The sequence below is a fragment of the Petromyzon marinus genome, chromosome 51 (genome assembly GCF_048934315.1).
Source record: "Petromyzon marinus isolate PM22_M1 ecotype Great Lakes invasive population chromosome 51, UKy_Petmar_22M1.pri1.0, whole genome shotgun sequence".
Classification (NCBI taxonomy): Eukaryota; Metazoa; Chordata; class Hyperoartia; order Petromyzontiformes; family Petromyzontidae; genus Petromyzon; species Petromyzon marinus.
In genome coordinates, this window is record NC_133717.1 from 14,174,639 (window position 1) to 14,236,110 (window position 61,472).

Genomic DNA, 61,472 nt, shown 5'->3' on the forward strand with positions numbered 1-61,472 from the left:
TACCCCTGTCGCTACCCCTGTCGCTACCCCTGTCACTGCCACTGTCACTACCCCTATCACGACCCCTATCACGACACCTGATCCCAATCAGGTGCAGAGATCAGAAGCGGATGAGGGTGGGGGGTATTGTAATTATATAAAAGATTGGTAATCAGTTAATTCGTATGCATTCACTCTACAATGGATTGTAGTTGTAAGGTGTATTACTGAATAACACGATTGGGTTCAGTGATGACGTCGTCTTCCTGCTGATGCTCTCTTAAATATCACAAACTCGTGGATTGCTTCACGATGATGCTGGTTGTGATTACCAGCGAAACGTCGTACTACTCAAATTGTAAATGTTGTGGATTTACTCTCCAGCACACCGGTGGGCTCAAGTAGTAAACTAATTGGCGAGTTTTACTTACGTGACAAATCCCTTACTAATTGGCTGTGTCGGGTGGTAGAGGGTTACGACACATTTCTACTTACGCGATCCATATTATGAACACATTAATTTTGAAGATCAAACACAATCAACGAAACTTAAACGTCAACGTGTGCTAAGACGAGGTTCGCACCAAAACCGCGCGTGTCGCCCAGAAGCGGCGAGACGAAGGTGAAGAGGTCACGTGGCTCGCTCGGGTCCAGCCGCGCGGACCTCCCTCTGGGCACGACGGCCCACGTGGACCGGGGCGATGTCCGGGCTGGAAGTGGGAACAGCGATCCCATGGTGACTCTCAGCCATGAGCGCGGCTTTGCCGATGGGGGGGGTGGGAAGGTGGGGGCGGGGGGGGGAGTCAACGCCCCGGCTTTATTAATTAATTCTCAGTAGTTTACAATTAAGAATACAAAATAAATGGCTTGATTTTACACGCACCCGCGATTCCCAATGTGGGGGACAAAGCGAACCCCCCCCCTTGCCCCTCCCCCCAAAATACAGAAGTGAAACTCCGCCCACGCATTGATTGGATTGACACCCTCCCCCTCCACAGAAAATTTACATAAACAGTGTACACAGTGTAGGGGTGTCCAGCAGGCGGGAGTGGGTGGGGGGGCTGAGTCCCCCCCCAGCCCCCCACCCAATGCGAGGATGCTTCAGTCACCCCGTGATTGAACTTGTAAATGATCGTGAATACAGCTGTCGGGTGGGATATACCGTCACGAGGCAAAGAGGCAATCCAGCATTAAGGTTAATACTGCACGCGCAATGCGCATAGCTGCAATGCACAATGCCTATGCAATATGCAAAAAGCACGCGCATTCAATCAGCTGCTTGTGTTAGCGGCTGTAAATCAAATGAGCACTTTTAATCTGCAGAGCACTCGCGCAAAGAGTCAGGGGTTCAACACGCACATGCATACAAGACAAGGACAAAGATCCCCGGTATAGCCTGTAACAGACTGTTGGGGCAAATGCTGTTAGCGAGCACCTATGAAGGCCGAAACGGCACACGAGGGGTTGGGTGGCCAGCACCACGCCCAGCCGCCTTAGTCTCCCCGCTGGCGATGTTTAGACACCGCACCAGGTACTCATTTGAGGCTGAGTCGACCTAGGGGAGGCCCAGGACCGGTTCAGATAATCGTCACCGGTGTTGCCCGTGAGCGGGAATTGAACCCGGGTCGCCAGGTTCGTAGCGCAGCGGAGCGCTCACCGCTACACTACCGCGTTACGAACACAGACACACACACAGACACACACAGACACACACAGAAACACGTGTATATACAAAGAGCCTCTGTAGGCGTCATAGCAACGGTTCGGGCGTCTGCTGTTAGCGAGCGCCTATTAAGGGCTAGTGACGACGCGCGAAGCGGATGATGTGCTTCGCAACAAGCCCGGCCGCCTTTGTCTCCCCATTGCTGACGTCTTCGACGCTGCACTCAGCGCCCGTTTTGAGACTGAGGCCCAGAACCGGTTCAGATCTTTGTTCCACGTGTGATGGTCGTTCGCTGGGAATCGAACCCAGGTCGCAGGGTTCGTAGCGTAATGCGCTAACCACTGCATCACCGCTCCCACTACACCCTGACGCGTTTGTAACTGGATGTGTGTGCGCATATGAGAAGCAGTAGTGTAGAGTTCGATTTCCGCTCACGAACAACATCAGTGACGATTATCTGAACCGATCATGGACGTCCCCTAGACGGACTCAGCCTCAAATGAGTACCTGGTGCGGTTTACAAATATCTGCACTGGGGAGACAAAGGCGGTCGGGCGTGGTGCTGGCCACCCACTCCTTCGTGTGCCGTGCCGGCCTTCATAGACGCTCGCTAAACAGCACTTGCCCCCACTGTCTATGAAAGGCAATTATAGGCTGTACGGGGGATCTTTGTCTGTAGTGAGCGCGTGCCTTCGTAGATGGATACAAATGTTATCCATTTCACGTTTACAGTTTAAATTCTCAAGGCACGAACACCTGAGGAGCCTGCCTCCTCCGTCTTCCTCGCCTTCTGCTGACCATTTCATGACACCTTGCAATCTCAACGTAGCCCTTATTATTACATCCTTGGTGAAGCCCTTTTGTGCTTGTTACTATTTTCTACAAATAAAGTATAGTCAGCATTGTTTCGGGTATCGGTGTTGTGAGCGCTTGCAATTGCCTTGCACATATGACGATTACAGCCGGTGGGGAAATTAATCAATCAATCAATTCTTTATTTCGTGTCCTGTAGATGTTGTTTATTACAGGGCACAATTGAATTCGTGAGAAACGTTGGGCCCTTGATGGATTGAAGTCACTAACAGCAAACTCGACATGGGAACAACATCCACGTTTTTTTTTCCTGAAGACCAGTTTTTGAATCGGCATCGGAGCATTGCAAGGCGGCGCATCCGTGTGTGCGTTGAACTTCTTTCGTGCCGTACGCAGCCAACCGCGCTAATCGGAGATGTGCGGGAGGAGGACAACAAACTAACACACAAAAAGCTGTTTTAAAGAAACTGAGTTTGTCAATCGAGACGATTTTAAAGTGCATAGCTCCAGGGAGTTCCGGACAGAAGCTCACGTGAAAGTACGCGATGCGGTGAGCGTCTTTGTTTGACGGCTGCTGCGAGGATAACCCGAGTTGGCGTGATGATTTTATTCTCCTTGACGAGATCAGCAGAGGTTTCGTGGTTCATTTGCGGCAAGCGCTTTGTGTGTAACGAAGTTGCGACCTTTGCCGTATTCGCTCGGCCAATGCAGCTCAGCGAGCAGTGGACGCACGCGGTCCGATCTGGCAATTCCCCGTCACGACACGTGGCCAAATCATTGTGTGCACCCTGCAACTTGGTCATGTTTGTGTTTGGCAGACGTCCCGTAGAGTGGCGAGTTGCAACCGTGACCCGCAAAGGCATGGGGGGAGGAAGGCTCCCTTGCCCCCCCATCACCCAGCGGTGGATGTACACAAAGGACACCTATTGTAGAGATGGCGTGCTCGGGTGTTGGGGACGTTGAGGAGGCGAGGGAGAACCACGTGACCGTTGATAGCCGCGTGCGCGACAGCAGCAACTGGCACCGCGGCAAGGCAGCGAGAGCATCACTCAGACCGCAGTATTGAGACGTCTCATGTGACAGGGTCTCACCTGACTACCGGTGTATGTAGACGTCTCATGTGACAGGGACTCACCAGACTACCGGTGTATGTAGACGTCTCATGTGACAGGGTCTCACCAGACTACCGGTGTATGTAGACGTCTCATGTGACAGGGTCTCAACAGACTACCAGTGTATGTAGACGTCTCATGTGACAGTGACTCACCTAACTTCCGGTGTATGTAGACGTCTCATATGAGAGTGACTCACCTAACTTCCGGTGTATGTAGACGTCTCATGTGACAGGGTCTCACCTGTCAACCGGTGTATTTAGACGTCTCATGTGACAGGGTCTCACCAGACTACCGGTGTATGTAGACGTCTCATATGACAGTGACTCACCTAACTACCGGTGTATGTAGACGTCTCATGTGACAGGGTCTCACCAGACTACCGGTGTATGTAGACGTCTCATGTGACAGGGTCTCACCAGACTACCAGTGTATGTAGACGTCTCATGTGACAGGGACTCACCTGTCAACCGGTCTATTGAGACGTCTCATGTGACAGGGTCTCACCTGTCAACCGGTGTATTTAGACGTCTCATGTGACAGGGTCTCACCAGACTACCGGTGTATGTAGACGTCTCATGTGACAGGGTCTCACCAGACTACCAGTGTATGTAGACGTCTCATGTGACAGGGACTCACCTAACCACCGGTGTATGTAGACGTCTCATGTGACAGGGACTCACCTGACTACCGGTGTATGTAGACGTCTCATGTGACAGGGACTCACCTGACTACCGGTCTATTTAGACGACTCATATGAGAGCGACTCACCTGCCAACCGGTGTATTTAGACGACTCATATGAGAGTGACTCACCTGACGACCGGTGTATTTAGACGACTCATATGAAAGCGACTCACCTAACAACCGGTGTATTTAGACGACTCATATGAGAGAGACTCACCTAACAACCGGTGTATTTAGACGACTCACATGAGAGTGACTCACCTAACAACTGGTGTATTTAGACGTCTCATATGAGAGCGACTCACCTAACAACCGGTGTATTGAGACGACTCATATGAGAGTGACTCACCTGACAACCGGTGTATTTAGACGACTCATATGAGAGTGACTCACCTGACAACCGGTGTATTTAGACGTCTCATATGAGAGTGACTCACCTAACAACCGGTGTATTTAGATGACTCATATGAGAGTGACTCACCTAACGACCGGTGTATTTAGACGACTCATATGAGAGTGACTCACCTGACTACCGGTGTATTTAGACGACTCATATGAGAGTGACTCACCTGACAACCGGTGTATTTAGACGACTCATATGAGAGTGACTCATATAACAACCGGTGTATATAGACGACTCATATGAGAGTGACTCATCTAACAACTGGTGTATTTAGACGACTCATATGAGAGTGACTCACCTAACAACCGGTGTATGTAGACGACTCATATGAGAGTGACTCACCTAACAACCGGTGTATTTAGACTTCTCATATGAGAGTGACTCACCTAACAACCGGTGTATGTAGACGACTCATATGAGAGCGACTCACCTAACAACCGGTGTATGTAGACGACTCATATGAGAGTGACTCACCTAACAACCGGTGTATTTAGACGACTCATATGAGAGTGACTCACCTGACTACCGGTGTATTTAGACGACTCATATGAGAGTGACTCACCTAACAACCGGTGTATTTAGACTTCTCATATGAGAGTGACTCACCTAACAACCGGTGTATTTAGACGACTCATATGGGAGCGACTCACCTGACAACCGGTGTATTTAGACGACTCATGTGAGGGCGACTCACCTGACTACCGGTGAATTTAGACGACTCATATGAAAGTGACTCACCTGACAACCGGTGTATTTAGACGACTCATGTGAGAGTGACTCACCTAACAACCGGTGTATGTAGACGTCTCATATTAGAGTGACTCACCTGTCAACCGGTGTATTTAGACGTCTCATATGAGAGCGACTCACCTGACCACCGCCACTCATGTTCAGTGGCCATCGCTCATTTCGCTGTCGTTGTAGTCACATTAAAGCAATCGGTACCGCCACAGTGAGTCCCGTTGTTGTTGTTGTTCATTGTGCTTGTTGTTGTTCATTGTGCTTGTTGTTGTTCATTATGCTTGTTGTTCATTGTGCTTGTTGTTGTTGTTAATTGTGCTTGTTGTTGTTCATTGTGCTTGTTGTTGTTCATTGTGCTTGTTGTTGTTCATTATGCTTGTTGTTGTTGTTCATTTTGCTTGTTGTTCATTGTGCTTGTTGTTCATTGTGCTTGTTGTTGTTCATTATGCTTGTTGTTGTTGTTGTTCATTTTGCTTGTTGTTCATTGTGCTTATGCAGCACTGCCAACGCAGCGACAGCAGCATCAGCACCACCACGACCACAAAGTGAAACTTCTACGTGGGATCTGTGTTGTGTTCTTGCTGTTGTCCTCCCCGCCATCGGCGCGGATAAGCAAGAGTCTCCTGTGTATAAACACTGACGACGCTGTTGGCGGCCGGCGGGATCGAGATGGCTTTGGGAACGACAGCCGAAGGACTGCGGTCTGGACTCAGCGTCTTGTGCGCCCTGGGTCGTTGCTGTCCTCCGTGTAAGCGAGCGGTGGGGTGAGAGGGGGGCGTTGACGCCGAACACGAACGATGCCCTCTGCTGGCGCCTGCACCCGTCAAACAAACCGACCCAGCAGATGCCCCCCTCTCGACCAATTCTCTCTATAAAATATTAATTGAAGTATTTTTTTATATCATTGCCTGGGGGGAAGTGGGGGGATATATGAAAATATGTATCTATATATATAGATGTGTGTGTACTTTCAAACACAGTCGCTGAGCACAGAGCCGAAAAGCTCCAAAAGTGAAGCGGCCAGCAACAAGCAGCTCTATTATCAAAGTTGTAATAGACTAGGGTGCTACGCGTTTCGTGAATTGAGCAAGGTTGTTCTCGTTCGAGCTTGGTAAGAGATACGTTTGGAATGACTTCATTCACTCGTGGATGCTATCATTATTTATTTGTGAACAGGTACAACAGACCACGTGTCTCTGCTTAAACGAGCGCGGGACGGTGCTCACGCATCCATTGGTGGTGCCCCTGAGCGAATGGTCGCCAATTCCACGTTCCCGTGGCAGGGCGCAGTCTTGTCCGGAGCACAATCGATGCTGATTTCCCCACAATGTGGTGCTTGTTTTTTTTTATTGAACCTAGAGAGGCAATGGTAATGATGGGCTGGGGGAAAAAATACGAATGAAAAAATATATATTGAATAAAAATGCTTCCCGACTCAACGAATCTTTGGGGTGCCGCTCATTACCGATGGCCCCAAGCCAGTGGTGGAAATTCCACATTCCATTGGCGGTGTCAAGCACAACCATACAATTACCGCTATTACCAGATCACCGAGATATGACAAGATCAATGCAACTGATCTTGTCATATCTCGGAAGTTAAGCAAGTAGGAGCCTGGCCAGCGATCCGATTGGCTGGTTGTTATAGGCAGCCTCTGGGCTTCATTGTGAGTCGACCTAGGGGAGGCCCAGAATGGGTTTCAGATATTCCCCACTAACGTTGGGACGCGCGCGGGGATTGAACTCGTCAAGGCTCATTCCTCCGGGTTCCCAGACGCATTGCGCCGCCGCTCGTTAGCGTGCAGACGCGAGCGGAGGGGAGCGCGCGCATCTTTGAATAAATAGACAAGATGCATGGGGTAATGATGGCGCAGATGGTGGCATTCAGACTACGGCGTTGGCGTGTGTCCCTTGTCCCGACCGGCCAGTCAAACACCACCGGTGAATCCAGAACGCATTCACTCTATTCCCGATTTTATGACTTTATTGCTCCCAGCCTCATTGTGGCGGTCTTGAATTGTCCTGCCCAGCGGTTGGCCAGGGCAGGTCTTGTTAGCAGCCGAATGTCGGCATTCATTAACCGGGGTTCAACTTTCCCCGGGCACAATGTTCATAATGGCCGGTTCAACGGAGAGAGAAAGTACAGACATCTGTTCATTAACCACAGCAATAATTTAGGAGTCGATTGGTGTCATTGTCGGCGGGTGAAAGCGGGTAACAGGGGCGATACAAATGGTAATTAATGGGCAGGAAAGGAGCGATTCGGTGGCAACAAGAGGGGGGGAAATATACTTTAGGGTCATCGTCATTCATTCAGAGGTGCTATAAACCAACAAGAAAGCCGCTGTCGTTATGAATGCGTAGATTCATGAACATAAATGTTATTGTTAACACACAGTCGTCTTATGAAATGAAATTTATTGTAATATTAATGTTTTTAAAACATCTAAATTCATTAGAGCCATTCTCAAATTACCAACGGATGAATGCTTCCCCATGCTATCGTGGTCAACGTGGAACGTCGGGCCAACATTGGTCCACCTGTTCCAACTGCATGCCAACGTTGGCGCGCGACGTTGAAATGTCTACTGGGATGTTGGTAATGTTTTCTTTTATTGTTGTACCATACATCACCACGCCGGTCAACGCAGGTTAGTGACCGACAGGTGAAGGGCCAGGGAAGGTTCCGGGTATCACTCGCCACTGATGTTAGCCGTGGCCGAGAATCGAACTCAGGTGGCCGGTGGTTCAGAGTGCGGCGCGCGAACCACCGTGCCACCCGATCCACCAATCATCTTTCACACCGCTCACACCGCCACTCCGAAGTTCCCCTTGGGCTTCAGTGTTGATTACTCCGGGCTCATAGAGCCAGACTAAGGCTGCATACGACCTGGTAAGGAAAGTTACTGTCGTTATGAATACAATACACGATCTTATAGACAGCTATTGCCATCATTTACAGATTCAGTCTAAATGTGATTTCCTTCATGAAGACAGACAGTCTTGGTACATGGGCATTTATATATAGAGGCCGTTTGAGTAAATCCACTGCTGGATGAGGGCCTCCTGCCATTTTCTGAACCTTGAGGAATATTTTGACCATACTTCACCACCCGGAGACTATGACGTCACGTCCTACAACCAACTAACCACAACTTCACTCACCTACCAACGAACCCACCCACCCACTCACCCGCCCACCTTCAACCAACGCCTACCCACCTATAAACCCATTCACCCACAGACGCGCGCACCCACTCTCGAGATAACACCGAGGTTAGAAGGAAACTACTTTAGCTCAACCTCTTGGCAATCCGTTCCAAACTAGCATCACAGGGTTTTTGCATACTCCTACAACCAATCACCTACCCGCCCACCCACCTACCTATTCACCTACCCACCCACATGCTCAACCACCCCCCCCCCCACCAACCCATCCACCTACCTACCCACCCACATATCTACCTACCCACCTACTCACCTATATACTCACCCACCTACTCACCCAACCACCTACCCACCAACCTACCTACCCACCCACCCTTCTACCTAGTCACCCACCTACTCACCCAACCACCTACCCACCAACCTACCTACCCAAATACTCACCCACCTACTCGCTTAGCCAACCACCTACCCACCCACCCACCTACCTACCCATCCATCTACCTAGTCACCCACCTATTCACTCAACCAACCACCTACCCACCAACCTACCTACCCAAATACTCTCCCACCTACTCGCTCAGCCAACCACCTACCCAGCCAATACACCCATCTAACCTAGTCACCCAGCTATTCACTCAACCAACCACCTACCTACCCACCGACCTACCCACAACATCACCCAGCTACTCGCTCAGCCAACCACCATACCCACCGACCTACCAACCCACCCACCCTTCTACCTAGTCACCCACCTACTGACTCAACAAACCACCTACCTACCCACCTACCTACCCACCCACCCTTCTACCTAGTCACCCACCTACTCACTCAACCAACCACCTACCTACCCACCTACCTACCCATACACTCACCAACCTACTCACTCACCCAACCACCAACTCACCCACCTACCTATCCATCCACCTACTCACTCACTCACCCAACCACCTACCCACCCACTTGCCTATCCACCCACTTACCTATCCACCCACACAACTACCCACTCACCCAACCACCTACTGGCGGCCACTCTCAACACGACACTGAGACCAGCACAGCGTCACAACTCCGCTGGACTCCTCGCATCAGCATCAGTCCGGAGTGGAGGGAGCCGGGGTGGGGGCAGGAGGGGGGGGGGACGTGGAGGTGGGGAGGAGGTGGTGGGGGTGGTGGTCAGACATGGGTGGGTGGTGGTGGCGAAGTCGCGAGACAAAGGCAGAGTTGGGTCGGCGTGCCTGACAGCTCAATGCATTCACACAGCACTCGTCTTCACGGGGGGCGGCATTGTCTCCTGGCCATAAACACCGCCCCCGCGTTAACGCGCCTGGCCGATGGGGTTCTGGCTGCCTCTCCCAGAGGGGCGGCGCCTTTGCCCGTGCGCGTGCTGCTGCTGCTGCTGCCCTCCTCCCTCTACGATCCGTGCGCGCCGCGCGCTCCCTGCATTTTTTTTTTAAAACCCGTGGGTAGCAATGAGCCGCGCGGTTTCGCACAAGAACAGTCGGCGACACAAAGGGAGACAATTATTAACCCGGCGAAGGGCTTTGAAGAGGTGGGGTCTCTGCTCAACTACAAAGTAAACAGTGACCCTTTGAAAGGGGTCACTGCAGGCAGACGCCCCCCCCACCCCCCCCCGAGTCCTGACATTGCCCCTACTGTGGAGACTCGCTGGCTCACACCGGCTCCTGCCATGGGAACGTGGAGTGTGTTGCCACCGCTCGCTCGCTTGCTTGCTTTGATCCGTGAGATGTTTACTGTGGGCTATGATTGTGGATGTATCTCTCTTCTTGTATTATTCGTATGTGTTGCTGGAGAGCAGTGGGTTCGTCACCTCGGGGTGCGAGAGAAGGCCAGATTTTTTAAGAAGGTAAATAATTGAAAAAAAATAAGCACGGTCACGTAAGTACAACAACCACCGTGTTCCATCAAACCTGTGGAGTTATGAACACAAGAAATTGTAATTGATGATGATGATGATGATGAACAAGAAATTGTTTTAACGATTGGGAAACAAAGGCGTGCAAGGCTGAAGTAAAAGGCGAAACGAACCCGCTGCTGTCGGGCACCTGCTGTGATGTTTAAACCGAGCTGCTCGAGTAGTTCAATCGCCGCTATCGATGACCGCCATCCCCGCCTCCGTGTTTGTGTCTCGGGCAAGGGGTCCTCGGTTCTGAGTTCCGTGCCTCCGTGCCTGGGTTGGTGGCCACGGTCTCCGCACGCTGCCGCAGGAGTCTCCGGTTGCCCATTCGTTCCTCGAGTATCCGAATCCGCGGCTGCTTTGCTTCGTGTGCGGACGCAAAATAGGGTTTTGTCAATAAACCTTGCGGAAGATTTTATATATATCATTATACTAAACTGATACGTTTAATAAAAACAGTCATCGTTCTTACGGCTCATCTTGTCATATGTCTATAATCGACCGGTACTGTTGTGTCACTGAAAATATTCCGTCGATATGCGTGTGAAAGGTCTACTACATGCGACCGTGTCTCAAGATGCGTCCCGAAGAACGACGCTGTACCACGTGCGTTATGTGATTGTGCGTAAGCAATAACAACAATACCCCATACCACACTAATAACCATTACCCGGTGACGACGCTGCTGCTCCTGTTGTGTTGGCAGCGGTGCACAAACACAATCAACAACAACAACAACTCAACACACGTTCGCCAATTATACTTTTATGGCCTTTAAAATAAAACAAATATAATTGGCAACGTTTCGGGCAATGGCAATTATTCGGAGCACGTAAAAATATAAAGTAATTTAATTCAATATTCTACAAATACGTTTAGTTTGCAAAACAAAATAAAATAATAGTTGAAGAGCCACAACTTGAAAACACAGCAGAATGAGAATCATAATTAAACTTTTTTGTGGTCAGATCACGTGAGTAAAATGTATGCCGTGTACCCTCCTCCACCCGACGCAGCCAATTAATAGTTGTCACGTGAACAACAATACATTCGCACTGCAGCAGCATCACCGGTTTTGTGTGGTGTCGGGGGAGCGATCCGCACACCGCTTAGCAAGTTGGACGTGGACGTCTCGCTGGTAGGGACCGCCGGCATCATCAGGCAGTTTCCAGAATTCTGACAATCTATTCGAGGCGAGGTGCACTTTGAGGCTCTCACGTGAAGTGTCGAAGACTCGCTGGACCTAGGTGCTATGGGTTCACAGACTGAGACGACTTCCAGATGCATCGCCTCTGCTCCACACTGCCACCGCGGGCGCGTTGAAGCTGCCCGACCCAACACTCATCATTGCTGTAGGTCCGACACGGCCATTATGCACCTCCCAAGCCACCTAAACAATGTGGAGGTCTATCATTCACCACAAGTCATTGGCTCTTACGCTGGCAATCTAAAGCACGTTTCAAAGATTCGCCGCTTTCAGGGACGTTTAAGTTTATTTATATGCATAATCTGATTACTATTCTTTTTTTTAAGGATTAGGGGCGGGCGAGGGGGAACTGCCTGAGATTGTGCTCGATGTGCATTGACGGAGGGGATTCGCAAGGCGGGCATGCGGCTATTGTGACGAGCGCTCTGCGTCGCACGCCCGAGGGGGGGGTGGGGTGGGGGTGGGTTCGGCTCAACGCGCTCGCGGACAAAGCAGCGGCAGCAGCGGAGTCGTCGTCGGCCGCCGCTGTCGCAGCGCGCGTGCCCGGGCCGAGCGTGCCCCGGGCCAAGCGTGCCCCGGGCCAAGCGTGCCCCGGGCCAAGCGTGCCCCGGGCCAAGCGTGCCCCGGGCCAAGCGTGCCCCGGGCCAAGCGTGCCCCGCGATGCATCCGGGGGCCGCGTGCTCTGCCCACAGTCGCAGCATCCGAGTTCAGTTGCCTCCCGTCCTGCTGTTTTTCAGGCTTGCGGCAGGACGGGGAAGTATGGTCTTCCACAAAGAGGGACCGCCGCTCCAAGAGCGGCCACTCCAACAGGGAGCTCTTCAATAGGGGCCGCTTCAATAGTAGGGGCCGCCCCATTAGAGGCCGTTTCAATAGGCCTCTCTAACCCAACACTAGCGGGCGGTCCTTCATACTCTGCGCGGTGGCTTGCCGTGTACCCGGTATTCTAAATGCATTTATAAACAGATTAGCCTCAGTGCTGGGCTAGACCATGTTAAATTGAAGACGAGATTTAATCATGGGGGGGGGGGGGGTTTGTCTGTGCAATGATTGGGCGACTAGGCTGAGACCCCCAACTCGTTACACCTACAGGTTAATGACGGGCGGCTGACACTCAGATTTAAACGCAACAGATCAGAAATGGCAGCTCAGTGTATCTGACGTGGCCAATATGAGCCGTACGACAGAGGGAGACCCCGGCAATGGGCTTGAACATATGTTGTTAGGGGCACTGACTCAGTATTTGTGACACAGCCATTTTGATCCCCATGAGATAGTAACACACACACGCACCCACTCCCCAGGGCCTCGTTACAGAATCATAGAGGTGCGCCCTCAGTGTCTCCGACACGGACATTATGAACACCATGAGAAAATGGCAAACACGGGGAGACCCAGGGCCTGAACCCAGAATCTCAGCATGCTGGCTCAGTGTCTCCGACACGGCCATCGTTAACTTCCCCGATCCAACCAGGCACCTTCCATAATTCCCATTGCATTCCCATTACCGCGTGATGGCATTAGCATTCCTTTTTTTTCTTAACTCCTGCGGACAAATTTCACTCCGAAACCCGGCAACATTGTGTTCGCTCTCCACCGTTCTCCCCATCTGTGCGAGGAAACCTCCCTCCACCCACCCCACCCCGCACACCATTCAGGACAAGTTGCGACATTTTAGTCCTGAATGGGCGACAGTCAATGGGGCTATGAGTGCGCATACCGATTTAGGGATTTATCAGCCGATTTCTCTTGAGCAGGGCCTTCGAATGAGGGATTAGAGTGTGGGGGGGGGGGGGGGTTGAGCTGCGTGTGGCCTCCACCGTGTGGGTCGTGGACACGCGCACACAAGCGCCAATCCAGGCTAAGCCCTATGGTACACAGCCCTCATTGGGATGCAAACGGGACCGGCGGCGTATCCTAGGCATAGGGCGCCTCATGGCTCAGAAGGATTAGCATTAACATGACAAATCGAGAACAGTTCCACTCTGATCTCTTTCTACCCGAGAAAGGGAACGAACGATAGAGAGAGAGAGCGCGGCAGAGACACATAGAAAGAGGATTACAATGATTTGCTTCGCTGAACTCGTAACGATTGCAAGCCCGCGAATGGAAAAGTAAACTTTTTGAAACTAAGCGATGTTTGCGAAGGGAGGAATGGACGAGTGACAGAGAGAGAGACCTATCCACACGAAGTGTATCTGGAATGATGTCGCTTCTTCGCTTCTTCACCTACAGCACACGTTATCCATGCACTATCAGAGAAATGTCAGCGTGCAGGTTGGAGGACTGTTCGGCGAATTTGAATTGTAGCGCTTGTAAATAGTCGAAAGGAGGAGGAAGCCGTGAACTGTTGGCTATGTCCGTAGTCCAGCGCGCTAACCGCTGCGCCACCGCTCCCCCCGAGCGTTATAGCATTCACCTGGTGCGACATAACGAGTCATAGGCCCATGCGCACATCTCATTCGTGAATGGAAAATTAAAGACATGCCGCCGTAAGTGCGATCGTGGCCACGCAACTGAAAACTATGGACCACATCGTGAACTCAGAGAGATCCAGAGAGATTTGATCAAGAAAAACCACAGTGATGCGACTGTGACCATGCGATCCAATAATACCACTGCAGTTTAGGCTCCTTCTACGGAGAAAAGGCAAAACCACTCGAAGTGTCTCCTGCAGCCCTCTCGTCGTGACCAGCGGACCTCACACGTTGGCAATGAGCTCCTGAACATCTCGCTGCCACACCCAGGAACAGAATAACGAGTCAAATGTTTTCAAGAGTGGCGAGTGAATAACATGTTTTATTTCAAGCTGCACGCTGGTAATTGGGCATATTTGGTGAAAAAAGGAATGTATACACGAAACTCACTGGGCATCAACTGGTACCACTTAAAGTACCAAAACTTGAAAACAGGCAATAAGTGTAAGTTACCCGATAACCCCACGCATGTCACGTGGTCATGGATTGGGTTACTGGCCACGGAAAATCATTGGTACCAGTAAAGTTACTCAACTTCTGGTTGGTACCGACATGTTGAGACGTCTGCTCTGTACTCATGGAGCTATGCTTCTCAAGCATAATTTTCAGGAGGGTCCTGCATTTAAAAATCGGCCAATTCATGATGTTTTTCTTACGCTCTCCAATTGAGGCTGAACGCGTCAATGCGTTACCTCCGTCCGTCGGTGTAAAGCGAGGCGATGGCACCATCCGACACGAGCGAACTTGGATGTGAAGTTGTGCTACTCGGGGTGGAGTTCTCCTCGAGAAAACTGCCTCCGTTGATCTCAGGGTTTCCCCAGGAGAGCCGCCAACTCAAGAGGGTTGGTCTCTATGAAGAGGATGATCCCTGTCGCGCGAATATGGAATTTCCACCACAGGTTCAGAAGTACTAGTGCAGACGAACATTGGACATTTGAGCTGGGACAGATTCACTTTAAGATGAATATAATATATGATGCAACTGCTGTATACATGTTTCTGCACAAAGACAAAGATCACCCGTATAGCCTGAACAGACCTTTGGGGCAAGTGCTGTAAGTGAGCACCTATGAAGGCAGGTACGGCACACGAGGGGGTGAGTGGCCACCACCACGCCAGGCCGCCTTTGTCTCCCTAGTGGCGATGGTTTTACACACTGCAACAGGTACTCATTTGAGCCTGAGTCGACTTAGGGGAGGCCCAGGATCGGTTCAAATAATCTTCATTGGTTCTAGATTTAAAGCTTTCGTGACTGCAAAGATCCATACTCTTTGGTTCTATTCGGTAAAGTCACGTAGGTAAATAATAAAACAACAATAATCACGACGTTTCGGCCACAACACAAGCGGCCTTCATCAGGTGAAGGGACGAGCCTGTCTGGAGGACAGCGCTGGAGTGGAAGAAGCCACGCTTAGATCACGGTCAAACGGGTCAAAGCCCGTGGTCTTCTTCTTCTTCTCACACAGCTTAAATGTCGTGATCTAAGCGTGGCTTCTTCCACTCCAGCGCTGTCCTCCAGACAGGCTCGTCCCTTCACCTGATGAAGGCCGCTTGTGTTGTGGCCGAAACGTCGTGATTATTGTTGTTTTATTATTTACCTACGTGACTTTACCGAATAGAACCAAAGAGTATAATCTTCATTGGTGTAGAACGTGAGCGGGAATCGAACTCACGTACAGACACACGTACATAGAAAGTCATCCATGTGGAATTATTAAAATGCAGAGTGCACAAGCACTCGCATGACACGACACCCTTGCACACCGAGACAGGGAAGTCCTCACCCTCCTCTAGCCACCCAACCACTCAGCCACCCAACTACTCAACCACCCAACCACTCAGCCACCCAACCAATCAGCCACCCAACCACTCAGCCACCCAACCACTCAGCCACCCAACCACTCAACCACCCAACCACTCAGCCACCCAACCACTCAGCCACCCAACCACTCAGCCACCCAACCACTCAGCCACCCAACCACTCAGCCACCCAACCACTCAACCACCCAACCACTCAACCACCCAACCACTCAGCCACCCAACCACTCAGCCACCCAGCCACCCAACCACTCAGCCACCCAACCACTCAACCACCCAACCACCCAACCGCCCAGCCACCCAACCACCCAACCACCCAGCCACCCAACCACCCAACCACCCAACCACCACTCAGCCACCCAACCACTCAGCCACCCAACCGCCCAGCCACCCAACCACCCAGCCACTCAGCCACCCAACCACCCAACCACTCAGCCACCCAACCACCCAGCCACCCAACCATCCAGCCACCCAACCACCCAGCCACCCAGAGCTATCCTCTTATTCCTTAAGAAACCGACAGAGCGTGCAATCCGTGGTGCGACAGACAGATGGGGTTCCCACTCAAGGAGTCGACTCGAGATCGCTTAAAACACTCAACACTCACCAACCACCATGGGCGGGACCCACAGTAAGGTTTTGCACGCATAGTGCGGCATCTCTAAACACCTTAACATCTCTAAACACCTTAACATCTCTAAACACCTTAACGTCTCCACCTCGTGTCAACCATTACCATGCCCAGCTGTAGACGTCTGTTTGTTTTGTTCTCAGCCGAGGGCACCCCCCTGGTCTCGCGGTGTACCGGACAGGGGTGTCCGGCACAACGCGAGACGCAACAACGACTCAGAGCAGGAGGAGGGACGGGGAGGCGGCAGCAGCAGTCACGCGGCGAGGAGCCGGCGCGACCAACAATTTCCCGAGCTTTGCGCTCCTCTATATGTGTTAAGGTGTCACCGGCCAATCAATGAGCGTTTACTCGTGGGATGAAAAAAAACCCGGAGCAGCTGGAGAAAACCCCCTTTCATGTGAGGAAGCAACACTCGATCGGTCTATCCCATACCACACGCTTGCCTCATCGCCGCCTCCTGGCGAGCCCAGCGTTGTTCCTCCTCTGGAGGGCCGCGAAGTTCGTTGCGTTGATGGTGGCGTTAGTCGCGTGATTTCTCACTTTCACAGAGAGGCAGGGGGGGGGGGGGGTGTGGGAGTTGCTTTACTGCTGTCTTCCACTCCAGAGCAAGGGATAAAAGAAGCCGAGCCAAGGGATATCCCAAACCCCCACCCCTTCCCACGCCCCCATTCGCCCCTATCGAGTCGCACGCTGGTCGACACGCGAAAAGATTAAGTGTGGAGAAATGTCATCAATTCACTTGTGCCCGCCGTAATCATAACACCTTCAAGCCGAGGCTTAGACGCCAGGATTCCAACAGCGCTGAGCTCAGTGCCCAGCCGTGGTCGTAAGGCCCTGCCCATTGCAGCTCATTAGCTGTGTAAGACTTGTCCTGTAGTGACACCTACCGCGACTGTGCGAGTGTGGCCACGCAAACCCAAAAACGTGTGCGCCCCACAGCAATGCGACACCGAACTCTCCCTTTCTCCCAGTGCCGGATGAAGCTAGCGCGGGGCCTGTAGCATATTTGTTGTTATAAAGGGGCCCTAAATATAAAAAAAAACCGTAAATATTAAAACACAAATGTTCAAACTTGATTTGAAGCTTTCGTGACTGCAGGGATTACTTTTTTCGGTAAAGTCCCGTATAAATAAGAAATAATAATATTATGTTATTTTATTATTTCTTATTTATACGTGACTTTACCGAAAAAACCAAAGAGTAACAAATGTTCAACTTGCACAGTAAAGTAATTGTATCTTTTCATTTGCTTTACAGCCAGATAATTTGACAAATCGCTAACCTTATACACCCAGTCGTTCATAAAAGTTGAAGGCGGTATAGTACTATAGTAATAGAGCAAGTGCAGAATCACTGAACCGGAATTGATAGCTTGAAAGCATTTAGCGCGGGGCCCTTGAAAGTGCGGGGCCCGTAGCTACTACTACACGTTTAGCTACTACACGTGTAGTAGCTACTACTACTAGCTACACATGTAGCTACTAGTAGTAGCTACTACTAGTAGCTACTTGTAGTAGCTACTATTACACATGTAGTAGTAGCTACTACACGTGTGTAGCTACTTTTGCTACCGGGATAATCCGGCACTGCTCTCTCCTGAAGCCGGCTCTCGGCGAGGCCAGCATTGAGCTCCTCGACGTGTTGCTGCCATCGCCCCCACGAATCGAACCCCACTGCTGAGAGGCTCGGTCGTGGAAGTTTTAGCCATGGGTGGAGTTCGGGAGGAGGGGGCACGTGGGGGCACGTGGGGGCAACCCCCCCCCCCCCCAAACTGGATACCTTTATTTATCAGTAGTTTACAAGTAAGATTAAACGTAAATAAATGTCAGTTTAACACGTCGGCTTTCACGACCAATATCATCCACAAGAGTTTTTTTGGGTTAGATCGCGTCAATATATAAATGTGTTGTTAAACCCGCCACCACCCGACACAGCGAACGAGTAAGGGTTGTCACGTAAACAGAACGTGGCTAATTCGTCACTAGTACAGCACTAACCGGTGTGTTGGAGAGCCAAGTCACAACATTTACAATCCGAGTACGACGTTTCGCCAGTAATTACAACTCGCTTCATCAGGCGACAGCCAGATTTTTGGCTGTACGAGTGACGAATTGTTTACGTGATAACCCTTACTAGTTGGCTGTGTCGGGTGGTGGCGGGTTTAACGACACATTTATATATTTACACGATCTATCCCAAAAAACCTCTTATGGATAAATACATGTATTGTATGCACCCGCGATTCCTACAGTGAGGGACAAAGCAAACCCCTTGCCCCTCCCCCAAATATAGAAGTAGAACTCCGCCTGTGGTTTTCACCCCGTCTCGTTACGAGTCCACGTTGAGATTGTTGCTTCGCCAGGGAAGCCTCTTCACCCAGGAGCAGTTTGACTTGAGGAGCCAGGCCCTCACCACCCCCACCGCGCCCCTCTCAAAGAGCATTCCCGAGGGACCTTCTTGTTCAGTTTGTGTGGTACCCGCGGCTTACCCCAGAGCGTCTGTGGGCATGGTGGCCACTTGAGGCCCTGGCAGTGGGAGGGGTATTCTCCTTGGCGGTGTCCTGCCAAGTGTTAGCGGTAAGGGGCGATGTTGTCACGTGTGTCATTGAGATATTTTGTATTATATATTTTTTTGTGTTTGTTTAAAAATTGACGTTTGGCCAATACGAGACTCAACCGACTCCTCTACGCTGCAGCTTAAGGCCGCAACAAGCCCACGCCCTGGCGGGATGGTCTTGAGCAGCCTTCTCTGCTTCAGCCCAAGACAGCCTCCCACGGTGTTGAGTTGGTTTTGAATGGTGCCGTGGCCAGGTGGTCTTCGGTGTGCCCCCGTGGTCTCTTCCCGTGTGGTGTTCAAGAAGTGTTCAGATCTTTAAACACCAAATAGATACTTTTTTGCAAGGCATCACGTCTGCATTACCCACACGTACTTGTGAACATGCAACCAAACGTGCTCTAATTAATAAATGCATTGTCTTTAAAATGAATTGGCCGACACCAGAGACAGCCTTAAATCTTGACTTAAAACTTTCGTGACTGCAGGACATTCATATTCTTTGGGTCTTTCGGCAAAGTCACGTAGAAAGAAAAAATTATAATAATAAAATAAGACAATTTTTTTAATAAAGTGAATAAAAATAATTAAAAATACATTATTTGTTGGATCAACGTTTTACCTCCACATCTGGTGAGGGGGGGGGATCCACTTTCTATAACTTTTTAGATTCAAGCCTTCTGAAAGGCACATTTAGTTGACGGACAAGCAGACACACGTATCGCCGAGCTTTTACAATCGATTTATTAGGCAGCCACACACCCTGCGCTCACATTGCACACAATCACGAGTACTCGGCACTTGTCTAACAACTATTCTTGTTTGACTAACTCGGGGCCAGAGCGCCACGGCTGCCTCGTGTCCCTTGTGGGACGCTCGCTCGAAAGCGCTCGCCCCCAAAGTCTTCTCGTACGGCTGCCTGCCTCGCGAGACGTGGCGTTGACGTTGTCCGTTGTGAACTTAGTGTTGCCTCGTGCTCGCTCACGGGCGTGCCGTCCGCCCGGCACCTCGTGCGCGCTGTAAAAACTTAAGTCGAGGTACACCTAGCCTGGCACAAGCGCCGCGGTGGCGTCAACGCCACTCAAGCGGCAAATTGGCGTGTGCTGTGTTGTGTGGCGTACTGTGCGGTATATACAGCTCGGCAACGCATTCGCAACGAACGTTGTCAGCGATCCGTGCGTGTGCTTGCTAATATCAGTCTGGAAAAGCCAATTGAATTACAGACTCGCCACCGTTTTTCTTATTTGTTGTGATTGTGTTGACACTTGTTCACCCAAGAATGACTTTCGTTCCAGGACGGGAAGAAGGGGTGCGATGTGGTTACTGCTGCCGCTGCTGTGTTACACCCAGGTGAGTAATTTCCAGGTAAATTTTTCAGCATTTGAGGCACGGTTTGTTGGCCAACACCACTTACATTTGTTGCTGCCGCTGTTGTGTTTGCTACGAAAGGAGACCGAGCTGACCCAGCGGAAGAAGCCCATGCGGAACAAGCGGGGAGAGAACTCGACTTGGACACGCGGACAAGCCCCACGAATCGGAGAAATCAAGCCCAGCGTGGCCTTTCCCGGCCGCGAGAGCCGATTTACCACTGGCGCTGCCAGTCCATCGGACAACACGCAGGGGGTGATGGGGGAGGGCCCCGCAGGCCACACACAGGCGGGCTGTCTGCCGGACACGCCGGCACCGATGCTGGGCTGGCTCCCTCCCCGTGGCCGCGGCCACGGCGGCGGAGCGCCCCGCGTCGCCGCGGGTTTTGTCGTGGCCGAGCTTTTTTCACTTGTGGGAGAATCGCCGGCCCTGGCACTCCCTCATAAGCTGGCGGAGAAAAACAACAGGAAGGTAACCGTGCTGTGTTGTACCACAGCGGTAAAATTACTGTTCTTGTTGTTGTTGCTGCTAAATAAAGCAACAACTTTTTATTTATTTACATTTGATTTTGCTATTTTTGTGGGTTTTTTGCTTTTATTGTTTTCAATTCATTATTTTTTTTATTTTTTATTTGAATTTTATTATTTCAATTTTATATCATATATTTTTTAGATTTTTTTGTTTTCTATCAATGTTACTTTACCGAAAGAACCAAGAATATGAATTCCTGCAGTCATGAAAGTTTTAGGTAAAACATTTTAATAGAGGGTGCTTCAAATTTGTTTTACCACTTATGGGACTATCGTTTTTCATGGGAAAGAACGGATAATACATTGTAACACGGTAACAAATGTATGTTAATAGCTTCAAAAAGTCAAAGAGTCTCCACGTGTTCGCCATCATTGTCAACGCGTGCCTGGAATCCTCTCCAGGTGATCTCCAGAGCCCCGAGGCAGCACAGTTATTGTGGTGTTGTTGCCAATTCTCCGAAGTGTTAACATTTTTTTGAAGCACCCTTTATTATTATGCTTGTCCAAAATATCTAACTATGCCCTTCTATAATTGTTCTCAGTGATGATCTCATACCTGTCAACCCATGCGGTTTACCCGTATTCTTGTGCAAGGAAACCGTGTGTTCAGGTCCAAACGGCGTACAGCCGTTTCAATACGGGCACAACACAAAATCATGTTTGTGTTTCTCCCTTGTGATGGGACTTTGTAGGATGTTGAGATGCATAAGGGGCACGGGATGACCAATGAGGTCTGAATTGGTCTGTAATAAGGTAGGGCACTGATAAGGGGTTGACAGGTTTGCGTTCTTGCTGTGTACCCCCGCTGCTATCCGTAACACATTTAAGTTACTCATCTTGTGCATGTTCCTAAAATGTTTAACATCCTCTTCCTTAAAACTCACATTTCTGTTGCTTCTAGCTTGCTTTGTAGGACATTTGTAATTGTCCAGCTTTCACATCCGTATACGACATAGCTTATCATAGCACCTTTTTGCCAGTTTCAAAGTATGAAAAATAAGAATAGGTTTAATCTTAAATACTCTGATGCTTGCATTGTCTTTCTACTATTGACCTTTTGGCGTTCTCTGGTCTGACACTGGTGGTGAGACTAGTAAACTAGTAAACTAATAAACTAGTAAACTAAACTAGTAAACTAAACTAGTGAACTAATAAACTAGTAAACTAATAAACTAGTAAACTCGTAAACAAGTGTTTCACCAGTACACCAGAGGCAGGCCCTAATGAAGGCTGTCTCGGGTGTAGGCCAATCAGTTCAAAGACAATGCCATCTATCACTAGAGCGTGTGTGTTTGCATGTTCACCACAAGTATGTGTGGTTAATGCAGGCTTGATTCCTTGCAAAAGGCATCTATTTTGTGTTTGAACATCTTAACCCCCGTTTTAGTTCCAGAAAGGGGCAGACATGGAGACACTAACAGGCAGGTAGGAACACAGGCAGGTAGACAGAAAAAACAAACGCACAAATATCGACAGATCCAAAGACACGTGGGTGGGTGGATATGTGGGTGGACGTCTGGGTGGGCGGGCAGGTGTTGAAACTAAACAATTATTTCACTCTAGTGCGGTGAAACAGGGCCCTGCACCTGTGTATTTGGTCAGCAACAGCCTCCTCACCTTCTCGCTTAGCTGCAGCAGTTTTCCAGCACTGCTCTCCATCTCCGTGGTTGTGATCACCGCATCTTGCAGCACATCCCCGCGTTCCGCGATGCCCTTGAACAGGCGGTCAAAGGACGACGTATCCCCCCTGATGAGCGGCGACGACCCAGGCCCCGGCCCGAGATCCCGGGCGGTATTCCGGGATCCCCCGTCGGAGCAGAGGGGGCGCTGAAGCTGGCTGCCAGGGCTCGGGCGCGACGGGGCGGGGTGGCTGGGTATCGTGTCGCCGACTGGGAAGGAGCGCCAGAGACAGCGACACCCGGCGGACGTTACGGTTGGCCCCTCGGCGAGCGCTATTAATTTGGTTCCGCGAAAACCACCGCCGTTCATTGAGGTGATCGTCAATCGGACAGAGGACATGCACGTTTAAAGGGGCTTCATTTGTTCCAAGGCGATCGGCAGTTGACCTTTTTCACCATAATAACATAGTTTATAATACTTAAACACGCAATTTTAATAAATAAGCGTTATACGAACATATTAATAGAAACATGGATAAATAATGAATAAATAGAGCATAACATTGTAATTCTTACCTTAGGCTAAGAATAAGGATGGCTTAAGGGGCTAGTGGAGAAGCTGAGATTGGGAGAAAATAGATTTTTGGAAGGAGTCTCTCCTTCAATTCGAACCTCTGACAGGTTCAGGAGCTGAGGTCTGCTGTCAAGTAGACTTAGGAGCCCTCCGATTGGCCGAAATTTGCAGCCACGTGGTATCGTTAAACATCGTTAATCGAAAATGTATCGTGAATATAAACAATGGGGACGCTATGGGAGGCGGATCGTTGCTTCAGAATATTGTTAAATCGATGGCATCGTAAACCAAGGGACCACCGTATTATTATGACTAGTGTAATTGCCCGCCATATGATGGGTTCATAAAAATAACATTTAATGATAACGACTAAAATTTAAAGATTGTTTTGAATTTATTTAATCTAAAATATCTCGACCACATTTGGTGTAAATTGATGATCATCTCCCAAAATATTTCCTTGAGATGAATTTTGTTGAATCGGCACTTTGATGTTGGTTGGATTTTTGCATCGTGACAGAACAACATAAACTAATAATTAGTTACAATTTTAATAAGCCCTTAATGGAAAAAGAAATGTATAATTGCATGAAAAATCCATGTAGCCAACGGAGCAGCATTAGACACAGCGTAGAGTGTCAGGCGTTAGGCACAGATCACCAAAACTCTGTATAATAGGGACCACCAGGACATCCTTATAATCCTATATAATTATTATATTGCTTGCTTTCCCGTGAAAGCTTCAACTGAGTCTCGCGAGTTGTTTTCAGGAGGGTCCTGCTAAGTTTCCGCTACAAGAATAATTTACATTTGCTTGTAAGGCGCCTTCCACTAATGTCTCAAGGCGCCTTGTAAGAAAAAGGATAAAGAAGGGCCAAGAGAGAAGGCGTAAGGGTGGGGGGGGGGGTATCATGTTGCTGCTGCCGCCGCTGCTGCTACTGCTGCTGGGGAATCCAAATTGTGTTAATTTGCAGGTAACTTTTTAGCAGTGGGAAGATTTGGCCAATACTGGTTCCACTCGGTGGGTGTGTTGTTTTCTCAGCCATGGGAGGGAAACCGGAGAAGCCGGAGGAAACTCCCACACGGCACAGGGCGGTGACGCGGCCCAGCAAGTCGCGAGGGCTCGCCGCTTGCTGCAGAGGTCTGCTGTTCGAATTCAGCGGCCGCCCCGGTCAATACCGCGGCGCGCACTAAACCGTGGCACTGCGACGCGACGTCCGCTTCGCGAACGACGTCAAAGATCCCGTGACGTAAAATAGGACACTTTTTCTGCCAGTTTTAAGGTATGCAAAAATAATCATAGGTTTTACTCTTTCTGGCAATAAAACAGGTGTCAAGATGTTAAAACACCAAATAGAATTCTTATTCAAGGAATCCTGTCTGCATTAACCACACGTACTTGTGGTGAACATGCAAAAAACATGCACTGATTATAATATACTTGCATTGTCTTGAAACTGATTGGTCTACATCAAAGACAGCCTTCTTTATGGCCGAGTCAGACCAGAGAACGCCAAAAGGCGGACAGTACAAAGACAATGCACTATCAGAGCATTGATCCCGTGACGCAATTCGTGAGAGGAGGCCATTGCAGACTGCCGTGGGCTGCGTCTGTGAAACACCGCGGCGCCCTCCTTCACGACGACAGAGCCTCGCGCTACGAGGATGGCGTGAACGCTGAAAACTTTCAACCGGAGCGATGATGATTATTTACGAATGTTTAAACCACTTACAGAGCTCCCTCTTGTCCAGTGAGAAGCCCCAGGATTTGAAGAGCTTCTTGAAGAACTGGTTATTCGTGGGCTCGGGATGCGGCACGGAAATGAAAAGGTCTCCTCTGTACTCCTGAGACAATAAAAAAAAATAAAGGACCATTCAGCAAAGGCACACGTGTACCTGTGCATGTATATGTGTGCGTGTATTTATATTTACATGTATCCGTCTGTGTGTATCTGTCTTTGTGCGGGTGTGTGTGCATTTGTAAGGCGTCATGCGGCGACCTGAGTTCGATTCACACTCACGTGAAGAGCAGTGGCCAATTCGTGAACCGGTCCTGGGGCCTCAGCTAGGTCGACTCAGCATTAAATGAGTACAGTGACCTCCCTACTTACGAACATTCGACTTACAAACTTTCAGAGATACGAACAACCCTGTCCGTACGTCCAGTTGCCCGTTCGGACCAAGAGTCGTAAGTTCAACCGCCGCGCAATAGATGGCGGTGGTGGAATCTACATCTACAGAACGTGAAGAACCAGTGGCATCTACATCTACAGAACGTGAAGAACTAGTGCCATCTACATCTACAGAACGTGAAGAACCAGTGCCATCTACATCTACAGAACGTGAAGAACCAGTGCCATCTACATCTACAGAACGTGAAGAACCAGTGGCATCTACATCTGCAGAACGTGAAGAATCAGTGGCATCTATATCTGCAGAACGTGAATAACCAGTGGCATCTACATCTGCAGAACGTGAAGAACCAGTGGCATCTACATCTGCACAACGTGAAGAACCAGTGGCATCTACATCTGCAGAACGTGAAGAACCAGTGGCATCTACATCTGCAGAACGTTAAGAGCTAGTGGTATCTACATCTGTAGTACGTTAAGAACCAGTGGCATCTACATCTGCAGAACGTGAAGAACCAGTGGCATCTACATCTGTAGAACGTGAATAAAGGAATTCCTCGTGTTTAGTGTGCATGCCGTACAACAATGTTTGGAATCGACAGGAGTAAAGTTGCACTTACGAACAAATCGACTTACGAACAGACCTCTGGAACCTAACTCGTTCGTATATAGAGGAGTCCCTGTACATATCAGTATCTATCTGCGTATTTCTATCTCTGTGTGTATCCCTATGAATGTTGGACTTCTTTCGCACCGTACGTAGCCAACCATGCTATAAACAGATGTGTGGGATGAATGTACTTATGCAATTTGTACTTTATACTTTATTTTGTATTCATTTTTAGTGACTTGCTTACCTTTTCCTATATTTTTTACTATATTTTTTTATTGTAACTTTCTGACCCAGCCCTACTGGACATCTGTGAAAAATAGCTTCAAAGCTCATCGGATTTCTCCAGTCTAAATAAAAACTCTGATGTCTTTCTCGATGTGTTTCCACATGACACGTGCGTCTCCGTCCGTATGCACGCGTGCCTCTGCATCTCTGTCTCTACGCGTGTCTCTGCGTCCGCCTCCACGCGTGTCTGTGTCTGTCTCTACGCGTGTCTCTGTCCACCTCCACGTGTGTCTGCGTCTGTCTCTACGCGTGTCTCTGTCCACCTCCACGTGTGTCTGTGTCTGTCTCTACGCGTGTCTCTGTCCACCTCCACGTGTGTCTGTCTCTACGCGTGTCTCTGTCCACCTCCACGTGTGTCTGTGCGTCTGTCTCTACGCGTGTCTCTGTCCACCTCCACGTGTGTCTGTGCGTCTGTCTCTACGCGTGTCTCTGCGTCCCCGCGTGACGCTGCCGCCGCACCGCATCAATGGCGCCTTGCTCCGCGCCCACCAGTGCCGCCCTGCGCATCTCCCCGGGGCCGCCCATGTAGAGCACGTGCCCGCCGTTGGCGAAGCAGGCGGTGCGAGCGGCCCTCAGGCCCAGCGCGGGCAGCAGGGACACACAGAACAGCTGCGCCAACGCCGGCAGCCTGCCGGGGGGGGGGATCATGCCGTCACCAACAACGTGGCGACGATCGCCGGTACCGTCCGCGTCGTCACCGCCACGTCCATCATCGTGGGCAACGGAAACACCGAGAGCAAGGAGACCGGGGGGGGAGGGGAATATACCAACGTCATCATAATCCGTGCCATCGCTACGGACATCATCACTACCGCCACCGCCGCCGTCGTCACCCTCCACTACCGCCGCTGCCACCACTCACTGGAACACGGCGACGTTGCCGTCCACGTGCAGGCAGGCGAGGCGCGTCTCCCCATCCACGTCCACCGCGCTGGCCCTTATCGCCACCGGCGCGCCCGCGTCGCACAGCGAGCGTTTGTACGAAGCCTTGGCGCCCCACACGCGCGCCTGCCGCTCGGCGCATGCCAGCACCAGCCCGGCGCCACTGGGCGCGCCCACGGCCTCCGCCGCCGCCGCGCCGGCAAACTCGGCGAAGGATCCGGTGGAGCAGGAGCGATGCTGCACGGTGAAGGCCCTGGCGGGACCCTGCCACGACGAGCCGCCGGGCTCCAGTAGCCGGGAGTCGTGGTCGAGGAGAGCGAGGCACAGCACGGGGCCACCCAGGGTCTTCACCTTCCCTGCGGCGGTGGTGGGAAGGTGAGGATGAGCTGAACTTCAGACTGCACTCCGCCATCGGTCGCTCGCTCGGCAATGGAGAGCACCGGTGCCACAATGCCCGCACCCTGCCTCGTACGCCGCTCACACCTCGGAGACGATCGACTCCGTCGCTCCCCGTAGCCCGCGCCCTCCGCGACATCCCAGCGACGAGGTCCGTAACTCGTAGGCGCGCGCACGACCGCCGACGCCGGCACAGCGTTTACCGTCGGTATGTACCAAGCGTCGGAAATGTGAAGGAAGAAAATCTTTTTTTTATTGCAAATACTCGGTCTGCCGCTTACGAGTGCGGCACCGAGCGGTGGCGAGCGACGCTTGACATGGCGCTGTGCGTGGCCGTGGTGGACCGTGGCCTTGAAACTAAAAAATCAACTCGCACCGCCGTTGGACGAGACGACAAAAACAAAGGACAGAGAACTCACGGTTTTGGCCGAAGACGGCCGGCTGGCTGGAGCGCCGATCCCCCCGCGGCGACTTCAGCGCGAGGCTGGCGACCGTCCCCCTGCTAGTCGCCGCCCACACGAGGCCGGGGCGGGCGGTGCCGTTCGGCTCGCCGAAGCAGAGGCGGCTCACGGCCAGCGGCTCGCGGTCGGCCGTGGCCTCCGACGACGGCGGGCCCTCCGCGGCGACGGGGCCCTCCGCTGCGGAAACCGGGGGGGGGGGGGGGGGGGTGCGGAGTTGGGCAAACGTGAAGAAGCCGTGCGCACGTTACGCCATTCAGATTTTCAGAAGTACAAAATAAAGAACGTGGCGACGTTATTGGGCGACGATTTTAGCACGGATGTTTTTTCATTTGTCTTGCAGAATTTACCAGCGAGGTGTGCGGAAAGAGAAACTATAATGTCGCGGGATAAGACGAGGCAGTCGCCCTTCCCACACCCCGACGTGCACGTGTTTTGCCGAACGCAGTTGGGCAGGCGCTGGCCCAGACGCCAGCTACAATCGACGCTCCCGAAGTCGTGATTCGAGAAAGAGTGCGAGAGACACCAAGCGAGAGGCGATCGCTGCAAGAGCTTGCGGGGGAGGGGGGGAAGAGGAGACGAGGGTGTCACGGAAGGGGAGCAAGGCACGAGCAGCACGGGCATGAAGGAAGCGCCACGTCTCGCGCGAGGTTTCACTTGCTTCAGAGTCACGGAGAGCGACGTTATCTGATAGGGGTGGAGTGGGCGTACCTTTAGGGGACCCCTGGTCTGCAGAAGCACTTTTTCTCCTCCCCTTCATGACTGCAAACCATCAGCACAGTGGGGCGGGGGGGGAGAGGATCCGCGGCACTTTATGTACGCTAACGTTGTTACGTACGCTAACGTTTGTATGTAAGCTGAAGTTATGTAAGATAACTTTTTTATGTACGCTAAAGTTGTTATGTAGACGAACGTTTTTATGTAGGCTAGAGAAGGGGAGCTGTAAACTTTGAACAAAAAAAGTCCGAATCGTTTTAAAAGTGAATTAATGGGAGCCGCTTTAAATATGTGTTAATACAAATTAAATGACCCCACACTTCCCGATTGTTTTGGCCCACCCTGCATGTAACGGGTTGTACCTTTCTCCATCATCACGCTCAGACGCCGCGGGGAGTACACTGGAAAGACACGCAGGGTCACGAGTGTCACACAGTGGGTCACGAATGTCACACAGTGGGTCACGAGTGCCACACAGTGGGTGGCGAGTGTCACAGTGGGTCACGAGTGTCACACAGTGGGTGGCGAGTGTCACACAGTGGGTGGCGAGTGTCACACAGTGGGTGGCGAGTGTCACACAGTGGGTCACGAGTGTCACACAGTGGGTCACGAGTGTAACACAGTGGGTCACGAGTGTCACACAGTGGGTCACGAGTGTCACACAGCGGGTCACGAGTGTCACACAGTGGGTGGCGAGTGTCACACAGCGGGTCACGAGTGTCACACAGTGGGTCACGAGTGTCACACAGTGGGTCACGAATGTCACACAGTGGGTGGCAAGTGTCACACAGTGGGTGGCGAGTGTCAGACAGTGGGTGGCGAGTGTCACACAGTGGGTCACGAGTGTCACACAGTGGGTGGCGAGTGTCACACAGTGGGTGGCGAGTGTCAGACAGTGGGTGGCGAGTGTCACACAGTGGGTGGCGAGTGTCACACAGCGGGTCACGAGTGTCACACAGCGGGTCACGAGTGTCACACAGTGGGTGGCGAGTGTCACACAGTGGGTCACGAGTGTCACACAGTGGGTGGCGAGTGTCACACAGTGGGTCACGAGTGTCACACAGTGGGTCACGAGTGTCACACAGTGGGTCACGAGTGTCACACAGTGGGTCACGAGTGTCACACAGCGGGTCACGAGTGTCACACAGTGGGTGGCGAGTGTCACACAGTGGGTCACGAGTGTCACACAGTGGGTGGCGAGTGTCACACAGTGGATGGCGAGTGTCACACAGTGGGTGGCGAGTGTCACACAGTGGGTCACGAGTGTCACACAGTGGGTGGCGAGTGTCACACAGTGGGTCACGAGTGTCACACAGTGGGTCACGAGTGTCACACAGTGGGTCGCGAGTGTCACACAGCGGGTCACGAGTGTCACACAGTGGGTCACGAGTGTCACACAGTGGGTCACGAGTGTCACACAGCGGGTCACGAGTGTCACACAGTGGGTGGCGAGTGTCACACAGCGGGTCACGAGTGTCACACAGTGGGTCACGAGTGTCACACAGTGGGTCACGAGTGTCATACAGTGGGTGGTGAGTGTCACACAGTGGGTGGCGAGTGTCACACAGTGGGTGGCGAGTGTCACACAGTGGGTCACGAGTGTCACACAGTGGGTCACGAGTGTCACACAGTGGGTCACGAGTGTCGCACAGTGGGTCACGAGTGTCACACAGCGGGTGGCGAGTGTCACACAGTGGGTCACGAGTGTCACACAGCGGGTCACGAGTGTCACACAGTGGGTCACGAGTGTCACACAGTGGGTCACGAGTGTCACACAGTGGGTCACGAGTGTCACACAGCGGGTGGCGAGTGTCACACAGCGGGTGGCGAGTGTCACACAGTGGGTCACGAGTGTCACAGTGGGTGGCGAGTGTCACACAGTGGGTGGCGAGTGTCACACAGTGGGTCACGAGTGTCACACAGCGGGTCACGAGTGTCACACAGTGGGTGGCGAGTGTCACACAGTGGGTCACGAGTGTCACACAGTGGGTGGCGAGTGTCACACAGTGGGTCACGAGTGTCACACAGTGGGTGGCGAGTGTCACACAGTGGGTCGCGAGTGTCACACAGTGGGTCACGAGTGTCACACAGCGGGTCACGAGTGTCACAGTGGGTCACAAGTGTCACACAGTGGGTCACGAGTGTCACACAGCGGGTCACGAGTGTCACAGTGGGTCACAAGTGTCACACAGTGGGTCACGAGTGTCACACAGCGGGTCACGATGGGGTGGGGGGGGGCGGTGGCAAAGGCTCGTGGCCTGCCCTGGCTACACCACCTGGCGTGTTGCAGCCACGTGGTGGGATGGCGATGATCATGATGGTGCATTAATTACCATGGTGATGATCCAATGATTTATTAATGATGATTCATTGATTATAATCACGATGACGCAATGATGATTATTCATTGTCACGGTGATGATGGAATGATAGATGATGATAATGATTACGATGCATCGATGTTGACGAAGATACAGTCTCTGGGTACAGACCTGGAGAAGATTTTGAATGGTCTTCTTCCAGCGAACCATCGGTGCTCTCTACAAAGCTCTCTGTAGGAAAATGGCATTCATTGTTCATGTATCGGCATCAGCATCAGCAGCAGGAGAATCAATAACATCACCCAGGTGAGCATTATCACAACCATAACATGCATCGTTATCATCATTCAATGCCTAAGTGTCTCCCTCCTCAAATGACCATTTGGTGGACATTCCACATTGCCATGGGAGGAGCGGTAGCCAGTCTGTTTCCTAGACAGTTGCTGTTGACTTCCTATTGGACAGAACTGATTTTACCTACCAGTGGTTGCGTGCCGTGCTATGAACCCTGACATCTGAGTTTGATTCCCGGCAATAGCTAACATCGGTGATTATTTGTTTTCTTTAAAATATTGCATGACACGTTTTATTCCAGTGCAGGTATTCTCGGTATTCAAAATGTTCCCTTTCAGACGGTGGTTCTTCTTCTTCTTAACCTGGGGTGTGCACCCCTAGGGTGTTTCCCTGGAGGTGCGAGATGCCCTTGCTGGGAGTGCGAGACATGGCCAGATTTTTTTTAAGGTAAATCATCGAAACGAAAGTTAAGCAACGGCAAGTAAGTACAACTACTTTGTTACATCAAACCCTACGTATTTATTAACATATTTTTTAACGCTTTAGAATCAAAGGGATGCAAGGCTGCAGGAACGGTTAAGAACCACTGCTCTAAAACTTGACGATCACGGCACACCATCAGAAGTGGCACCACATGAAGTCACCAAATTCCGTGTCGCTCATATTGGCAATTTTGTTCTAAGCATGGGGAAGTATTTTAACCCTGCTGCAACTCAAAGTAATACTAAGTCGCCACTGCTTCTTCTTGCATGCTTCAGTGGTCATCATAGTGCAGGTGTAATATTGTTTCCGCATTTAAGTATACGGGCACATTTGCATTTTCTCAAGCTGTTATCTCCTAATGTATTTTAAGGCTTTTAACTTTAACGCTTTCATTTCACCGGTGGTGAGCGATTTCTGAACCGGGCCTGGGTTCCCTCCACCCCACGCAGACCAGCGTGGTGAAGTATGGCACAACAATCCCCGTGGTCGACGTGGCGTGGGGAGGCCTTCATCCGGCAGTGGATTGTGCATTATATGCTGATCATTTATTTTAAAGTGGCCGGGTGGCTCAGGAGCAGATGCGATCAGCTCGCGATCGGAAGGTTGAAAAGTTGAATTCCTGGTTTGGACGTTGACACAGCCCACCATCCCTCCGGGGGTTGATAAAATAAGTACCATTTTGTGGGGAAGCCAACTGCTTTTTCCTATGCGGAGACTCGCCCTCACCATTGGAATGTGCAATTTCCACCACTGGCTCTGCAGGGCTCCAGACGAGAGATGAGCACCAACAGTGCAACGCTCATGAGCGGAAAATTACTCTGACTTTGTATTTATCGACTCCAGATGGATGGTGATGAGGTGTTGAGTTGGCACTGAATGTGATTGGAACTCGTGGCTGTGCGTGTGATGGCTAATTACCTCTGTTGGTGTTGGTATTCATCGGGGCATCTGTGCCTCCCAGCACAACAGACATGCTGAAGCTGGCCAACACACTCTTCTGTTTGAAGTCCACCACCGTCACTCCGAAGTTGTGGCCTATTGCCACACTGTGAAAACACACAACCCCAGGTCATTAATGTCAAATTGCACTGGCAATAATTGAGTGAGTGAATACAGACAAGTCTCATCTGAGTGCACACGTGACATTAACGATGATGACGATAATGCTTCTAATAATGATGCAACTCATGAATGATGATACGGTTCAAAGATGATGATGATGATGAGGAGGAATTTCAAATGGATGAGGTTGATGTTGAAGATTTAGTCATGATATGAGATTGATGATCAAAATGATTCAGTCACACTGATGTGAGCTATCCGTAGAGGCTGATGATCTTGAAGGTAGTTGTGAAGATGATACATCTCAATGCATGATGACGATTATCTGTTCATGCCGAAGCTGATGATACTGATGATGGTGGTGGTAATGGTGGTGGTGATGGTAGTGATGGTGGTGGTGATGGCAGTGATGGTGGTTGTGGTGGTGGTGGTGATGGTTGTGGTGGTGATGATGGTGGTCTACCCACAGGTTGTGCTCGGAGCAGAGTGCCACGCTGGACACAGAAGCGGCGCTGCCGGCCCCAACGACTCGAACCACGGCCTCCAGCTGGTATCCAGCGGCCTGGCGCAGCGCACCCCTGCATAGCCTGCAGCACGCAGAGTCACGTACAGAGAGTCACTCACAGAGTCACTCACAGAGAGTCACTCACAGAGAGTCACTCACAGAGAGTCACTCACAGAGAGTCACTCACAGAGTCACTCACAGAGAGTCACTCACAGAGAGTCACTCACAGAGTCACTCACAGAGTCACTCACAGAGTCACTCATAGAGAGTCACTCACAGAGAGTCACTCACAGAGAGTCACTCACAGAGTCACTCACAGAGAGACACCACAGAGTCACTCACAGAGAGACACCACAGAGTCACTCACAGAGAGTCACGTACAGAGAGACACCACAGAGTCACTCACAGAGAATCACTCACAGAGTCACTCACAGAGAGACACCACAGAGTCACTCACAGAGAGTCACTCACAGAGTCACTCACAGAGTCACTCACAGAGTCACTCATAGAGAATCACTCACAGAGTCACTCACAGAGTCACTCACAGTGTCACTCACAGAGAGACACCACAGAGTCACTCACAGAGAGTCACTCACAGAGAGTCACTCACAGAGAGTCACTCACAGAGTCACTCACAGAGTCACTCACAGTGTCACTCACAGAGAGTCACTCACAGAGAGTCACTCACAGAGAGTCACTCACAGAGAGTCACTCACAGAGAATCACTCACAGAGTCACTCACAGAGTCACTCACAGTGTCACTCACAGAGAGACACCACAGAGTCACTCACAGAGAGTCACTCACAGAGAGTCACTCACAGAGAGTCACTCACAGAGAGTCACTCACAGAGAGTCACTCACAGAGAGTCACTCACAGAGAATCACTCACAGAGTCACTCACAGAGTCACTCACAGTGTCACTCACAGAGAGACACCACAGAGTCACTCACAGAGAGTCACTCACAGAGAGTCACTCACAGAGTCACTCACAGAGAGTCACTCACAGAGAGTCACTCACAGAGAGACACCACAGAGTCACTCACAGAGAGACACCACAGAGTCACTCACAGAGAGACACTCACAGAGTCACTCACAGAGATACACTCACAGAGTCACTCACAGAGAGACACCACAGAGTCACTCACAGAGAGACACTCACAGAGCCACTCACAGAGAGTCACTCACAGAGTCACTCACAGAGTCACGTACAGAGAGTCACTCACAGAGGGACACCACAGAGAGTCACTCACAGAGAGACACTCACAGAGCCACTCACAGAGAGTCACTCACAGAGAATCATTCACAGAGAGTCACTCACAGAGTCACTCACAGAGAGACACCACAGAGTCACTCACAGAGAGTCACTCACAGAGAGACACTCACAGAGTCACTCACAGAGAGACACCACAGAGTCACTCACAGAGAGACACCACAGAGTCACTCACAGAGAGTCACTCACAGAGTCACTCACAGAGAGTCACTCACAGAGTCACTCACAGAGAGACACTCACAGAGTCACACTCACAGAGTCACTCACAGAGTCACTCACAGAGAGTCACTCACAGAGTCACTCACAGAGAGTCACTCACAGAGTCACTCACAGAGTCACTCACAGAGAGTCACTCACAGAGAGTCACTCACAGAGTCACAGAGAGACACCACAGAGTCACTCACAGAGAGTCACTCACAGAGACACCACAGAGTCACTCACAGAGTCACTCACAGAGTCACTCACAGAGAGACACTCACAGAGTCACTCACAGAGTCACTCACAGAGTCACTAACAGAGAGTCACTCACAGAGTCACTCACAGAGAGTCACTCACAGAGAGTCACTCACAGAGAGTCACTCACAGAGTCACTCACAGAGAAACACCACAGAGTCACTCACAGAGTCACTCACAGAGTCACTCACAGAGAGACACCCACAGAGTCACTCACAGAGAGTCACTCACAGAGTCACGTACAGAGAGTCACTCACAGAGGGACACCACAGAGTCACTCACAGAGAGACACTTACAGAGTCACTCACAGAGAGTCACTCACAGAGAGTCACTCACAGAAAGACACTACAGAGCCACTCACAGAGTCACTCACAGAGACACCACAGAGTCACTCACAGAGAGACACTCACAGAGTCACTCACAGAGAGTCACTCACAGAGAGTCACTCACAGAAAGACACTACAGAGCCACTCACAGAGTCACTCACAGAGTCACTCACAGAGAGACGTTCCCGCGAGCGACGCGGTCCGCGTGCTCCATGTTAGTGCGACCGGCGGCGTTTGTTGCCGACCTGGGACTGTTGAGTTCGGAGCTCGGCCCCTCGTTGAAATCGCCGCGTGACGTCGCCTGGCCGCACAGCGGGCTACTCGGCCGCGGCGGCGCTGGATCGGAGGCCGGCACGTCCGGGGAGTCGTTCCGGCTGGGCCTCCCGACGTCTACAACCTGCGAGGGTGGCCACAGACCGATCGGCTGTCAACGCACAAGCGGGGGCGGGCCGCCAGCCGCAGAAGCAACGTGGCGAGTGACAGCGCTGTTCTCGCGAGCACGATGGAGATTCGTTCCAGAGCTAAGCGCCAATTTGCCTTGTAGAATCTCACCCGGTGGGATCGCACGAGAGGGAGGGAGGGAGGGAGGGAGGGAGGGAGGGAGGGAGGGAGGGAGGGAGGGAGGGAGGGAGGGAGGGAGGGAGGGAGGGAGGGAGGGAGGGAGGGAGGGAGGGAGGGAGGGAGGGAGGGAGGGAGGGAGGGAGGGAGGGAGGGAGGGAGGGAGGGAGGGGAGCACGTGGATGTTTGGCGGAGCAGCACTCACGCCGATAGCGCCGTGCACCTCCCGGTCGCGGAGCGCATAGAGGAGCACGTGGGCGCAGGCGAGCGCCACGCACGCCACGTGGCTCCGGCGGCACAGGCACACGTGCCGGATCGCGAGGCCACCGTCGCCTCCACCGCCGCCCCCGCCGGTATCGGAGAGCGTCGAGTCCTCTCGCTCAAACACGGCCCCCGCGTCCACCTCCGTCAGCAGCGCCAGCGTGCCTGCTCCCCGGCGCAGACACCCACGGACGAAGGCTACAGCGGCACCGTCGGGAACGCGTTTTTACAAATCAAGAGGGAACGGCGATTGAACGCAATCCACGCGGATGAGAGCGCACGGTCAGAGATCATCCCCCCCCCCCCTTACCTCCCGATCCGTCCCAAATCTTCAGGGTTCCATCGGAGTGGCTTCGTGAGACATGCGAGACAGAGACAGACGTGCGGTGTTATTGTTCTTGCGTTATCACCATGCACCGATGCACAACTACACAGGAGGCTACTCCGGTGCGTTTTTCGCGATGTTGACTCGCGTTGCTCGGAACGGAGTCTGACGTTTCACTCCACGCGCTGCTGGGAGCTTCTTCCGGAGCCGCTGGCTCTCGTTTCCTGAAAGGAGCCCTCCGAGCGGCGTGTGGCACAAAACGTCGGGGATCGTCGTCCCGAGCAACGTGCGGCGGCTCAACCGCTAAATGTACGCGGCGGTGGTTATGGAGATATTATCCAAGATTATAATGCCCAGGATTTAAAATATACACACGGTGAACGTTACTGAAATAAAGTCAAACGAAAAGTCATTGGGCCAGATTCACACGAAGTTTGTTTCCCCCCACTTTTGTAGAAGTCGGCGCCAATAGACGGTAGAGCGACACCCGCAGCATACCACGTGTGGCGTTCCGGGCACCCGCAGCATACCACGTGTGGCGTGCCGGGCACCCGCAGCATACCACGTGTGGCGTGCCGGGCACCCGCAGCATACCACGTGCAGCGTGCCGGGCACCCGCAGCATACCACGCGCGGCGTGCCAGGCACCCGCAGCATACCACGTGTGGCGTTCCGGGCACCCGCAGCATACCACGTGTGGCGTGCCGGGCACCCGCAGCATACCACGTGCAGCGTGCCGGGCACCCGCAGCATACCACGTGTGGCGTGCCGGGCACCCGCAGCATACCACGTGTGGCGTGCCGGGCACCCGCAGCATACCACGTGCGGCGTGCCAGGCACCCGCAGCATACCACGTGCGGCGTGCCGGGCACCCGCAGCATACCACGTGCGGCGTGCCGGGCACCCGCAGCATACCACGTGCGGCGTGCCGGGCACGGAAACATTTTCACGGGTCGAAATGGAGCCCCCAAGGTGAAGCAAAAAAAACATCCAGACAGGCGCGATGCAGCCCCCATAGCGACGCCAACCACCGGTCCCACTGCTGGCTACCCTCGTCACTAGCACCAACGACCCACAGCAGCGAGTGCCGGTCGAGGTGCGGTTAACGGGCGTCTCTACAGCAGGTGAAAGTGCAGCAAAATAAATCCAACGTTGTGCTGCACTTCTATGGTCTAGCCGTCTGTGCCACACCCTCAACCGACCCGCACTGGACAAACGCTTGTCACGTGGGGTCAAGCTAAGCCCTACGACCTGCACAGTCCGGGGGGGGTGGGGGGGGAGACCCCTCGTCCAGCAGTGGAGTGGAAAAGGTCCGTACGTACGTACCTACATGCGTGTGTGTGTGTGAGCGTGTTGTACTAGGCGACCGGTAGTGTAGCGGTAAGCGCGCTGCGCTGTGAACCCGACGACCCGAGTTTGATTCCTGCTCATGGCCACCACCCAGTGAAGATTATCTGAATCGGCCCCGCGCCTCCCCCAGGTCGACTCAGCCTCAAACGAGTACCTGGTACAATGTGTAAAGCATCGCCACTCGTGAGACAAAGGCGTGGGGGATTGCTGGCCACCCCACCCCCCTCATGCGCTCGATAACGCCACTTGCACCCAACAGTCGATTAAGGCTATGTTGGGTGGTGGGGGGGAGGTGATCTTTGTCTTTGTCTCGAACAAACGGGGTGAAGGAGACCCGATGTCTCGTCTCACCCGGTGAGGATGACCTCCACAGAGTCCGGCTTCTCCAGGCTGGGCTTGCCCCCTCGTAGTGGCCACTGCAAGCGAAAAGATCGGCGCCCGTTTCATTCGGAGGCCTTTCACGAGATCGGTCGCATCTTGCGTCACGTACAATTTTTTTGTTTTGTTTTTTAACTACAGCGTTCCACCACCACTCATGGTAACGAGACTGCACCCCGATCCCTTGAGTTCTCAACGGGGGTAAAAAATAAAAATAAAAACTTTTCACTTGACATTTAAACTCTCACGCACATCGCAGTTGGGTCTGTGACGTGCGCAGCCGCCGCACGGAAGCGCGGCCGAAACCACGGACGAGCGGGAGGGGAGGGAAGGAAGCCAGAAGCGTCGCAACTGACGATTGCCCCAAGCTCTGGGGTCCTATGTCCCCCCCCCCCAGTAATCGTGAAACTCTGGGGCCAACGCCGGGCACGCCGTTGGCCCGCTCGCCGGGTTGGGGCGTCTGGCCAGCCCCATCACCGCAGCTCACCCGCCTGCTGACGCTCCTCTGCCGAGCCTTGGTCCCGCTGGCACCGCAAAGGGCGGCGAGGAAGTCCGGCGAGCAGGGGCAGCAGTACAGGCAGGAGGTGACGTCCGACTGGTGCAGCCTCAGGGAAGCCGGGCTCTCCATCAAGGGGCAGCTGTGGGCAGCGGGGGTGGGAAAAGACAGAGGTGCAGCACTTGCGATTAGCGAGGTGCGTGCGTGTGCGTGATCTCAAAAGGAAAATATACAACAGGCCCCGTCTCGGGCCAAGGCTCTTCTCCTTCATAGCGAATGGAGAGGCCACAGACAGGGAGAGAAAGCAGATAGGAGGTGAAGACCGTGACTTACACCGCACGGAGCCTGACAGGCCGCACACAACTGATAAGAATGAGATGTTAATTTTGTTCTCCTAATGGGCCGTTGTAATTTGTGGTTTGAATGAACAGCCCCGTGATGGCTTGAAGACGCCACCGCTTGAGAAGCCCCCGTGAGCCCCCCCCCCCCATCCAGCACGCCTCTGGCCTACACTTCCATGCTGGCCACAAGTCGTGAAAGGGGTGGAAGTTACCCCCACCCGCTACCCCCACCCGCTACCCCAAACTCTACCCCACACTCTACCCCACCGCACGCCACCTGCCCACCGACTAACTGGGGTGGATGGAGGCAGCCGCACCGGGGGGGGCGGGGGAGGGGGGGAGTTAAGAAACTTGCCCCGCCGCTCCAACTGCTACGCCGGGAGGTTGAACCGACCCGCCGGGGTGCTGACCGCAGTTGATATTTACACCCGGAGTTATTTCCTCATTTTTGTCTTTTCCCTGAACCTCGTCGACGTTGCCACGGCGTCGTCACCGGCCCAAGAGGAGTCCATTGTAAAAACTCTCTCGCGTGGCGGTCGCGATCCCTAGCGTTCAGGGAACGCTCCACAGAAGCGGATATCACAGAGCTGCCTCTGGAATCCTTTTCCGAGTGACCTTTGGTCGACATCGTGGAGGGGCGGCACTTTACCACCCCGGCCCCCGCCACCAACAGCAGGAGCATCCATCACGTGATGCACAATAATTATAAACTGATTTTTCTTTTTTTTCTCAGAGCTGAAATTTTAGCCAAATAAAAGTGTCAAACGCTGCACTTGAGATCCCGGTTTAATCACGGGCAGTGGCTGAAACCAATCGGGAATCGAACCCAAAATTTCAGCCCGATGACCCTAGTCTCCAGCATTGATTTTTATTCCATTCATCATTACAGGCCCGGTGTGCACGATTACGTAACTTTGTGTGTCGGTTATACAAATGTGTGTTTGCCTTAGTGGTATATCTGTGCGTGCGCGGGCATGTGTATGAATGTGCGTGCGTGCGTACGTACGCGTGTTAATAGTTCTCTGTGCACAACTGTACATATCTGGAAGTGCATTCACGTGCATGTGTGGGGAGTGGTGGCCCACTGCGCTGCGAACCCAGCGAACTGAATTGGATTCTCGCTCACGGCCAACACCAGTGACGATTATCGGAACAGGTCCTGGGCCTCCCCTGGGTCGACTCATCCTCAATTGAGTACCTGGTGCGGTGTGTAAACATCGCTACTAGGGAGACAAAGGCGGTCGGGCGTGGTGCTGGCCACTCACCCCCTCGTGTGCCGTACCGGCAGTCATAGGTGCTGCTCGCTAACAGCACTTGCCCCAACAGTCTGTTCAGGCTATACGGGGATGTTTGTCTTTGTTATAATTTATCAGCGTGAGCCAAGTAGATGTTGGGACTGCACATTGTATATGGTTCCCAGCGGCAGACTTTGCAGCAGTGAGCATTGGTGATTATACTGTGCTGATGAGTCCTAATTGGGACGAATCCGGTCTGCTGTGGCCATCTCTCTGTGTTACTGCTGCCTTGTCAGCAGGTCACAATTGCCCAAATGAATCTGGCGGTGACCTAAGGAGAAGAGGGATCACGACTCCTGTTGATGGATTTGTTGTTGTCGGCACATTGCACGTTTCTGCCAATCGTTTTGAAAACGGATTGTGTCTCCGTGCCGAGCTGCGCGTTCCTCGTCCGCGAGAGTTGATCAGCGTAGCGCAAGGGGGGGGGGGTGGGTTGGGGTTCACCTTTCCTTCTCGAGATCGATCATCAGCAGCTCCTCCTCCAGGAGAACCGCCACCGCAAAGGGGTTCTGCAAATCTGCAATGCAAAGACGAAGAACCCCCAGCGCAGCCTCCAGCGAACTGTCGGGACAAGTGTGGTTCACAAGAGTGGCACCCTATGAAGGCCCGGCACGGCACACGCAGGGAGTGGGCGTTGGCCAGCACCACGCTCCGCCGCGTTTCGTCTCCCCCGAGTGGCGACGTTCACTACACACCGCACCGGGTACTCGTTTTTAGACTTAGTCGACCTAGCGGTAAGGCCCAGGACCGGTTCAGATAATCGTCACCGGTGTTGACCGCGAGCGGTAATAGAAACCCGGGTCGCCGGGTTCGCAGCGTAGCGTGCTCACACACGTGCTCACACACGTGCTCACACACGTGCTCATACACGTGCTCATACACGTGCTCACACACGTGCTCACACACGTGCTCACACACGTGCTCACACACGTGCTCATACACGTGCTCACACACGTGCTCACACACGTGCTCACACACGTGCTCACACACGTGCTCACACACGTGCTCACACACGTGCTCACACACGTGCTCACATACGTGCTCACACACGTGCTCACACACGTGCTCACACACGTGCTCACACACGTGCTCACACACGTGCTCACACACGTGCTCACACACGTGCTCACACACGTGCTCGCGCAGCGTGCTCTCACACGTGCTCACACACAAACAACAACCACCGTTCACCACGAAGTGGCGGTGACGTCACCACAGCGCTTGTGCCATGCTAGGTGCACTTTGAGGACACGTCAAGTGTTGAAGGCCCGCTGGCAGGAGGTCACAGAACAGACCCAGGTGCCATGGGTTGACTGACTGAGATGACTGGCAGATGCACCACCTGTGCCACCTACTGTGCCAACTCCCTGCATTTTAGCCGCCCGGTTACACACACGCACACACACACACACGCATATGTGCACACACACATGCGCGCACACACACGTGCACACACACGTGGCGACCTCACCGCCAGCGTACGGGGAGTTGCTGAGCATCACAAAGTCCACGATGTCCGAATCCATGTCGGTGGTGTGGACGTTGCTGCCGCACACGATGAAGATGCTCCTCTGGGCACCGCTGGTCTCTGCCGAGCTCCCCGTGAACACAACCACTGACTCCCTGTGAACACGACCACCGACTACTGGTGAACACGACCATCAACTCCCCGTGAACACGACCACCGACTCCCCGTGAACATGACCACCGACTCCCCGTGAACACGACCACTGACTCCCTGTGAACATGACCACCGACTCCCTGTGAACACGACCACCGACACCCCGGTGAACACGACCACCGACTCCCCGTGAACATGACCACCGACTCCCCGTGAACACGACCACTGACTCCCTGTGAACACGACCACCGACTCCCTGTGAACACAACCACTGACTCCCCGTGAACATGACCACCGACTCCCCGTGAACATGACCACCGACTTCCCGTGAACACGACCACTGACTCCCTGTGAACACGACCATCAACTCCCCGGTGAACACGACTACTGACTCCCTGTGAACACGACCACCGACTCCCTGTGAACACGACCACCGACTCCCCGTGAACACGACCACTGACTCCCTGTGAACACGACCACTGACTCCCCGTGAACACGACCATCGACTCCCTGTGAACACAACCACTGACTCCCTGTGAACACGACCACCGACTCCCTGTAAACACGACCACCGACTCCCTGTGAACACGACCACCGACTCCCTGTGAACACGACCACCGACTCCCCGTGAACACGACCACTGACTCCCTGTGAACACGACCACCGACTCCCTGTGAACACAACCACTGACTCCCTGTGAACACGACCACCGACTCCCCGTGAACACGACCACCGACTCCCTGTGAACACGACCATCGACTCCCTGTGAACACGACCATCGACTCCCTGTGAACACAACCACTGACTCCCTGTGAACACGACCACCGACTCCCTGTGAACACGACCACCGACTCCCTGTGAACACGACCACCGACTCCCCGTGAACACGACCACCGATTCCCTGTGAACACGACCACTGACTCCCTGTGAACACGACCACCGACTCCCTGTGAACACGACCACTGACTCCCTTTGAACACGACCACCGACTCCCCGTGAACACGACCACTGACTCCCTGTGAACACGACCATCAACTCCCCGGTGAACACGACTACTGACTCCCTGTGAACACGACCACCGACTCCCCGTGAACACCACCACCGACTCCCCGGTGAACACGAACGTTCGCCTCCCGAACGCTCGTTAGGCAAAGCGGCCACAGTCAGCAGCCATGGAACTCCCAGTGCGATCCACACACGGAGACTCAGCCTCGAAGCGCTTCTCTGCCGATGATTTGTTGATGAAGCAGCCACGTCCACGGAGGAAGTTACGCACGCGGCATTGAGCCGGCGCACCTGAGCTGGAGCCAAGCCCGAGCCCGTCTACATGAGACTCCGGGTGTGGTGGGCCCACACTCACCCAGACGCACAGCTCCTGTGGTCAACCTTCATGATAGGGCCACTCCACTCGGCATCTTGACGGAAGAGACACACACGAAGCAACGGCAAGTTCACTCACTCTCCTGTGGAGACTTAGACGCACAACACACAGTGATTTAACACACACATGCACAGTTTAACACTTGGGCTTTCGCGACCAATATTCATAATAAAGGTTTTTGGGTTAGATCTCGTAAGTATAAATGTGTCGTAACCCTCCACCACCCGACACAGCCAGTAAGGTTTGTCACCTAAACAACGCGGCAATTAGTTTACTACTTCAGCCCAGCGGTGTGTTGGAGAGTAAATCCACAACATTGACAATTTGAAACGACGATTCTGGAAAATCGCCCCATGATGGTGGTTGTAATTACCAGCGAAACGTCGTACTACTCAAATTGCATGCAATGCATGCACGCAAAGACACCGGGGGCATGTACCATGTGGCATGGTTAGGCAGCCGAGTTTTCTGGGATTCCGCAAGCTCCAGGTGCCAACGGTACCATCCTCTAACCCGCAAACCGCCTGCTCCCCATTGCTCTGCCAAGCCATCGAGTGCAGGTCCTGTTGCACAGGTGAACACACGCAGGTGAACACACGCAGGTCCTGTTGCACAGGTGAACACATGCAGATGAACACACGCAGGTGAACACACACAGGTGAACACACACAGGTGGACACACACAGGTGGACACACACAGGTGGACACACACAGGTGAACACACGCAGGTGAACACACACAGGTGAACACACATTTTGGTGAAACGAACCGCACACAAGACGAACCGCACTCCACGCTGGTTTCCGTCTCCACGTTTTGGAGCCACCCTTTAAAATCAATGGTTCTTAACCTGGGGTGCACGCACCCCCTGGAGACGCAAGATGCCCTTTCCGGGGGTGCGAGACATACAGGAAGGATTGGCAGTCTGCGTGTTTAACCAAGTGGAAGATGGCAGCCTTCACACGGGCACACTCTATTACGTGAGCAATCGCGACTAATGCCATCAACCTGGCGAATAAACATTGGGATCAATGGCCTCCCAGTCTCCAGAACAACAACTTAAGCCACCACAACAGTCCCCTCCAGGGCCAGGCAACACGCCAGATAGATCCTGGGATGCGTGAACCTGGGATGCGTGCACCCGCTGGGGTTGCGAGATGCTCTCTCTGGGGGTGCGGGACATGGCCAGAGTTTCTTATAAGGTAAATCATCGAAAGCACAAATTATGCACGGGCATGTAAGCACAACTACTTTGTTTCATCAAACCTCAGTATTTATTAACATTGTACTTTTTTACGATTGCAGTAAAGGTTAAGAACCACCAATTTAAATCGACGTGGACAATTTTTGAAATCGAAGCAAGTCCCGAACAGCCAACGCCGCTTTACACCGGATCGTTTTCGTGGCGAGAGTTATCGTGAGCCCTCCTCGTTACGGACGGACTGAGAGCAGAAGGGGACGCATCGGCGCTCTCCACCTGCATTGGACGGAGCGTGAAGAGAGCTCCTCCCGAGGCCAGCCCTCGTGTGCGCACGCCACCCATGGTGTGACGGTGAGCGGGACGCGCTGGACTCTCAACCCGGAGGGTCACCGGTTCGATTCCACCTCTTGGTGCAGCAGTTGAAACAACGGTGCAAGTTTCTTAAATCCACCCCCCACCCCCTCTCCCCCGCCTCTACCGCCTCTACCACCTCTGTCCACCTGGCAGTGTGAATGGCTTCACCACAGTCGATCGGTGTGTGGCGGGGTCAAGTGGGTAAGGTGTAGGTAACTCCCACCTCTTCCAAGAAGTCTGGCCAGCATGCAGCAAGGGCAAGCCAAACACCCTGTAGAGAGAGCTCTCCACTCGAGATCCCTCCAGTGGAGGTGCTTTATGGCCAGCAGTGGGACGTGAGCAGGCAATTGCAGGGCCTGCGCCTCTGCCCCGCTACCTTGTGTATAACCGGCTCTGTAGAGGGTACCTGGCCACAGTCGTATCTGTAGTGAGGCTTCCGTGACTTGATATCCCACAGCACAATGAGCCCGGTCTCATAGCCTACGAGAAGCTGAACACGCACCGAGGTTAACAACGCCACCGCTGCTGTTGCTGCGCCTTCTCACGGCCGCCACCATCGCCGCTCTGGTGTTTGCCTCCCACGCGCGCGTCGCTCGGCACGGCGATGCCCGACGTTTCGCTCCGCGCGCCGCTTTTGTGGGAGCTTCTTCGGGAAGCGAAAGTGAGCTGCCCCGTTCGTTTCCTGAAAGGAGCTCCCGGTGCATGCCGGCAAAACGTCGGGACACCGTGCCGAAGAGCGCGCGGTACGACAGGAAAAAGCAACGGAGCGCTATTTCACATTCGGGTCAACAAGTAGGTGTATGTCCAACAACAACAATAACAATGTAACTAACATCTCTCAGTGTAGACTTACGCATGTAGGCCATTCTGTCGCCGGTGTCACAGCCTAAATTCGCCAAGTGTTGAAAATGTCACCCGTCAAAAGATATTTAGTGGCAATAACCGCACGCACCTCCTTAAAAAGAGCCATGGGACTCGGCGAGACCTTTCTGGGTAACCAAGCGGAGTGAACAAAGCGAGGAGCCGCAGGGAGCAACGCACTCCGATTCAAATGCCACTCGTTCAACGTCGAGTGGCATTTGATCGCGACTCGTCGTTCGTCGCGTGTGGGGTGAGGCCGCGCGCGATGATCTGGGAGACCCTCCACTACCCGACACGGCCAGAGCCGTTGAGTTGTCGCAAACCAGTTTCATGAATCACACGGCACGGCGTTTCGCTGGACGCTACGCTGACCCACTTTAGAGGGGGAGATCCAGGAAAGTCGGAATAAAATCCAGGAAGTAAATGATGATTGGCACGTTGTTAAATACTTGTGCACCGCGTGATAATGTCGTTTCTCCGGCTGCGTAGGGTGGCGGAAGGCCTTACAACACAAATCTGGCCGGATCATTACCTGGCCCTAACCCAATACTCGATTTGTGGATGTCATCCATGCGTAACGATTACCTTGTCTTCATCGAGAGGATTCTCGCTGATGTGAATCACGTCTCCAGGATGAGAAGGCCTAAAATCAAAGACGATCTTATTAATACGTTATTGTCAACAAAAGCCATCATCTACCCACTGCTGGATGAAGATCTCCCACCCCCCACCCCACACCATCGCCATCTCTCACAGTCTCGCGATGCCGCCGCCGCCGCCACCACCACCCTGTGGCGTGTACGCCGAGCGACGCGCGTATCACTCCGCCACAACCACTTCGGGCGAACAACGACGAGCCCGCGAGCGGGCGTCGTACTCACCCCGCGGCGTCATTCCACATGATGCTGTACTGGGACTGCGCGAAGCTCTCCACGGCGACCACGTGCACGTTGCCCTTGGCTGTGCCCACGTACAGCCACTTGCTCCGGAACGGCAGGTGGCTGCTCGTGATGCTGAAACGCAACGACGCGGACGCGGCCGCTGTCAGGGTCGCGCCGTTCGGACGCAAAGTCGCGCGGGCGAGCTTCCCAGTGACTCCTCGGTCGTTGAAAAAAACATCTCTGGAGTGGCCTAGGGTTAGCTCTCTCCCGGACAAGAGGGGACGAGCCGCGGATGACGCGGTGGGTCCAGCGGGAGCACGTTCGCCGCTCGTTGCAGAGGGTATGAGGTGTGACTCTGGCACGCTGCCCGTTAAAGTGCCCGACGGCCGTTTTCGCTTCGCAGTGGACATTACAAAGATCCCCTGACCGTCGTTCTGAGAAGAGTAGGCCATTGCGTGTCGGGGTGTCAGGATCCACGTATTTTTCAGAATTAGAAAATTACACCACGAATTACTCAGTTGTGATTTAGATACAGATCCCCCGGTATAGCCTTAACAGACTGTAGGGGCAAGTGCTGTTAGTAACCATCTATGAAGGCCGGCATGGCACACGAGGGGGTGGGTGGCCAACACCATGCCCGACCGCCTTTGTTTCCCCAGTGGCGATGTTTACACATCGCACCAGTTACTAATTTAAGGGCCGAGTCGACCTAGGGGAGCCCCAGGACTGGTTCAGATAATCGTCCGAACTGGCAGAATAATGCCTCCGAACTGGCAGAATAATTCCCGATTGTAGGGCCTGGTGCCAAGTCATCTTGTGCTGCCACTGGGAGGTGCCCTTAGAAATGTTTAAACTATAAAAAAACTATAAACTATTTTTTATTTTACCAGGTAAGGCCCTACACTGAGCTACGTAGCACTTTTTCAGAAGCGACCTGGCTGTCACAAGTGACAGCTCAATGAAGTAGCTCACCATCGCGTGGACATTTACAGCAGCAACATGTTCTAAACGCGTCACGTTAATTCGAATTGTGGAGGGAATAACCGGAGGACCCGGAGAAAAAGTCCGCGCAACCACGGGCAGAACAAGCAACTTCAAATACACAGCAGGCGTCAGGCTCGGGATCGAACCCATGATCCCCTGTGTACCAGGCGAGGTAGTTAACGTCTCACCACTGTTTGAGATGCGATGTAAGTTGCTCTGAGGACACCACAGCATGTGCCATGCCCCGGCCTTCATCGGTGCCCGCCAACAGAACTTGCCCCGATGGTCCGTTTAGAGGCTACCTGGGGTATCGTTGTCCATGTTACCCGTCGGTATTGAGCCTCACCTTGCTTTGGGCTCCAGCGTGAGCGAGTGGACCAGGACCGGAGTGTGTTGTCGCAGACTCCACATGTGCAGTTTGTCATCGGAACACACGCTAACCAGCGCTCCCTGAGACACACAACACAGATCCCCCATATCGCCTTCACAGACTGTTGGGGCAAGTGCTGTTCGCGAGCACCTATGAAGGCCGGCATAGCACAAGAGGGGGTGGGTGGCCACCACCACGCCCGGCCGCCTTTGTCTCCCCAGTGGCGATGTTTACATCGCACTAGGTACTCAGATAATCGTCACTGATTTTAGCCGTGAGCGGGAATCAAACTCGGGTCGCCAGGTTAGTAGCGCAGCGTAGCACTAACCACTACTCTACCGCTGCCCCAACACACATACAGATACAAACACAGACACATGGTGTACACACACACACAGATACAAACACAGACACATGGTGTACACACACACAGATACAAACACAGACACATGGTGTACACACACACAGATACAAATACAGACACATGGTGTACACACACACACAGATACAAACACAGACACATGGTGTACACACACACAGATACAAACACAAACACATGGTGTACACACACACACACAGATACAAACACAGACACATGGTGTACACACACACAGATACAAACACAGACACATGGTGTACACACACACACAGATACAAACACAGACACATGGTGTACACACACACACAGATACATGGTGTACACACACACACAGATACAAACACAGACACATGGTGTACACACACACAGATACAAACACAGACACATGGTGTACACACACAGATACAAACACAGACACATGGTGTACACACACACAGATACAAACACAGACACATGGTGTACACACACACAGATACAAACACAGACACATGGTGTACACACAGATACAAACACAGACACATGGTGTACACACACACAGATACAAACACAGACACATGGTGTACACACACACACAGACACATGGTGTACACACACACAGATACAAACACAGACACATGGTGTACACACACACAGATACAAACACAGACACATGGTGTACACACACACAGATACACACACAGACACATGGTGTACACACACACACAGATACACACACAGACACATGGTGTACACACACACAGATACAAACACAGACACATGGTGTACACACAGATACAAACACAGACACATAGTGTACACACACACACACAGATACAAACACAGACACATGGTGTACACACAGATACAAACACAGACACATAGTGTACACACACACACACAGATACAAACACGGACACATGGTGTACCCACGGGACCAGGAGTTTAACCTTGCGCCTAGCGAATGGTCGCACCATTCCTGAACCGCCACCACACGAAGCAGAAACCCCCGATCCTGATGCGGCCGAGCGGGGCCAGCACTCTACGGTTTGGTTTTCTGGCTCGGCACGGCAGAAAAATCCGGTCGGTGGAAAAAAAATGAACACCCGACCCATAGTAGGCAGTACCGGATTATCCTAGTAGCAAAAGTAGCTACACATGTAGTGGCTACGGGCCCCGCACTTTCAAGGGCCCCGCACTAAATGCTTTCAAGCTATCAATTCTGGTACAGTGATTCTGCACTTGCTCTATTACTATAGTACTATACCGCCTTCAACTTTTATGAACGACCGGGTGTTTAAGGTTAGCGATTCGTCATATTATCTGGCTGTATATTAAATGAAAAAATACAATTACTTTACTGTGCAAGTTACAATTTTGTGTTTTAATATTCGTGGGTTTTTTTTTGTAATTTCGGGCCCCTTTATAACAGCAAATGCTACAGGCCCCGCACGAGCGCTTCATCCGGCACTGGGAGTAGGGCGAGGGTGACGCGCGGGCACGGCACGGCTCGGCACGGCTCGGATGCGACGGTGGGAAAGGGGCGCGTGTGCGAGGTGGCCGCCACGACACGGGGTGGAGGGGCTCACCTCGTTGACGAGGAAGTGCAGCTGAAGGACCCCGGCCTCCGACTCGTGCTCGCAAAACCTCTCCACGCCTGGCTGGCCGTAGCTGAGTAAGCAGTCAAGGCGGCAAGCATCATGATCAGCAGCAGCATCAATCATGATCAGGAGCAGGACCATCATAATGATCAGCAGCAGCTTTAGAAGCAGCATCACCATCAGCAGCAGCATCATCATCATCGGTGTGGCGGTGATGCGGCCGAGCGGCTGCAGATCTTCCCAGTCGGTGTTAAGGATGAATGGCGAGAGTCGGCCGTCGTGTGATGGCGTCAGGGTCAATTGATTTTGGTTTTTTTCCACCACTCGGTGGTGGATCGCTTCCAGCTCTGGTTAACATTAAACCCACGCGGCCTACCTCTCACCCCACCCCTACCACTCACAATAAGCCTCTCAACCATAACCCTACCACTCACAATAAGACTCTCAACCATAACCCTACCACTCACAATAAGCCTCTCACCCCAACCCTAGCACTCACAATAAGCCTCTCAACCATAACCCTACCACTCACAATAAGCCTCTCAACCATAACCCTACCACTCACAATAAGCCTCTCAACCATAACCCTACCACTCACAATAAGCCTCTCACCCCACTCCTACCACTCACAATAAGCCTCTCAACCATAACCCTACCACTCACAATAAGCCTCTCAACCATAACACTACCACTCACAATAAGCCTCTCACCTCAACCCTACCACTCACAATAAGCCTCTCAACCATAACCCTACCACTCACAATAAGCCTCTCAACCATAACCCTACCACTCACAATAAGCCTCTCACCTCAACCCTACCACTCACAATAAGCCTCTCAACCATAACCCTACCACTCACAATAAGCCTCTCACCTCAACCCTACCACTCACAATAAGCCTCTCACCCCAATCCTACCACTCACAATAAGCCTCTCACCTCAACCCTACCACTCACAATAAGCCTCTCAACCATAACCCTACCACTCACAATAAGCCTCTCAACCATAACCCTACCACTCACAATAAGCCTCTCAACCATAACCCTACCACTCACAATAAGCCTCTCAACCATAACCCTACCACTCACAATAAGCCTCTCAACCATAACCCTACCACTCACAATAGCCTCTCAACCATAACCCTACCACTCACAATAAGCCTCTCACCCATAACCCTACCACTCATAATAAGTCTCTCACCCATAACCCTACCACTCACAATTAGCCTCTCAACCATAACCTTACCACTCACAATAGCCTCTCACCCCAACCCTACCACTCACAATAAGCCTCTCAACCATAACCCTACCACTCACAATAGCCTCTCAACCATAACCCTACCACTCATAATAAGTCTCTCACCCATAACCCTACCACTCATAATTAGCCTCTCAACCATAACCTTACCACTCACAATAAGCCTCTCACCCCACCCCTACCACTCACAATAAGCCTCTCACCCATAACCCTACCACTCACAATAAGTCTCTCACCCATAACCCTACCACTCACAATTAGCCTCTCAACCATAACCCTACCACTCACAATAAGTCTCTCAACCATAACCCTACCACTCACAATAAGCCTGTCACCCCAACTCTACAACTCACAATAAGCCTCTCACCCATAACCCTACCACTCACAATAAGCCTCTCAACCATAACCCTACCACTCACAATAAGCCTCTCACCCCACCCCTACCACTCACAATAAGCCTCTCAACCATAACCCTACCACTCACAATAAGCCTCTCAACCATAACCCTACCACTCACAATTAGCTTCTCAACCATAACCCTACCACTCACAATTAGCTTCTCAACCATAACCCTACCACTCACAATAAGCCTCTCACCCTCACAGAGGCCAGTTGTGAAGCGTTTCGGTGGTGAAAGCCTCCGTATGAAATGAGCGGCCAAAAGGCGGACGGGTTTGTCGTTTTTTTTTTCAGAACAGCGCTTATCTCCCTTTGTGAACAGAACAACCATGGACCGCTCTTGATTCCACGCTTGAGGGATTTCGTTGCTGCACCTGGCGCGAGGCGTAAATGACGAGCTGGTGGCAGCGATCGACCTCTCTCGGGGCGATGCTCAACAAGTTGCCAAGGACAGGAAGAAGTGGAGGGAAACTCACTGCGGCCTTACATCCCATAGAGGATGAATAGGATTCACCAACTAACTAATAAAAGTTGAGTGAATGTTGTCGCCACAACTGGTCCCCACTTCCTTTGACGGTGTCCAGGGATCATCCCGTCTGGTCCGGGAGGCTTCTTCCCCCATTGTATTTCCTCTGTCAAAGGGCAGAGTTGACGACTTCTACACATCTCACGTCTGCAGCCTTCCTCCTCCTCTCCCGAGTCCGTGTGGGTCGCTCCCAGGGTTCCCAGTTTTCCGGTTGTGTTCGCTTTGTTGAGCGACATCGGTTTTCTTCATCCCTTCATCTACGTTCAGACCGTTCACAAAGCGATGCGGCCGTGGGTGTTTCGCGCGTTGCCGACCGGCTCCCCGATTCCGGTAGTGCGCGACACGCACGGTAACGGCACTCGTGGAAGGCGTGGCGCACGGCGCGACCGCGATTGTAACGAAGAGCCGTCGTGGACGCCCGTGGAATAGCAGAGCCGGGCAGCTCATGGGGCACCTTCCCGCCGAAATAAACGTGATCTAATCTTTGGGTCTACGTATCGCAAGAACCAACGGCAACACCGGCCCCTGCCGGCAGACGGCGAACGCCCGCTCGCAGGCCAGGGGGGCGGCGTTCACCTCGTGCCCGTGCCGCTCCGTGCGCACCGCGAGGCCACCTGCCAATCCACCGCAGGGACGAGGATCTTCGTCGCTCACGAGGGTCGCTTCGCCATGCTCCGCCACGCGGGTCAACGCGGGGCGCCCAGGGCCCGTTCGGAGACCGCTCACGACCGACGTCAGCCGTGGCCGGAATCGAACTCGAGGCTCCGGTCTCCCAAGTGCGGCGCGCCGCAAGCTGCCGCCTCCACCGCTCGACCCCGCGAGCCTCCGGCGTCACCGCCCCCCCCCCCCCCAGCCACGCGGCTCTTTGGTAGAGCGAGCGAGCAGCTCGCAATCAGAAGGTCCCGAGATAAAGTCCCAGTTGCGGGGGTTAACTAAGCCCATCATACCTCCCGGGGTCAATAAACGTAGTTCCACTTTGTGGGAAAGTCAACAGCGGTTGTCGGGCTATAAGCTAGCCACCCAACCACAAGAATTTGGAATTTGCTCAATTGAGCAAGAAATATCATGGACGCCTCTGCTTTGCGCCGTGACCCCGTCTCACACGCACCCCCCTCTCTCTCCCCACTCACCTCAACCGCGGAGTCAGGTAGCCCCCCTGCCTGTGTTAACTGTTGGTCATTCTTCTTTCGTAATGCACTGTAACATTTGGGACGTTATCTGTGTGGATATCGAGGATACCGAGGCATTTGGTAGCCTCTGTGGAGGCTGGGTGGACGTCGGTGAAATTACCGACGAATCGGTGGTGCGGTGGGCATTGCTGGATCCCGCGGTGCGGGTGCGGTGGGCAGGGTGGGGTCACGCGACGAGCGGTGTGGGTGCGGTGGGCAGGGTGGGCAGGGTGGGGTCACGCGACCTGCGGTGTGGGTGCGGTGGGCAGGGTGGGCAGGGTGGTGTGGGTGCGGTGGGCAGGGTGGGCAGGGTGGGGTCACGCGACCTGCGGTGGGCAGGGTGGGCAGGGTGGGGTCACGCGACCCGCGGTGTGGGTGCGGGCCCTGGTGTTGGCGCCGTGGTGGTGCGTGCGAGGATACACGCAGAGCGAGCCGGAGCGAGTGCCCATCGCGAGCAGCCGCTGCACCGGGTCGTACGCCATGCACGACGGGTGGCATGGGAAGCCGCTGCGCAGCGTCTGTGGGGAGCCATGACAAAAAACGTGAGCGCGGCGGCGCCGGCGATCGCGACCATGGTGGCGGTGGTCACTGCGTCATGGCGATTGTTGGTGCAACGGAGTTACGACGAGGAACTACGGACGAGCGGGAAAGGCGGTAGCAGCAGCCGGTTGGTGAGCTGCCGCCAACAATTTCCCAAGCTCTGCGGTCCTCAATATATTAAGATGATTTTCAGCCACTTAATGAGTGTTTACATGTGGGAGGAAAGCTGAGCACCGAGAGAATTCCCACACGTGCGAGGGGACAACACTCTATCCCACACATTGACAGTCCCCTGTCGACTGAGCCTCCAATTAGTACCTGGTGCGGTGTGTAAATATCGCGGCCGGGCGTGGTGCAGGCCACCCACCCCCCTCGTGCATGCCGTGCCGGCCTTCACAGGTGCTACTCGCTAAAAACACTTTCCCCGAAGGTCTGTTCAGGCTACACGGAGGATCTTCGCTCATAACAACGGTGAGCATAGTGCCGCTCTGCAGTTGTGCGCGTGAGTCAGCGATTGTGGACTGGGACCTTTATCTTTGGCTCACGAGAAAAAAGCAAACCAACCAGAGATGACGTCATGAGCACTCGTGCATTTCTGAGTGCAGGAAGAGCTGATCTTATTTGTAAATGCCCATGGTTATCACGATTTACAGTTATATTCCTCATGTGTAGCCGGGTTCAAGTGTGTGTTTGGAGACCATAAATCACAAACAGCCATTTCTCACTCGGGCTGTTCGTGTCTCTCTCTCTCTGCTGCTGCTGCTGTTTACCCGGCAAACATGGAACAACGGACCCCTTAAATCATGACGCATGCCATAAACCAAAACACGATCGCCGATAGAGCTGATTTCGCGCACCTGCCATGCATTCACGCACGCACGCACACGGATAACGCACAGAGATCGCCGAGGGCCCGACGCCTTCCCTTTGTCACGATCACGTCTGTGCCTGCTGCCTATTTTAAAAGGGGGCCTCTGTAATATATTTTAAGCCCACAAAGTACCGCAGTCGATCGACGGAGCGTCCCGGATCTCCGCTGAGCTCATCCCGCTATCCGCGTTTGTCTCGTGATTAGTCACACAGAAGCCATTGCTGCAGGCGCCATCTTCATCGTCATCATTATTATCATCATCATTGGCTTTTATCATGGTTTGTCTGCATTCTATGTATGGTGCGAGTGCAGTTGTTAATGTTGTATGTTGGACTTCTTTCGCACCGTACGTAGCCATACGAGCTACTGTATTTATATTTATATTGGACACCCAGACCCAGGGCTTGAATCCAGCTTCTCAGCAGCGCCGTCTCAGTGGTCCTAATATGACCATTATGAACCTTCTGAGCGACGGCAAGACACACCCAGACCCAGGACTCGAACCCAGGTTCTCAGCAGCGCTGTCTCAGTGGTCCTAATATTGCCATTGAGCCATATGAGAGAGAGCAAGAGACACCCAGACCCAGGGCTCGAACCCAGCCTCTCGGCAGCGCTGTCTCAGCGGTCCTGACATGGCCATTATGAACTCCTGTAACGTGTAAATTGCACAGCACCGAAATCGCTCGGCTTGTAATAACTGCCCACCGGATGAGGCAGCTGATTGTTTATAGAGAGTGACGCGGGCACCGTGAGCGGAGCGAATCGCTTGCACCTCGCTCGCAGTAATAACCACTGCAGCTCGTCACGCGCATCGGCGGCTCAACAGGTCGGCGTCGGTTTTTCTCACGAAGGTCTGTTTTAACAGGTTACCGTAGCAGCCCACTTAAATACAGGTTTGGTGACATTTAACAACGTTAACATTTCATTATATGCCTCGGGTTTCGGCGTCAGGTTTGTTCAGAATGGGCCCATGTCACCGGCGACTGGGCTAAGAGCATTCACATTCACCGACTCCACGGGGAAAACGAAGCTGGTGTCCAACTTCCTGGGACTGAACAAAGGTGGCTTCTCAGCGTTACTTGATTGATGGCTCCGAAACGGCCATTGTGACACCTCCCCCACCCTCTCCCAGATCACTTCAATGGAATTTCAGTGAGGAGTCATAGGATTCAACTTGCCAGTCCACCACCATCACCATAACCACATCAACACCACAACCACCGCCACCATCAACACCACCATCACCACAAACACCATCAACACCATCGCCACCACCACCATCAACACCATCAATCTCTATTATGGACCATCACCACCACCATCAACAACAACCACCACCCCAACCACCACCAACCCCATCATCACCACCACCACCAAGACAGCAACCACCACCAAGACCGCCACCACCACCACAACCACTGCGACCATCAAAACCATCTTCACCACTATCAACACCACAACCACAATCACCACCATCATCATCATCGTCACCACCATCATCGTCATCGTCACCACCATCAACACCACAACCACAATCACCACCATCGTCACCACCACCGCCACCACCAAGACCGCCGCCACCACCACAACCACTGCCACCATCAACACCATCATCATCGCCATTGCCAACACCATCGCCAACACCATCAACACCACCATCAACACCATTACCACCACCATCATCACCACTCCAGAGCTAATGGAACGAACAGTAGTAGTATTTTGCGGAAAATCAACATTGCTTTTCTGCTGCATGTACTGGCCCCTGCCGTGGTAATGTGTAATTTTCTCCCCTACGCAGATCAGCACTGCCCCTTTGCACGGTTGAATGGGGAGATACTTTGATGCAATGTTTTCATCATCATCACCATCACGCATAATCTATCCACTGTTGGATGAAGGACTGACCCAAAGCAGCTGCCACCTCCCACAATGGTCAACAATACTGCGGCCTTAAAAAATATATAACCAGCGACGTTTCGGGCAATGGCCCTCCATTTCTCAAAACGTCACTAATTATGTATACTTATTGTTTTAAGGCAGTGTTGTTGACAAGTATGCTAAGTTTATTTAGTTAATTGTGCACTGATCTCAACACAGCAGCAGCATCACCAGAATAATATTGTGAGATTTAATAAAACCAACTGACACTGGCAAGCGAACCTATTTCACCGCTCCATCTCCTCTGGAACGCGTTCCACTCCCTTGGCTGCCTCCCTGTCAATTATTAATCATCACTTCCAGCCGTGCCGCGTGCTGTGGGGCCCACGTTCAACTCTCGCGGTCTGAATGATGCCCCGAAGCCGCGTTGTGTTCCCTAGTCCGCCTCTTCCTCATTCTGTCGCTCGACGCTGCTCCGAATTACATTGAGAAACATTAAGCCTGAAAATCTCGAATAGTCCGAACATTTTTAATTACACTTTAAATCATCAAACTCATCACATTCCTCAAAAACACTGTAGCCTTGAAACGGAATATATATTTTCCTAAACTAAATTATGTTTCATTATACCAGGTAAGGCACACTGACATATCTAGCTTTTTCGACCTGGCTATCACATATGATAACTTAACGAGGTGGCTCACCTTCGCGTGGACATTTATAGCAGCCAAATACTCTAACGCAGAAAATTCCACGCGACCATGGGAAGAGAGACATGCAAACTCCATAAATATACAGTATACAGGCGTCAGGGTCGGGATTGAACCCGCGACCTCCTGTATACCAGACGAAGTAGTTAACATATCACTCGCGTGGCGCCCATAAATATAAAATATTAATGTGTATTAATATTAATGGCCCTGCCTAAACGCCCCACTGCCAACGCAGTACAAACCAATTATTTTTTTACATCACCATATCATATCATGAAGGCAAATGTATGTGCCTACGTGAGTAGTCATAAATGGGTAACATTTACATTAATTACACAAACATATCTCTCTTCAAACAAGTGTGAAGTGGTGCTCATCTCCACTGACAGCCAGTGGTGGAAATTCCTCATTCCTAAGACGATTGCCACTCTTCACGTAGAACACCTGGCACTTCGCCCGCAGATACTGGTTGATGTAATTAATTACCGGCGAAACATCATACTACTCAAATGGTAAATGTTGTGGATGTACTCTCCAACACACTGGTGGGCTGAAGTAGTAAACTAATTGGCGCGTTGCTTACGTAACAAACCTTACTGGCTGTGTCGGATGGTGGAGGGTTACGACACATTTATACTCACGCGATCTAAACCAAAAACCTTAATTATGAAGAACAACTGCTGTTCGACTTGCCACAGCGCAGTGCTAATGTTACCAAACGCCCTTAGGTAGCCATGATGGGGTTGAAATATTATCACGCGCTGCATGCTTGTGTGCATACACATCATGCATTTGGACGAACATACAAGCATTGTTAAACTCTCAATAAGGATTTGGACAATCGTCTCAATGCAGGACGCTCCTCAAAATGAGTCTTCAGACTTTAGTGAGACTTTACTGTATTAAAAAAAAAGGTTAAGGTGCAGGCCTGCAATCTCTTGCTCACGCCACTGCTGGCAGAAGGATCTGCATTGAAGGGAGCCCTTTAGAGATCTCCTCTGGAGGGTATTTGGCCTCCTCTTCCACGCCGGGCGGTGAATTGGTCAGGTCGGATATGTGACGGTCACAATGCTTGGCAACAATTGGGAGGTCGGTTTCGTCTGCTGGAATGTTGCTAACCGTCCACAGGGTGCACGCCTCCACGCATGTGCCTCTTCACACTGGTGTGGCCACACTGCTATATAGCTCTTGCATAACTTGTCAACATTGCTCGACTAAACGTTGCGCCTACACAGAGAACCCGGAGCACCCCCCCCGCCACCCCCCGTCTCGTACCGCGGCGATCGTCTGTAGCAGTGCCGGACTAAGCTCGTGCGGGGCCTGTAGCATTTGTTGTTATAAAGGGGCCCTAAATATTTAAAAAAACGTAAATATTAAAACACATCAAATGTTTTCATTGCATAGTAAAGTAATTGTATTTTTTATTTGCTATGCAGCCAGTTAATACGACAAATCACTAACCTTAAACACCCGGTCGTTCATAAAAGTTGAAGGCGGTATAGTACTATAGTAATAGAGCAAGTGCAGAATCACTGAACCGTAAAACATTTAGCGCGGGGCACTTGCAAGTGCGGGGCCCGTAGCACGTGTAGCTACTTTTGCTACAGAATAATCCGGCACTGGTCCGTGGGTGTCATTAACGAGCCGATCTCCGGGCGCGGCAGCTGAAACAATTTGACGTCATTAAATCCCTCCGCCATCGTTATCCGCCCTGGTCACGGCAGTGACAAAAATATTGCCACGGGAAACCACCGCAGGTGACGGCGATCGGGAAGCTCGAGTGGGTTGGGTAAAATGTGGGTACGCAAAAATATAGAGAGGGGCTGGCTCTCTTAAGAGCCGCTTCGATGGTGCAACGCTTCCACCAGCAGTGGCCTTGCTGTGCACACAGACAAAGATGCCCGTATAGCCTGTACAGACTGTTGGGGCAAGTGCTGTTAGCGAGTAGCACCTATGAAGGCCGGCATGGCACACGAGGGGGTGGGTGGTCAGCACCACGCCCGCCCGCGTCTCTCCAGTGGCAATGTTTACACACCGCACCAGGTACTCATTTGAGACCGAGTCGACCTAGGGGAGGCCCAGGACCGGTTCAGATAATCGTCACTGGGTGTTGGCCGTGAGCGGGAATCGAACTCGGGTAGCTAACCACGACACTACCGCTCCCCCACTCAGATACAGACAGCTGTGGCTCTAGGGTTTGGTGTTACATGTTATTTGTTTATGTAGTTTATTGTAAAAAATTCGGTCACAGTTCCTATGATCACTGTTACATTGCATTTATGGCTTTATTTTGGTGATTACTAAAAGTTTTTTGGTTTGGCCATGTTTTTGTTTATTGTAGTACGGAGTTAGACTGATGGCCTTTATCTAAGTTTTGTTGTTGTTTGACTTGCATCCCACTGGGATTTTTGCACACAGCGTTGGTGTACGGTGCTATTTCAGGAATATTTTGATGTTTTTTCCTGGATTTTCTGTTTGCACAGTCACATAGTCGCTTTAAGATGTTTTTCTTGTTCGTGTTTTTTTTTTTTTGTTGCGGTTGCACCCGATTCAAGATCCGAATGGCTCACAGGGCTATTCCAAATAAATGAAACTATGAAACTAACTATGAACACACAGCGAGAGGGTGCAGCGGGCAGGAGGAGATGTACAGGCAACGGCACTTACCTTGACCACCGGGAGCTCCTCGGCCTTGGCATCCTGCTCCTTCGCTCCCCGGGTCTTGGTCACGAACTCGAAATAAGAAGTGCGGCGAGCAGCCATGGGGGTGGGGGGGGGGGTGGAGGGTGCGTGCAGCGCTGCGGATAACCGCGACCTCAGCTCGCGATCGAACTCATGCGCTTCGCATGTGTCGCGGCGCCGGGCGGTTGCTGGTTCAGTCGTCTTGGCCACAGCGAAGCAGGGGCCGACAGCTCCACAGTCCCCGGCTGTCAGTTGCAAATATATCCGCGGGTAGGGCCAACCCACCCTCTTCCAGGAGAAGGGTGGGGGGGGGGTCTCAGGAGCAACAAAAATCCGGTTTGTCAAAAAACCGGCACCAACACCACACCCTTTAACATACATATATAAATAAATGGGCGTTTTGTTGTGTGAGTGTGTGGATCTAAAAACACTTTTTTTTTAATTTAAGCTGCAAGGTACGTACGGTCGTTTGCGCTCCGTGAGTGCTGATCTTACGCATGGCCGTTTCTGAATGCCCCCAAGAATGTCGACGTCTCGTGCTACTTACTGGTCGCTGCTGGTTCGACACAGAGAGAGAGAGAGAGTTCGTATCTTTTTCCGTTCCTGTTCCTCCTCTATTGAAGCAGCGTAGACCTACAGTGGCTTTACAATATGGCCCAGAGTGAGATAAAAAAAAGGAAAATGCAAGAGTTAAAAAAACAACTTGCTGCTGCTGCATGCTTGCTTGCCAGAATTGTAAAATGTGCTATCACGTGGCGCAATGTCAATAAGATTTCATGGGAAAGGCTTTGCTTTATTATTGGCTCTAAGGCTTGTGTTTCATCGAAGCCCAGGGTCCTTTTATCTAATTCCTGGGTGCAGTCAGTGACCTATCTTGCCGTTGCTCTGCGCTCGAAACATGCCCATAAATATTTCACAGACGGCATCTTGGTAGGCACACGGCGTGGCGGGTTACATGGTCGAGAGATTTGATTTCGTACGTTGTGTGTGTTCTTATCGATGTCCCAGTTGTGTTGTTATGGGAGTCATCTCGCTGTCGTGAGGCTAAAGGATCCGTCTCTCTATGGACTCCTACAGTCGGTAGAGCTCATTTCCAGTCAGGGAACGGCTCTGTAAATATGACGCCACAGAAACAATTCAATAGGGAGCCGCTCCAATAAGTGTCATTCCAATATGGGCCGCCCCAAATAGGGGCACTCCAATAGGGACCACTCCAATAAGGGCACTCCAATAGGGGCACTCTAATAGGGGCACTCTAATAGGGGACCACTCCAATAGGGGCACTCCAATAGGGACCACTCCAATAGGGGCACTCTAATAGGGGCACTCCAATAGGGACCACTCCAATAGAGGCACTCCAATAGGGACACTC

At 52.3% G+C, this 61,472-nt stretch overlaps 1 protein-coding gene and 1 long non-coding RNA gene across 3 annotated transcripts in view; both read right to left on the reverse strand.

The window, feature by feature from the left end:
- The window catches only part of LOC142931271 (uncharacterized), an 11,471-nt gene extending 10,596 nt beyond the window's left edge, over positions 1–875 (reverse strand). The window contains exon 1 of the long non-coding RNA XR_012947288.1: positions 564–875. This is a non-coding gene — a long non-coding RNA (uncharacterized LOC142931271). The remainder of the gene's footprint in view (positions 1–563) is intronic.
- A 19,017-nt stretch (positions 876–19,892) lies between these two features.
- LOC116953333 (syntaxin-binding protein 5-like) lies at positions 19,893–60,743 on the reverse strand. Of its 2 annotated transcripts, none has more exons than XM_076075005.1 (27): positions 60,086–60,743; positions 53,833–53,930; positions 50,051–50,132; positions 48,083–48,186; positions 46,753–46,884; positions 46,457–46,514; positions 45,417–45,500; positions 43,895–44,018; positions 43,435–43,489; positions 41,925–42,076; positions 40,898–40,970; positions 38,809–38,959; positions 38,295–38,359; positions 36,580–36,620; positions 36,214–36,434; positions 35,696–35,847; positions 33,364–33,483; positions 32,753–32,880; positions 31,229–31,288; positions 29,099–29,137; positions 28,731–28,781; positions 27,981–28,199; positions 27,146–27,521; positions 26,743–26,911; positions 24,987–25,098; positions 22,647–22,949; positions 19,893–20,977 (listed from the first exon to the last, which is right to left on the reverse strand). In XM_076075005.1, exons 1-27 carry the CDS (start codon positions 60,479–60,481, stop codon positions 20,745–20,747), a joined length of 3,798 nt encoding a protein of 1,265 aa, XP_075931120.1. In that variant the 5' UTR covers positions 60,482–60,743; the 3' UTR covers positions 19,893–20,744. The 2 variants fall into 2 exon arrangements, with proteins under 2 accessions (XP_075931120.1, XP_032829328.2); XM_032973437.2 differs by having other exon boundaries at positions 20,815–20,977; positions 22,678–22,949; positions 60,086–60,739.
- Between the last annotated feature and the right edge of the window lie 729 nt (positions 60,744–61,472).

Excerpts from the sequence above, each read along its gene's own strand:
- LOC116953333 (XM_076075005.1), bottom strand. The coding sequence starts at position 60,481 with ATGTATGTTAAAGGGTGTGGTGTTGGTGCCGGTTTTTTGACAAACCGG. Across the intron at positions 43,490-43,894 it reads CTGCCTAACCATGCCACATG|ATGCCGAGTGGAGTGGCCCT; the intron begins GTACATGCCCCC and ends TCTTCCGTCAAG. Across the intron at positions 38,960-40,897 it reads ATCGATCTCGAGAAGGAAAG|CTGCCCCTTGATGGAGAGCC; the intron begins GTGAACCCCAAC and ends CGCTGCCCACAG.